General features: G+C 32.4%; 1 protein-coding gene and 1 pseudogene across 14 annotated transcripts; both read right to left on the bottom strand.

Annotated features, from left to right (window-relative positions):
• Positions 1 to 21,676: 21,676 nt before the first annotated feature.
• Positions 21,677 to 47,524, bottom strand: LOC110609628. 14 transcript variants are annotated; one of them, XR_006348802.1, is made up of 19 exons: positions 47,193 to 47,523; positions 46,418 to 46,485; positions 46,199 to 46,221; positions 45,852 to 46,033; positions 44,992 to 45,102; positions 44,822 to 44,864; positions 44,517 to 44,605; positions 44,303 to 44,398; positions 34,170 to 34,224; positions 33,124 to 33,220; positions 30,639 to 30,852; positions 27,869 to 27,938; positions 27,747 to 27,784; positions 25,719 to 25,785; positions 25,534 to 25,638; positions 25,413 to 25,438; positions 24,459 to 25,318; positions 24,045 to 24,196; positions 21,677 to 21,890 (listed from the first exon to the last, which is right to left on the bottom strand). XR_006348802.1 is itself a non-coding variant. In XM_043951312.1 (18 exons), exons 1-18 carry the CDS (start codon positions 47,200 to 47,202, stop codon positions 24,185 to 24,187), a joined length of 2,166 nt encoding a protein of 721 aa, XP_043807247.1. In that variant the 5' UTR covers positions 47,203 to 47,523; the 3' UTR covers positions 23,638 to 24,184. The 14 variants fall into 14 exon arrangements, 12 of the variants coding, with proteins under 12 accessions (XP_043807247.1, XP_043807251.1, XP_043807245.1 ...); XR_006348799.1 differs by lacking the exon at positions 21,677 to 21,890 and adding an exon at positions 23,638 to 23,955; XM_043951312.1 differs by lacking the exon at positions 21,677 to 21,890 and having other exon boundaries at positions 23,638 to 24,196.
• Positions 47,525 to 47,982: 458 nt separating this feature from the next.
• Positions 47,983 to 49,279, bottom strand: LOC110608907 (annotated as a pseudogene).
• Positions 49,280 to 72,089: the final 22,810 nt, after the last annotated feature.

Here is a 72,089-nt window from a genome sequence, read left to right as displayed (position 1 = left end):
AGCTAAAGCAAACTCATAAACTTGAGTTTATAGGTTTCAGCATAACTTATAAACATGCAATCAAAAGTTTTTGAGCCTATTTTTCATTTCTTAGGATCAGGAAAAATTGCTTTAGCAAGACACCCCCACACTTTTAAATATTTTAAGTTAGGTGTATAACATTTTCAAAGTTCATAGGGTATTTTATCAGTTTTCTTATAGGGTATCCTATTTTGTAGATAACAAGCAGATAATAAAGCTTTCCCCAAAGGTTATTAGGTGAGAAAGAACTTATTAATAAAACATTCATTATTTCTTTTAATGTTTTAATTTTTCTTTCCACTACTCCATTGGATTCAAGTGAATAAGGTGGAGTACATTCATGAATTATTCCTTCTTTTTCACAAAAGTCATTAAATAATATATTCTCTGCCTCTATCTGATCTAATTTTTTTTTCTTATTTTCCTATTTAATTGATTTTCTACTACAGCTTTATACAATTGAAATATATCAAATGCTTCATCTTTGTTTCTCAGCAAATATACTTTAGTATATCTAGAATAGTCATCAATAAAAGTTACATAATATTTTTTACCACCTCTAGTCATAATTTGTTCTAAATCCCGTAAGACTGTGTGTATTAAACTGAGCAATTCAGATTCTCTATGTGTAGTTGAACATGATTTTTTTTTTTTTGTTAGACTTAGATTCTACACAAATCTCACATTTATTTAAACATGTATTACTAGTGCTAAATATTATACTAATATATTGCATTTTTTTAATATAAAAAGCACTAACATGTCCTAATCTAGCATGCCATAAATCAAAAGAATCAAGCAAGAAAGTACAAGGAGATGCATTTTCATTTGTTATTGTAGAAATATTGAGAATAAAGAGTCCCTGATTACAATAATCTTTTCCAATAAAAGTTTCATTTTTTGTCAGTATAATTTTGTCTGACCCAAAAGACACCTTAATCCCAGTCTTTCCCAATAGAGCAACAGAAATTAAATCAGCTCTCATATTAGGTACATGAAGTATCTCATTAAGTGCCAAGGTCTTGCCAGATGTGAGTTTGAGAAGAACTTTCCCTTTACCAAGGACACTTGTAGTTCTAGAATCACCCAAATACATATGTTCTTCTCCTTCCCCCACTGTAAAGTAGGAGGTAAACGCATTTCTATTTATACAGATATGCCTAGTAGTACCAAAATCTACTACCCATTTTAGCACATTAGCTACAAGAAAAGTTTGAGAAATAACCGCAGTAATAATGTCATCTCCTTCAACTAAATTCACTTTTGGTTTAGGAGGATTGTCATTTATCACTCTTTTTCTGTACTGGGGTGCATCATGACCCGACTTACCACATACAAGACAATATCCTTTCCTTTTAAAGATGGGATTATTAAACTTGAGTCTGTAATCAGATTTCTTATTTTCATACCTGTTATTTGATTTGTGCACTTTTTCTTTGTACAAGATTTGCTCTTGTAGCCAACATTCTCAGCAGTATACTTCAAGTTCATTGAATCTCATATTTTTTCATTGTATCCCATATTTCATTGAATCTCATATTTCCTTGGCTTCCTTGTAGGAACAGTAGTTATCAAAGAAACTGTTAAAAGGCGTACTGATAATTGTATGCCTACATACCTTAGACCCAGATTTCATGCAACTTTGGATCAACAGCAGGTACAGGTCTTGATTCTCAATCTTTGAGATGTGAGAACAATAGGTAGAAGAGACCCACCATTTGCAGAAGCAGAGACAGTGATAATATCATTGGAAGCGGCAGTGCAGAAGTAGAGACAGTGACAACGTTTGGTTCCATTTGTGTAAAGATAAATCCTTAAGATTGTTGGAAATATTGGGTAAAATAATGAAACCTGAGTCGTGTTGGACACTGTCCTTAAGGATTTATTTTGTGATCCCCCAGGATTAAATAGGTTCTTCTGGAATTTAATTCCCAGGATCAGGACAATAAGAATTTATCTCTGATTTATAATCCAGCAGATAACACAGAGAAAAGAAAGAATAAAGTAGAAATTGGGGAGTCCATATCTTTGTAGAGACGAAGGCTATTTATTGTAGAAAACTTGACCGCTATATATGGTTATAAGAATCTTGAAATAAAATCATAACGGTCATATTTAATATTATATTTAAATATCATAAATAAAATTTTTAATGACCATAAAATATTCAACGACCATAAAATCTCTAATTACCATGAAATCTCCAACGACCATAAAATCTTTAATGACCATAAATTCTTTTTGAAATCTAAACTAATTTTACAACACTCCCTCACCTCCTTGCTTCTTCGGCTTATGTTCTTGCTTTTGACTCGTCCTTTTGTCATCTTCCTGGTAACTTTGAGCAGCCTATACCGGATTGCAGCTGATGTTCTTCAAAGCGTCGTTCGATGATTCTCCTTCCTCGAACATGTTTTCCCTTTAGACTGCGACTGGATTGCCCTCGTTCAAGGCCTTGAAGTATCAAAGGAGGATTCCTTCCTTCCCCTAGGAGCCTTGAGTGATGCCTCCTCCTAAGCTTTGCATTGATCGAAAGTAACCTGCAATCTTCTGGCGTACTAGAGCATTTGTTCAATACTCAAATTGTTGAGATTTACTTCGTTGACCAAAGGAGGTGTGTTTTATCTACTGCCAGGAGTGGAAGAAATGATGACGTCCTCATTAGCAGCAACCTTTGATATGGATCCAATTGAGTAAATTTCTAACAATAGTGTGGAGCAACCTTATATCATTCAAATGGGTCTAAAAGGAGTTCAAAATCATATTCATATGATCCAAATACACTTGGGATATGCTTCAATTCATATGGGGCAGATTTGGTGCAACACTTGCAATCATAGGTTTAGGGAGCCTAATCAAGCCTATGGACCAAAACTACACAAAGGAGAGCCTAAAGTGAAGATCAAGAAAGGCTTTTGTGAAGATTCAACTTTGTCATGATGGGCTTATTATGTTTTATTATAACACTTGCTTTACTTTGGCTTTGTTTGGGCTTGTATTCTGACCATATTTTATTTTTTAAGTTTTAGAGTATTGAGCCATGTTTTGGGCTTACGTTTTAATACTTATGAGTTTGATGTGTTATTTTAGTGTGTGATTGGACTTGGGGCTTGTGTGTGGTTCGGCCAAACTTAAGAAGAATGTCTTAGGGCTTTAATTTTCTCCTTACTATATAAGGATAAGGAACGCTTGTAAGAAGCAACTTTTCAATCAAAATTTTCAGAATTCTTCTTCATACCTTTGGCGTGTATTGCTTTGAGTGAGAGTGAGGATTTTATTTTATCAATTGGATCAAGAATCTTGGCTAATTTATCAACTATTCATTACGGCATTTATCAGATTCTCATCTAAATCCTTTTATATTAGTGTTTCAGCTTCTCTAAGTGTGGGGTGCCGTAGAGAGTGGATTTATCAAATCTTTGGAGTCCATATCTACTTGTCCTTGTGGGTTTGAGGCTTGTGCCATAGGGTTCCACGTCAACCTTAGCAGCGACTTGTGAACAAGTGGCCATTTTAAGAGAAAGAGGAGGGAGAGATTTCTTTCTAAGAGAAAAGGAATAAGAGTGGCTTTAATCCAAATGAGCGACGAGAATTCAATGGATTTCCTGAAAACGGAACTAAATGATGCCACCGAAAAACAAAGCTGTCTGTGATTGGCTAGACCTACAAAAAAGAGAACGTGAGGTGATGGGTGCCACGGCAGCCACTCTGATGCTCAAGCCAATAGTCCAGCGAATAAAGCTAATGTAAAACTTAAGAGTAGTTGTGTAAGAGAATAGAATTTTTTATATTGTAGGAAGGTGGAGTTAATATGTTATGTCCTGAGAATTCGATAATGATGTGGCCAGCTCGTTGGTGAGGGTTCTTCACTGGCTAATTGGTCGGGCATCCCATGATCGCAAGCGTAAAGGGGATTTCTAGATTGTAACTATTAATAGCAACTTTCTTATGGAGTATCACCTGAAGTTTAGAGGGCAAGTCCGTCTGACCTGTCCTGAGGCTGACTTGAAGCGCCTAGATCTTCTTTTCTCTCAGTTTCGGGCACCATGGTCATCCAGGCCTTCCTTTCTACAAGTGAGACCGCATATTGATTTATCAGATCCTTGCCACATGCCCCTATCTCATAGTGACAGCTCACTGTCTATTTTGAGTGATTGTTATATAACATCAGTTCCTTCAATATTTTTCTCCTTAATTATTAATGCCGGTTAACGTGTTATTTCTCAAAATTTTCCCTCAAAAAAATGAAACGGCTGAATTATTTTGGTGCTGCTTTTTTACTATCCTTCACAATTTTTTTCTGTTCTTCATAAAAACTGTATCTCTCGACTGCTCTTTACAAAACTCTAAATAATAAGAATTCTGAAAACAATTCCTTTGATATCTCTCCCTTCAAGATCGAGATATAAAAAATCTACAAGTACATAATTTTTTCTATTTGTATTATTTTTTCACTATTTATATTCATATATAGGAATTTAGATAATGGACTCTTATTATTACCGTGAAATTTCTTTAAGTTTATTCTTTTGTCCATGGCTTGCTCTTGTATAATTTATAAGTTGATTTAATTTCATAATATAGTGAGACAACTATTGTTAATAATTTGCTATTATTATCGTATCTCTCTCTTTCTCTTATATCTTAGATAAATGATCTAATAGGTTTTTTTTTTCTTGTCCTTTTGAGAATGAAGAGATTTAACTTCACTTGTCTTTCATAAACCCATAATAATCTTCTTATATTTTCTTTAAAAATCAATTTACATCTAATTAATTATTTATTTATATTCCACAATTTTCTTCATGTTTTATATATCCCATGCTTTTTTTAATTAATTATTTAATGATAATAATTTAGCTGTGATTATTAATGTTGTAATGCTAATAAGTGCACATGGTAGTCCAAGAATCTCTTTTGTGTATTCAAAAATAGGTATGAGTGGATACTTCCCTGCTTATATTGGGCAAATTGCCCAATACGATATTTCTCTTTCTTTACCGATTAATATTACTATTTTCCTGTAAAAAAAAATTGATAGCACAGGATTTAGATTTAAATAATAGTATGTAATTGTTTTTTGTGAATTTACATTTCTATGTCTTTCTATTTATTATCTTTAATATATTTAAGATGTCTAATTAAATAAAATGCTAAAATATGAAAGTAAATATCATATGGAATGTTAATATTTTTTTTAAAAAATGTAGATTCATCCAAAATTATGACGAAGGGTGGAGGTTTAAGAAAAAGAAAGAAAAAAATCAAGTAAAAGGATCTAAAAGAAAACACCACTGCTACTGAAATTCCTCGAAAATTTGATTTACTTAATCATGAACATCATATTAGAGGAGAATCTCTTGCAATTAGTGGAAAGCCATTTAGTATTCATCACTTCCTCCACACCTAAAAAGACAAGCTATTTCTATAGGTAAGTATGTAATTAGTGTTTTACTGCAATTACAAGATTTTATATTTCTTAATTTTTCAATATTTATTATTATACTTTTAATAATTGACTTTTAATTTTTTTGAATTTTTTGTGATGGGAAATTTATTTTTTTTTTAATAATTATTCTCACAATTTTAGAATTACTTTTTTTTTGTGTGTTTTCACTAAGAAAAAATTATATAAATGAAAAAATCAAGGATAAGGGTGATGTTGATATTGACAATATTGCATATTTTGATTTGGTCCATCGTTTGAAGGAGAAATGTGAATTTAAGGTCATGGAATGTGATAAATTTTATTACTCGTAACCAATGAACACTCTTGCTAACCATGATGAATTGATAGAAATCATTCATGATGGTAATGTGCAAGGTATATATACTTACGAGCTATAAAAAATATGGTTGAAAACCAATTGAGATGTATACTTTATGAAGAGAATATGATGTTGTACTTACCACGGTTGAAAAACATATTCTTAGAAGTAATAGCTTTGAAGAGATGACACAAGTAGTCCATGAAGAAACCGTTGGACCTGTGAGCAATGCATAAGGTTAGTTATACCTTCTATAAATCTTGATTCTTAATATGATACATGGCATATGTCTATGTGATTTATTAATTAAATCAAATAAATTTTATTTATTGCAATATGTCTAGTACGTGGAATTAAATTTATTAATTTAGAGAGTAGAGAGAAACTACCGGTGGAGTATGATAAGGACCAACAAGCTGTTGGTGAGAATTTCGGTGATTTGTTTGGTTTTTGGGGCAAGAAGTGAGAAATAGATCATGCTGTCCTCTCCCAATGAAAGAATGGAAAGAGATTGAAGTACATAAAATTGAGTATATGTGGAAGATTATTTTGGTAAGATATAAATTTGATTAACATTTACCTATCATACACAAATTATTTAAGTTTATATGTCTTTATTTAATAATATTTTATTAAAATTTTCTAACTCTTATATATATGGAGAAAAATTCACTTTTGATATTTCAAATAGCTTATATATATATATATATATATCGAAATCTTTGTGAGCTAAATGGTTAATTATTTGCACTCCAAGTCTTAGCCTGGTGGAAAGTGCATCCTGTAGCCTTGAAAAGTCTAAGGTTCGACTCCCCCAACCCCTATTTCAAAAAAACATAAAAAATGGTTAGTTATTTATTATATATTATTTTACTAATTAATTATAATGGCTATTTTTAAAATTTATTAAGAATCTAATTTCTAAAAAAAACTCTCATATGCTATGTGTTCTACTATTTTATTCATTTCTTTTTTCTTAAAGGCAATTGAAAATATTAAATTGAAGAAATTATGAAAATGTACCTTTTCTTATTTATTATTTTTGAAATTTTAATATGTAAATAATGATTTGATTTTAATTGTTATACTTTCTTTTAACAAAAATTAGATATCTTTTATTTTATTTGCACTATCTATATCATACTTTTAATTTTTATTTTAGTTATACTTTTTCTTATTTATTTGTATTATAATAATATAATAATTTAATTTATAGTGTCATCTGTCTCTGTCACTTAGATCCGTACGTACAGATGTGTCAGAACTCCTCTTTACGCTAGACGGTCATTTAATTTCTCTCGGCGCTTATGCGGACATAGTTGTGAGGTGACTGGATCTGCTCCTCCACCTCTTGTCACATCATCAGGCTAGGCTCTTCTTTCTTATATGGATTTATTCGTGTGATTCGTCTGACCTGTTTCACGCTACCGGATTGAGAATAATACAATAATTTATTTTAAAATTTGAACTCATAGCTAAATATTCAAAACTAAGATTTTAATTGTTACCACATTTGTCGTTTGTATTTAAAGTTTTAAAAAGTAAAAAGATTGCTATAAATGACGTAGTTTATAACCATGATGCCAAATTTAAACTAATTATGAATTTTAAATTTCACAACCAAAACTTAAATTATTCGTGATAGGTGAAATAATTGAAGCAACACACTTAATAAAATCTATAACTTTTTTTCCACAGCTAAAATTGAAAAAAAATTGTGACTCAAATATTATATTTGCCATGAACAATTTAATATCTATAGCAAGTACTTCTAATATTTAGTTATGAATTTGTGCATTTCATAGCTAATACAATATTATTTTTGCCACAATCAATATAATATCTTTAGCAAGTACTTATAATATTTAGTCATAATTTTATGAAATATGTAGCTAACTCCTTATTATTTTAGACACAAAGAGGATGTGTATAGCAATTTATTTTAATAATTAGCTATGCATTTTATGTAATTGTAGCTAAAATAAAGTACTATAAATTTTAATTCGTGTAGCTAAAGAATGTAAGCTACTACCCATAAACTTTTTTGTTCATAGCAAAAAAAATTTAAAATTTAGCTACGAAGTGTTAAATATATGGCTAGAGAAAACATTCTTAGCTACAGAAGTTGTAAATACTGTAGTTAACTTTTAGCTATGCCACTTCTTGCTATAATAAGCTATGAGAAATATTTTAATAATTAAATCATTTAGCTACAACATTTAGAATTTTTAGCCACACTTTGTTTTATGACGACAAGTTAAAAATGCTATTATGATTTAATATAAATTGAACTATAGATCTTGAAATGAAAATGAGTGAAACCATATGGTATTTTTTTATAATTTCACTTTTTAATTAATAATTATACTTTACTTACCACCTCAACATTTCTTGACAGCGTCAAAAAATTACCGATATTTACTAACGACATGATATCACAGGTACTACTTAATCCAAATTAAACTATAGACCTTAAAGTGAAGATAAATAAAATCATAGGATACTTTTTTGTACTTTTTTCTTATTATTTTAAGGTGTTACCTTGGAAATCAGTAGGAACTTGAGTGCATGAGTGTATATGTAAAGTATGGTGAATATGGTTTGGATGAACATATCAATTTCAGTTAATCTCACTTAGAATTCAGTCATTATAAATATAGAAAGTCGAGCTAGATTAGCTTGAGTTGAGCTCATTATATCTTTATTTTGAAATATGTATTAGGTTGAGTTAGACTCCCAAAAATATGATAATTAAATTAATTATTTTATTTTATATCATTTCAATTTATTTAAAAAATAAATATTTTTATTATTTAAGTTTAGCCAAATTTGGGTTTGATGTACAATGAGGCTTACTACGGTTTTGAAGGCCTTATCCTCGTCAAGTTCTAGTGTCAATCTAACCCATGAGTTTGTAATATTAGTGCGCAAGCTAATCAACATAATATTTAGCTTCTCTAAGAACGAGTCAGAGAATTATAAGATTTTGCCTATAATAATGATTATTGAGTTTAAATTTTATCTATTAATTTGGCTCTATATTAAATATACTAAAATAAATTTCATTTGATCATTTGATACATATATCATATTAAGTTTATATATATATATATATATATATATATATATATATATATATATATATATTATTTCTCTCTCCATCTATTATGCTAACAAACATTTTTTATAAGTCTATAGGCAAGGTTGGGAAGGTGGTTGGAGAAATGATTCCCTTCTGAAGACCTTACCTGGATAGACAACATCTTCCCGGAGAAGGAGAATGATGAGGACGAGCAAGAGAAAGAGGGACAAGCTGAGAAAAATCCCACCGAGCGGGTTTTTGCAAATAGTGTAATAGATGTAAAGAACACTGATGTAATAGGGACTCAGGAGGAGAAAGTTGAAGACATCCCTCCTCTCATGTAATTTTTTATAATTTTCAATGAAAATATATTTATATATTTTGCACATCTTGTCATTTATTTTTACCGAGTGCCAAATGATTGGTACTCGTCTATAACTCTCTACCAACCAAGTCTTGAATAATTTCTAAAATAGTGGCTAAGGGATTAACACCCAATCGAAAAACCAGGTGCTCACTGTCTTTGCCAAAAAATGACAAATAGGCTTACTAACAATATTAAATTTATAATGTTCAAACTTATGATTGTTTTATCTATAAGTAGACTGATAAAACCAAATGTTATTGCTTATATTATCAATTCATTTGAGCACGCCCATGTATTTCTCAGTCTCACTTATTGAGGGGTCCAGAAGATATCTCTCTAAAAGAAAAAGACAAATTCTATCTTAATTGTTCAATATTCTCTACATAATTTCTATTATACTCAATCATAACCTTTATGCTTATCCGATTAAAGATAATATTTGGTTATGTCAAAATATAACAGTCCTTATATTTGAAACTATGACAATCTCAAGTCAAAAAATTAAAACATAATTATCTTGAGATTCACTTATGACAATAACCCATGAAGTGATCTCAATGTGGGTCTATCCAATACTTTGTTCTCTAACAAGTATCTATGATTATTGATTTATATCAACATACACGTAATCATCTCATGATTATCAATCAATAATTATACTAGTCATATTTTATTATTATTATTATAATAATAAGTAACCAGGGATATTAATCATTATTATGTAATATGCAAACAAATAATAATGATAATAAAATCTCTTTTATTAATAAACAAAATGACAAACAAAAGGTCCAAGATAATGGGTTAGGACAAATACACTAACAACAATCTCCCCTAGTGAATTTTACAACATCATCATCACAAACCTATTGGTTTGCTGAATCAAGTACAATTCTAAGTTAAGATAGGATCTTGGGATATTGTAGCTCACTAGTGCCTCAGATGGATCTACCTCATCCTACGATTAGCCCTTCCCTGTAGGTTCACTAGCTATGTACAATTTTTCTAACCAAAGGTGGTTTTGATATCAATTATAACAGTTAAGCTAAAACTAGCCTAAATAAATTTTGAACCTATTTTTCACATAGTAAAAAATTATTAACCCAAGTTATTTAGTGGTTATTAAGCTAGCTATATAAATTCCACATTTTCCTCTTCCTATTTTAATGTGGGAGGTGATAATTCTCCCCCATTAAATTTTGCAACGTCCTCATTGCAATCCTACTGTGCTAAATCTAATATGATTACTAAGATAGGATCGGACTCTCAGGTATTATGGCTCACTAGTGCTTCGGGCAATTCCACCATGTCCTACAGGTAGCCCTTTCCTTAAATGCCCACTAACTGTGCATAAGTTTTATTATCTATGATGACTCTGATACTAATTGTAACAGTTCAGCTAAAACTGCCCTAAAAAACTTTTAGATCCATTTTTTAGTTGGCAAAAAATGATTAACTCAAGTTATTTTGTAGTTTTGAGATAGCTATTATATATCCTTTATCAAATCATTAACTTACTGATGTGGGAATTCTACAATCTCCCCCAATCAGTTTTGTTACATCTTCATCACACCTCTGTTGTTGTGCTATACTATTGAATCGTATTTGCTAAGTCAGGACCGAACCCTCAGATATTATGGTTCACTAGTGCATTGGGCGACTTTACTTCGTCCCATGGTTTTCTTTTCCTTCCAAGCCACTAGCTCTGCATAATTTTTCTAACCTCGAGTAGCTCTAATACTAATTATAACAGTCTGACTAAAACTTACCTAAATAATTTTTGGATCTATTTTCTTCTTGGTCTAAAATGATTAATCCAAGTTTTCTAGTAGTTAAGAGCTAGCTATTATATATCATTTATCAAATGCTTAAGTTACCAATGTGGGAACTCCACATTTATTTTTGAGAAATGTTCCATTGGATTAAATCGTTCATAATCCCTGGGCAACAATCTAAGAAAATAAAAATCAAATTAAGTCTTGAATAATTGATGAGAGTCATAAAGGTATAAGGTGAAGTTTACATATATTATCATGGCTTCACACAATATCAAGTAGAGAATTTAAACTTGTATTATTTTTATTGGATACCTATCACATACATGGTATAAATCATGTACCATATTATTAACTTTTTTTTCATGGAGCATATATTGTTATACTATTCAATACAATGCGTATGATAGTTTAAATATTCTTCACTCTCTTTTCTTTTCTCCTCACTTTCCGAAGTCCCAGATTGAGATTTCATCATCTTGAGTTGGTCTTTATCGACTTCCGTAGGAGTTAACGGTGCAAGATTGTAGTTTTTCCCATTTAAGAGAAATGAATACTGATTGTGGTACCCATCGTGAGACACTTTTTGATTAAACTACCATGGTCTCCCTAGCAAAAAAGACCAGCTTACATTGGGACTACATTGCACTTTATCACATCAACATATCGACCTATGGAGAAAGGCACAATAATTTGCTTTGTGACTTTGAATTCTCCATTATCATTTAGCGATTACAATCGATATGGCTTGGGATGCTTTGCACACTTCAACCTCAGCTTTTCTACTAAAGTTATGCTAGCAACATTAGTACAACTCCCACTATCAATAATCGTTATACATACCTTCCCACCTATGAGGCATTGCGTATGGAAGATATTTTTCTTTTGCTCCAAGCCTTCTTATTTTACTTGCATATTCAATGCATGCCAACAAACAAGTGACTCACCTTGCATGGTATACTTAATATTTTCTTCATTAGAATAATCTTCTAAATGATTTCATACCTTCTAACCCAAAAATAATTTCATCATTGTCTCGTAAAAGTATAGTCTTGCTATTGGGACATTGAGATGCAATGTGTCCCATTTCTAAGCACTTGAAACACTTGATATTGCGATGCTTGCTAGAAGAAGATGGTGTTTCAATTGTAGTTTTGGAAGTAGTGCTTTGCGACTTCCTATTAATGTTCTTGTCTTTACTTTCAAAAACTTTCTCCATGCTCTTCTCATCTTTCTTGGATCATTTTGAAGTCCAAATGTTGTTTTGGAATATTTAGGCACCACCTTTCCCTTTCAGCTACTTCTCTACCTTCATCGTCATGCTCACTATATCTTCAAGTTCTACATAATGGTATAATTTGATGATGTTGGCGATATCTTTGCTAAGCCCATTCAAAAATCTAGTCATGGTTGCTTCTCGATCCTCTTCCACATTAGCCCTCATAATTGCAATTTCTATCTCCTTATGGTAATCTTTAACAGACATGGAATCCTGTGTCAACTTTTGCAACTTTTGGTGTAGCTCGTGATAGTAATAGGATGGAACAAACCGCTTTCACATGATGCGATTCATCTCTTCTCACGTTGCTATTGGCCCTTCTTGATTTCTATGCTTGGCTAAAAGTAATTGATCCCACCAAAACAATACATAGTCAGTAAATTCAATAGGAGCTAATTTTACCTTTTTTTTTTCTTCAGAATAGTTATGGTACTCAAAAATTTTAGCTCTACCTTCCTTTCCCATTCAAGATAAGCTTTAGCATCATTTTATCCCTTGAATTGAGGAATCTTCATCTTGATGAAATTGATGTTGCTATCTTTCTTTTCAGTTCTCTTCTCTCTCATTTGCCTCCTTCTCATGGACTGTGCGTCCTCTTCATATTCAAAAGTTGAATCACCTACTTCTTCAAAAGGGGGGGTCTACTTTGTCTATTTCCTCTATTACTAGTGTTCCTAGTGTTATTCACACTAGCTTGCCACAAAAATTCAATTTTCCTAGATTGCCTTTCCATGTTATCTTATAGCTCATTTAGCACTATATAAAAGCGTTCAAATTGATCTACGATCGCCTTGGTATGGAAATTTTTAGCTTGCCTAGCTTTTTTGTCTTTACTTACTATCCTAAAATTGATCTTAAACAAATAAGAAAACAAAAATTGGACCTCACGCACTCCCTCATGTGTTTCTCTTGAAAAGGTGTTTCACTCGCAAGTTGACTTTTATCCTCTTATGAACTCACCACTTAAACCTTTTACCACTCAATGTTCAACTTAAGAGCGTTGCACTTTGGAATCAACACACAACACGCGATTTACAAGATCGCAGCAATAGAAATTAAACACGATATCCTATATAATAAAGAAAACATAAAAGTAAAATCTAGAAGCAAAAACACACACAATAAAATATTAGCGTAAGATGGTAGTAAGTATACTAAAGATGCAATTTAATGAGTAACATGTAGCAACTATGTCACCTTATGTATATAGAATGCCAACAAAAGAAATGAAACGAAGATGACAAAGATTAAAAGAAAACAATAATTCGAAAATAAAATAAATTTTGTACTCCCTTAATGGAAACTGAAACTATATTATTACCCAATAATTGAAAGCTCTAAACTAACATAACCCACTCAAAATCAACAGATTTAGGTGCGAAGGATTAATTTCTATGGTTAATCCACTCAAACCATTAATTTCATTAAATATATGCCTTAAATAGATTGCAAAGTACACCTTTTTCTTGCTTCTAACCTCAAACACGAATTTTCAAAAAGCAACATTTTTTTAATTTTTTTTTCATGAAATTTTCCAATCTTAACCTTTCTTCCTTTTTTTTCTTTTTCTTCCATTTTTTGCTAAAACTTGTGATAACAGAAAATTGAGAAACAAACAATGATAAACAAGCTACCGAAATAAGAAAATGAATTAACAGCAACTATAATTATGAGATTGAAATTAAATAAAATAACAATCAATCAAAATATGAGCTTTTTTCCTTTTTAGCTATTTGTTGTTTTTATTCAAATACGTAAATAATTACATAATAAAATACCTAACCTGGCATAGTTCAACGATAAAGGTATCAAACTAAATCTAGTATATCCAAGTTCGAGTTCTCCATCCCCATAACCCTTGTTAAAAAAATTCAAATAAAAATTTAAAATTCATTAATATTCACTAATGCTAGGTAAAAATCTAGATATGGGAAAATTAATTTAATAATATTTAAAATTTTAGTTTTAAATTTTGATACTTATCTACCTATAGTTTTGAAATTTTTAAAAAAGACATTGTAATTTTTACATACAAATTTGTTTTTAACTATTCAATAATTAATTGTTTTATGGTTTTTATGCGGTTAATTATTTGCATTTCATGAATTTTTTTAAAAAAAATTGTATTGAACTTAGGTAATTACTTTTAAGTTATTTTCATTACTCATAGCTATGTTAGAAAAAGGGGATTGAGAATCATAAAAAATAAAAAATCAAATTAAATATTTAAATTAAGACAATGCAGGGATTAGATAATATGAAGAAAAACTAAATAGCTAAATAATATAGTTAATGAAAATTAGCGATATGAATTTAGGAATAGATGATTTTATTTAGAAATTGTGATATGTCATATTTCATACTTAATGATTCATGTCTTTTAATCAATAACATAAATGAAAAGATAATGTCACTACATTGAACGTGGTTTTACTCAACAATAAATAAAGAAATATGACCAAAAAATCTGAATAGAAATTAGCTAACAAAAGATTAAATCAAACTAACATTAAATATATACTAATTTAGAATTAATCTTCAACACAATCCCTTATTTCAAAATTACACACTTCAAGCTGATTCTTACTTCTTGAACATTACACCTTTCAAACCATGAAATAAGACAAAAAGTGTTATAATAATTCACACGTTGTTGCTATGAATGGTCCTTCACCACGAGTTGAGCTTTTTCGCTTTTGAAGTAGAAACTTTATTCTAAAGACCTATTTAACTCTAATGGCTTTTCAATCTTTCAAAAGATCCACTGATTTCCAAGTTTTATCTTTCAATTATTGCAATTTCATCTTCCATAACATTTCCTTGTGAAGTCTCATAAATTTTAAGCAATAATCTAAATTTTCTTAAAAGAGTTTTATGTATAGATGAAGATAATCAGCTTGCTGAAATTGGAGATGAAATTGGAGAAATGGCTTGTTGTATTGGAGAAGTAGCTTGTTGTATTTCAATAGGTAGAGCATCATTTTCAGCTAATGTCAGTGTCTAAATTTTCATACTAAGGCCAACTTGTCTCTTAATTAAAAGTAACATTTCTGCTTGCAAACACTTTGCCATTAATAGATAGATACAGCCTATATACTTTAGATTACACAACAAAAAAAAAAATGGGTAATTTATGATTTAGTCCCTGGGTATTACCATTATTAACAAGTCAGTCCCTGTATTTTTAGAAACCTATTAAAACGTCCTTATGTTTTATTTCCGTCAACGAAATAGTCCTTCCGTCCTATTTTCTGTTAAAATTAGATAAAGGAGGAGAGAGAAAAATTTTAAAATCCAATTTTACCCTCAAATAAAACCATTTATTTAGTCCTTGTATATTACAATTATTAACAAGTTAGTCCTTACATTTTCAAAAATCTATTAAAATATTTTTATCTTTTTTCATATATATTAAAACGTCCTTATCGTTTTTTTATGTCAACTAAATAGTCCCTATCTTTTCTCAGATCTATTAAAACGTCCTTATCGTTTCTTTTTGTCAACGAAATAGTCCCTGTCTTTTCTTTCGTCCTCCTCCTCCTCCTCCTCCTTCGAAAAAGAAGAAGAAGAAAAAGAAGAAGAAGAGAAAGAAGAAGAAGAAGAAGAAGAAGAAGAAGGAGAAGAAGAAGAAGGAGGAGGAGGAGGAGAAGAAGAAGAAGAAGAAGAAGAAGAAGAGAAAGAAGAAAAAGAAGAAGAAGGAGAAGAAGAAGAAGAAGAAGAAGAAGAAGAGAAAGAAGAAAAAGAAGAAGAAGAAGAATGAGAAGAAGAAGAAGAAGAGAAAGAAGAAAAAGAAGCAAAAGAAGAAGAAGGAGAAGAAGCAGAAGAAGAAGGTGAAGAAGGAGAAGAAGCAGAAGAAGAAGGAGAAGAAGAAGAAGCAGAAGAAGCAGAAGAAGAATTGATGAAGAAGAAAAGGAAGGAGGAAGAGAAGGAGAAGGAGAAAAATAATGGGGGGTAATATAGTCTTTTACTATATTTTTAACGGCAAAAATAGATAGAAGGACTATTTTGTTGACGGAGAGAAAACATAAGGACGTTTTAATAGGTTTCTAAAAATACAGGGACTGACTTGTTAATAATGGTAATACCCAAGGACTAAATCGTAAATTACCCAAAAAAAATTTAAAGGTGGCTCACCAAGGGTCTTTTGCCACTCTAAGTTTCAAATGGTGTTTTATTCAAAACAATCTTTGTTGGTGATAAATTCAATAAGAAAATGGCAGTTACAACACTTTATGTCAAAATTTATCTAATAGTCCCTTAACTTTTAGCAAACTTATTGCCATTTCAACAATTGTTGCAATTCTTTGCTCTACCACTCCATTTTGCTTTAGTGTATATGGAGTTATTAGTTCTCTATGCAAGCCTTTTTCTTCACATAATCGATTAAATTCATCGGCTATGAACTCTTCTCCTTTATTGGTGCAAAGTGTTTTTATATTTTTTTCACTCTGCTTCTCAATAAATACTTTGAATCTCTTGATGATCTCAAAGGTCTTTAACTTGGATTGCAAAAAATACACCTAGTTTATGACTAAAATCCTCAGTGAACAATAAAAAAATATGTATGTTTCCGTCAAAGGATTGTGTTTTCATGGGACCACACAAGTCAGCATGCACAAGCTCAAGACACTCTGTTGCTCTTCTAGATTTTCTTACAGAAAATAGTTTTTTATATTGTTTTCCATAAATACACCGTTCATATAAATCTAGAGACTTAATTTTAGGTAACCTAAAAACCATTTCCTTTTAACTCAACAATTGGAGACCCTTTATATACAAATGCTCATATTGTAAGTACCACCAATATGGATTCACTACTTTCTTTGACAATAAGAGCATGATTCTCAACACTAGAGATTTTAAGAGAAGATAACTTTTTTTAGATATAGAAATATTGACTATAATCTAATCTATTTTTTATCCTTAATCACACAAGAGCCATCATTAAATAAAATAGAATATCTACTATCACTGAGTTGCCCAATACTTATTGTATTAAACTTGGAATAAAATAGACATTATACGCGAGCTTCACATTACTATAACTATTTTTAATTGCAAAGGTGCTTTTGCCTTCAACTTGTTTGTCATCATCAAGCTTACTATCATCTTGTATGATTCATCAAGCTTCCTGAATAATGGCTTTATACTTATCATATGGTTAGAGTATCTGTTGTCTAAAACTCAAATATCACCTGAAGTCACTTTACTATCTTGATAAGCCATGAACAGTTTGATCTCCTCTTTCTCTTCTACATAATTAGCTTATTGTTTTCATTTTTAGCAATCTACTTTTAAATGCCAATAGTTTTTGTGGTCGTAGCATACCCTGCTTCTTTATTTTTTGTTCATGTTGCTTATTTTTTTGCCCGTTACCTCTAAACATGATCACATATACCATAACATCCTCTACCTCGATATCCTCCTTTTCCACGTCTTTTACCAGCTGCCTCAACTTTTACATGAAAGATTTTATCTATATTCTTATCATCTGATTTGCATAATCTCACTTCACGAGATTGCAAGGATTCCAATAATTCATTAAATGAGTATGTAGCAAAGTTTCTAGACCATTCAATGGCTGCCACAACAACATGATTAAGCTTTAGAGTCAAACTCCTCCACACTTTTGCAACTACAATTTAACCTGAAATTTCTTCTCTATAAGACCTAATTTGATTAACAATTGTAGCTACTCTTGAGATAAAATATTACACTGTCTTTCCGCTCTTCATTTGTAAGGTTTCAAAATCACAATGAAGAGACTGAAGTTTAATCCTAATTACTGTAGAAGAGCTTTGGTACGCCATTTGTAAGTTTGTCCGAGCATCTTTAGCAGTAGTTGATGCTGCAATTTTTTAAAAAATTAACTAGTGCATAGCTTGTTAAATGAAGTAATACTTTGGAATCTTTTTCATATTTTCTTTCAACTTGGCCTCTTCATCTCATTCAGGATATCCTTTCTTAACCAAGTCCCATAAATTTTGAGACTTAAACAGAGTTATCATCTTGATTCTTGAGAATTTAAAGTTTTTATCTTTGAAAATAGAAATTGTTGGTTGATAAATACTCATAATATTATTGTTAGATGTCATGAGTTTACCCTAGTATTCTTAACAAATGAGGCTCTGTTACCACTTTTGTTAGGGAAAGGGGATTGAGGATCCTAGAAAACAAAGGATTAAATTAAATATTTAAATTAGGACAATACTGAAATTAGATAACATAAGGGAAAACTAAATAGCTAAAAAAGTATAACTAATCAAAATTAGCAATTTAGATTTGAAAAGTAACGATTTTATTTAGGAATTATGATATGTTATATTTTATAATTACTAACTCAATTCCTTTTAAATAGACATTATAAAAATTAGTAAAATGTCGGTCATAAAAATAAAAAAAATAAAAAAATAATGTCTCTACATTGAAGCGATTTGAATCAACAATAAGTAAAAAAATATGACCTAAAAATTTTAAATAAAAATTAGCTAACAAAAATCAAATTAAACAAATAATTTTCTATGTGCTAATTTAAAATCAGTTTTCAACAAACTATATCTGTGAAAGTAGCCATGGCCATGATTTAAAACAAAGATGAGAGTACATTAGCTTGGATAGGGAATTATTTTGTTTGAGTTAATACTAGCTTTTGATCAAAGGATTTCAAAATCTTTTTGTATTGGCCTGCCCTCTCACACCATCTCATTATAATATAAATGACCTTGAGATCTCCCTGATATTGAAGAACCAAAAGGAACCAAATTCGAATTCCTACAACCAATTTGTAATAACTTGAAATTTATTAAAATTAAAATAATTTATTCAAAGTACTATTTTAGTAATATTATGATTTTAAGAATTTTTAATTTTGAAATATTAAATCAGTTGTATATTTGACAAATTTCTTTTAAACTATTAATTTATTATTTCTTTATATGCATTTTAAAAGAGAATGATATGAAAAATAATTATTTTGTAATTTGTTAAATAATTAGCTATTATTTGGTTAGTAAATAAGGTAATGCAAGTGTAATGGTAATACTGGATTTTATTAACATTATGTTATTTTATTTTAAAATAGTATTTTAAATTTTTAGTAATACTTAAATAGCTCATAAATTTATTAATTCATTTCTAATATTTTATTATACATGATATTTTTTCATATTTTTAATTTTAATATCTTAAATTACATTAGTTTAAAGAAGTTATTTACATGTATTATCATATTAAGTTAGATTATTAATTTTTATTTAATTGAATATATTTTAATTTTAAATTATTTAAATTATGAGAATTGAATAAATATTCTTGGAACAAAAATAGACTACAAACAATTTTTAAAATAATTTGAGTTCATTTGAATTAATTCTAAAAGTTTAAGATTTAATATGTAAATTGTTTTTTTTTAAAAAAAAAAAAGAAAGAAAGGGAGTGAAACGCAACCTCTACTGCGTTTCAAGGACAACAACCCATCCCCCCGCCCCTCGCTTTCCCACGCTCTCTCCCTCTATTTTCCTCCTCCCTCTTCCTCTCATCTAGCCACCACCACCCATTAACGCCGACAACAACTCTATCACTGGACCAGCAATGATCGACAACCTTTCCCATACCTGAACAGCGGCAGTTGGAGGCAGCAACAGGCAGTGGCGGAGCCAGGAGCTTCCCTTTGGTAGGGCACCGGCTGCGCAGCTGCAGCACCACCGGCTGCGCCGCTGCAGCACCTTCATCCCCTTCAAAGCATTCTCCGGTCGCCGGTACGGCACGTGCCCCCTTGCCGTACCTTCCCTCCGCCCCTGGCAACAGGCAATGAGGCAAGGAGAGATCGATGCGATGATCTGAAGCTTCTCCGACCAAAATCCGACGATCACGATGTCGAATTAAGGTGTTCTGAATGGCATTCAGCTCCTGGAGTCACGAGCTTCCTTTTCTGACTAATGGCACCTCATGGTACCTCCAATGCTCGTCGGAATCATAAGAATCGAGGAGAGATAAAATGAGTAGAACCGTAAATTTTCGACCAAATTTCAGTCAATCCTACCGTCACCTAGATTATCAAGGAAACCTCTAAACTCCTCTCATCGAGAGCTTAGTATGACTCGATTGGACACTGTATGGCGTAAGAGTGCAAGGGATGGATAAGATTAAATTGGTCAATATTGAATGATCATGACCAATGAATCCTAAGCATTTCAAAAATATATTTGGATCAGCATTGGCTCACCGCGCCTCAAAGTAGATTTTCAAATAGAGTGTAACTACCGATAGACCGTTAAAGAAGGTGGCCGTGCATTTTCACATGCTCCAATAACTTTTCAAGTATTCATTTTTATAAAGGTAATCCCAAATTCAAGTGGCATAATTTTGAGGTATAATTAAATATGTATAATTATTTTAATAAAGTATTATATAATTATGATAAATAAATAAAATAAATTTTAAATACTTAAAAAAGAACCTTTGAGAATATTTTTATAATTTTTAGAGCAATTAGAATAATTTTTAGATGGTAGTGGAGTTAGAGAACTCCAGCTGAATATGGAGATTTGGATTTAGCATTGTGAAATTTATCGTTGAGCCCGAGACTTTCTGTTGTTATTGTTGAGTTTACCTTATAAATGGGTTAGGTATAGTTATTGGAGAAATTTCACTGAAATTTTGGTAAATATTTAAAATTGTATTTTACTTCTACCATTTATTTCTTCTATTTGTAATTGGCGTTTGAAAAATATTGATGTCTTTATATATATATTTTTGATGGATTTGGATTCTTTATATATATATGGATGGATTTGGATTCTCAAAGGTAGAGCATATTATTTTGCTTACTCCTAAAAAATATGAATAAACAAATTAAGTATGATACTATATTTTATTGATTCTTGCCGCTACGAGATTGGTATGTCGCTATATTTTACTGACTATCATAGAATGGTGTAAGTGAACACGTTAAATTAAGAGAGTTAGAATGTGAGTTTGGCTCCCAATATTTACTATGGATATGTATGTAGCTCCACTTTATATTTTCGTACAAGAATTGTATGATTATTTAATTGATATATCTTTAATGGTAAGATTGCATTAAAAGATAATAACTGTATTGTGATTTACTTTTAAAATATAACCATTATTAAATATTTCTTTATTTTATTAATAATAACTATTGATATTAAACTACTATCAAAAAGCCTAATAGCACTAAAAATCTTGAATTTTATGCGTTTTAAATTTTAATCTTAAACTATTAATTTTGGGAGCATGATCCATTCAAATCCAAATTGACACAACATCTTGCCTTTTTTTTTTTTTTTTTTCTTCATTCTATTACGGACCCACAAAATCACAATAACAAAATTTGCTATGAATATTACTTTCATCCTCCATTGTTGATGGTGCAATATGTGAATTTTCAACTTGCATAACATTTCTTTCTTCACCTTTTTCCTTTTCTTTATCAATCTTCTATCAACAAACTTCAAATGTCTTTTCAGCTCACAACCTCTCCATTTTATAGAATATAACATCAAATACAGGCCTCTCACTTAATTCAGCATGAAGCTCATCAACACACCATTTAAAAAAGGTCATAATTGTTATCCTGCAATAGATTATGGGCAAACCCTTAATGATAATGCAAACAATTTCAATATAATAAGTTTACACAAATCAATTATCTTCCAAAAAAGGACGGCGATAGAACTTTCTCCCTGAATTTTTTTACATAATAAAGTCATCAACAAAACAAAACAGCAGTCTCATTATAAACAGGGCAAGAAACATGGTAGGGGTGGACGAGGAAGATGTAGCACTGGTAGCTTCCATTTTCGAGTAAATATTGTCGTTCAATAGTAAAATGACCACAAATAATTTGCTCCCACAAACTTTGCAGGTCGAAATAGAGACAATGGGGAGAAGAAATCAGATGAGAATAAAAAAGGAGGATTACATTCTTGGTTAGATTTTAAGTCCAAATTATGGTTCTTTGTTGGATAATTCACTAACATGCCCTTAGTTAACATTAAACGACAATTTTTAAGTGGTTCATATTTGGAAAATAAAATTTTAAAAAAAAAAAATCATATTAGCAGTCACATGTACAAAACTAAATTTTTTTCAAATTGATTAAAATTCTTCAAAATTTTAATTTTTAAACTCGCAGTGCTAAAATTTGGATTGTGGTGTCAAAATTAGAAGTTTAGAATTTAAATCTAAAAATGCATTATGGTCAAAATTTTTAGTGGTACCAGCCCTTTAAAAATGTCAAAGATTTTTAACTAATTCACTTAAAAATGTTAACTTAATTATTGCATTATCGTTTATATTTTATCTTTCATATAATAAACGTACAATTTTTTTATTGTCATGAAATTTAATATTGATATTTATTTTTATGAATAAGTTTATTATAAAATTTGATTTTAAATATGTATTTTACTATAACTGATTCAATATCATATTTATTTTAATAAAAATGTTAATATTTTTTTTAAAAAAATGTTCTTGATAATTTCTTGTAAAATACGTAAAACTTTAATTTTATTAAAATGTTGAGAATGAGTTTAGTTGTTAGAGGAATATTAATGAAATGATTAGTGGGAATCACTGCTTATGCTAAGTCTAATTATAAGATTAGACGTACAAACTTAGGGGCTCGAGGAGGAAATGTTGAAAATAGCTCGAATTATGCTACTAGCTTGGGCTTAAATTCTAGTTGAATTTCTATGGTGGCGATAAAATCAAGGGATGAGTACATCAGATCTGTTAAGATCAAGTCAATAATGGCATCGGATGGAGTAAATGTCTAAGTGGGAGAAGCATGGACTAAGGCATCTGCATAAAGTGCACTTGTTTCTATGTGATGACCTGCGGGCCTCACCGTCCCTGGACAAGACCGGACCTAGGAAGATACCCATGAAACCTTCTTTGGTCGACAAGTCCAGCATTTTCGGCCCTGACCTAGATGCATGAGGCAGGCCGGATCGCCTGCAAGCATAGGCCCTGTAAGAAGAATTCCAGCTCGGTGATGTGACATGAGAGAGGACAGCAGGCCCAATCACTTTGCAGCCCTGCCCACATGCGCGCCGAAGGGAATTAAATGGTCGTCTGGCGTAGAAAGAAGTTCTGACACATCCGTACGTACAGAACTGAACGACAGGGACAATTGACACTGTAGCAGAGAGACCATTAGGCGTCACTAGCAGACAAATGGAAAGAAATAAAAGAGAATAACATCTTTCTCCCAAAGAGAGCTGGCACACACATTGTAAAACCCTATTCTCTGAATCTCAGGATATCAATATGCTTTTTGGTTTGCCAAACATCAAATTTGTGAATGTTATAATTGGTGAAGATGAATGCATAATACTTGAGAAGAAGTAGAATTAAGGTACAACTTCCATATCAACATGCTTTTCATCATAAGGCTAAGAGCAATTGGGATAGGAGTACAGAATGGGGAGCCGTTTGTAGAGACAGCCTAGAAGATGCCACCACCACAACTTCTTGATACAAACTGCTGTTGGGTACGTCTGGTCCCTGACTAATTCTTCATCTTCTTAAAGAAACAACTTGAATGAACTCAATTGATATTCAAATTCAGCTTCCACACGTCAGCCTTGAGGATAAGGCTAGTCTTCAATCATACAAATTTTTGAAATAAAGGCCTTAAACATGGGAAAAAAAAAGAGGATGTATTCCTTCCTTTGGTCCCAAAACATACTCGACATCTAATTATCATCAGGAAGGTATATACCTTATTCAGTGTCTACCCTCTTTTGGTACCTTCTGCACACAATGAAGATGAAGGACACAGCTTTCTAGCATCATCAGCTGGGCAGATGAGTTGAGACAATTACTTTGTCTTTAACTTTCCATCCTTCTTTCTCCAGCCTTTCAATTTCTATTCTGTATTAAGACGAGTGAAAGTGTATTTAGTTCAAACAAGGCAAAAAAGGAAAAAGACAGCTTATCCATTTTAAGAGACCTGAGATTGAACAATGAAGGGTAAAGGTCAAAGATTAGCTTTGTTCCCATCTTGACAAAGAAAAGGAACTTCATAATCATGGCGGTGTCTGACAATGGTGCAGACCGCCCATTTATTACAAATACATTATGAGATAAAACAGGCTTGAAAGAGAGATTACAGTCCAGAGTTCATTAGACATACTCTACCACCTATACTGCTGTCAGGCTTGGCAGAGATCTTTGCAGAAGACAATGTCTCTAAAGTTGCATCCTTTAACTCCTTGCACTCAAGGCCAGATTGAGGCATGATATTATTGTCATTGGCTTGCTGAGATTCTGAGTTATTTTCTTCACATTTGCTAATACTTCTCACTGATGATAATTCCAAAATCAATTTCTCTCCTTCAGAAACAGCATCTTGCGATGAATGTGGAGGGCGGCTTTCCAATTCAAAATCTGAAGACTCTGGAAAAATATCTGGCGCGATTGCTCCCAACTCACAATTTGATAATGTAGAAGAAACATTATAGCGTTTGTGACAAGATGATTGACAAAAAGCACACTTTTCAGAGATACAACTGCCATGAGGTGAACATTTAAAAGGACTACCATGTTTGGATCTATTGAAAGAGAATTTGACTTCGATGTGTGGCTCAGGGACAAGGAACATGCCAAAGGTACCTTCATTCAAAGGCTTGGACCCTGAGGAAGGACGTTGTGTTTTGGAGGTTTGACATACAGAACTGTGATCCAAATTCATGTCAGTTGACCTATATCCTTCTTCAAACAACCAACTTCCACGTTGTCCTATTTTCTCTTGGGAAAGATGATTTAAATTATGGGCTAATCGGGGCTCTAACAAAGTTGGCCTCTGCACACGTTTTCCTGACCAACAAGGATTGTTTCCTTTTTTAAGGTTATTCTTATTTTTCAAACACTTTTCTTTGGCAAGTACCTTTTTAGCACCATGCTTAAAGTGAGCACCATCAAAAGCATTTTGATGTCTATTGGTGTCTCTTGCTATGTAGTTCACTTGTGAAATATCAGTCACCTCATCCCTCACTGGACATGGAAAAGAATCACTTAAGCAAAACAACATTTCTGAACAAGCCAACTTCACTTTATGAACAATCGATGGAAAAAATATATATACAACCTGCTGTAGATGAGCATGACTCCTCACTGCCAAGAGTTCAAAAAGGAAACAAACCATCAGCTAAAGGAGCAAAGAAACTGACTGAGAGGGGATGAAGGGTGACTGTTGGGATAAGCTATACCTCAACAAACTCAAATTTTCCTTTGCATCTTCCAAAACAAAGCAAGACCAGTCAGAATGTGCAGTTGCATTTCCAGAGTCAAAATCAGTGCCCACCAAATGATGCCTGCCACCATATTAAGCAAAAAATATTGTAAGTGCAGATTCTAAAGACAGCAAGCCACTTTTATAAGAAAGTCAACAAACCTTGCTTCTTTCGAAGTCATTAAATCATAATCATTCTCTGATGTATGGTGGTTTTGAGCAGGAGAATCTGATTCCCAAAAAGAGATAGCAGTCAGTTGATAAGTACAGCCCATGTGTTTTTTTCAACTCCTATTCTCCTGATCTTTTATAAAAATAAGAAGTATATCAGAAACAGAAAAAGAAAATCTAAATTCTTCTACAAACGAGAATCAGATATGCAAGAAAATTAGCTGAATAATATTAGTTGATCACTTGATCTCAAGAAAAAAACATTGAAAGCATGTTAGACTCTGTTTGTTTTATCAAATACATTTTCCAAAAAATATTTTTAGCATTTTCTTGCATTTAGGACACTGGACAAAACTGGCTGTTAAATTTGGATCAGGCCTAACTCACCCCAAAAGCTAGCTCAAGGGGTAGGAGTGCCTATAGCCCATATAAGGGACACATTACCCCTTTCCACAACCGATGTGGGATTCAACACACCCCCTCACGCCCAGAATTTTTAGTGGTGCGTGGCACAGACCGTCCCCCTGTCTACAAGGGAGGTAGAATTATTGTAACGATGGTATCGATGATAATGTATAATTACTATTTTGCCCTTGGAATAAAATAAGTAGCCTGTTCATGAATTCTCATGTTCAGTTTTTATCTTTGTGCCTACTGTGAGGCTTCTGATGGAATGTTGCCTATTGGCTTCATTGTTTGCGAGTGAAACCTTGACTAATCAGGATATTCATGTTCACAGGGAATTGGGTGATTCTCAAGGCTGACTTGGCTTAAAGGCGTTCAAGTCAAGTGCCGCATGGTCCTAATTGAGTGTCAAAATGCGAGTCCATGACAGTTGAATCCCACATCGGTTGTGGAAAGGGGTAATGTGTCCCTTATATGAGCTATAGGCACTCCTCCCCCTTGAGCTAGCTTTTGGAGTGAGTTAGGCCTGACCCAAATTTAACATGGTATCAGAGCCTCCCCATCCGATTTTGGGCCTCCTATAAATGTGCCACGCACCAGTAAAAATTCTCGGCGTGAGGGGGTGTGGTGAATCCCACATCGGTTGTGGAAAGGGGTAATGTGCCCCTTATATGGGCCATAGGCACTCCTCCCCCCTTGAGCTAGCTTTTGGGGTGAGTTAGGCCTGGCCCAAATTTAACACTGGCCAATAGAAAATATTTTTCTGATCAAAGAATAAATTAAGTCATCTAAGAAAAATAACTTCTCTTTACAAAAGAAAAAGTTGTTTTCTAAATTTTGAGAATCTTGTGAACAACACTAGACTTTCTATACATGAATCTTCTTAACATTGTTTGTTTCATAACATTGCAACCAAACAATTAAAGATAAGTTATTTTCTTAAGAAAAAAATCCTTAGAAAATAAGAAAATATTTCCACACATAAGTTATTTTCTGCACAACACATGAAGCCTCAAAGTGTAACCAGAAAGGGGGACAACATTCACAAGTGGACTTCAAGATTTCAAACAGAATCATCAACTAAGAGGGAAATTAAACAAGTTAAAGGGACCAAACTGAGAGCATATTATAAATAGATAAGAACCTATTAATAAAGCATGATAACAAAAAGCAGGAAGAACACAAGAAACAACATGCATGCAACTCCAACTAAATTTTCTACTGGAAACTAAACAATTAAAAGTCTCAGAATTATGCCAAATACTATTTATGAGATAAGTGTAACATAATAAGTCTAAAAATTAAATGAGAGGCTTCGTAGTTACCTACCATAGTGGCAAAATAAATCATGGCACATAAAAGAAGGAAAACAACCACTGCATTTTTTGAAGTTTCAACATTCAATAGTATTTGGTGAAACTAGGTAATCTACAATTCAATATAGTCCCTAAGGAACCAATTAACGTTAAGAACCTTAAAATTCTTCATGAAGTTGCATGTTTGAATCCAATTGTGGGGGCTCTTATGTAGCTCATTTAATATTCTAACACACCAAGTGCAATAGTTTTATATATATATATACACGCCACATATATATATAGAGAGAGAGAGCACCTAAAAAATTGAATCTTTTAGTTGCTTTCTTACAGTCCCTACATCAGATTACAACAATCAAGAAGTGCAAGTCAACTTCAATGCAAAAGGGTGAGGAGAAAGACAAAAAGGTCAATGAATACCTTTTCTCCAGCTTATACGGATCCCCAAATGCATAATTTGGCATTTCCTCATCTCCATATTTCAAGAAATCTGCAAAATCACCATCCCTATAACATTTCAAGTCTTTCCGGGATATATCACATTGCCTTTCATCATGAAAATTGGCATCTAATAAACCAGAGCTAACTGAAAAGTAATGTTATAGACGCTTTTATCGGCAAGACTTATCATGGACAGCAGCAAGTAGATCGCGGCTCAAACACTTAATCGTCCTTTCTAGAAAAGAGTAGTTTCAGATAAGGATGAGTTTTATTAGACTAAGGATACGCTGTCATAGTGCTATTTTATTCTAATAGGGATTTTGCTATTTTATTTTAAGGACTTCTTATTTACTTAGGACTATTTGCAGTAGGACTCTAGTTGTAATCTCTATCTATAGAGATGAATTTTATGAATAAAGCAAGCATATTTTGAAATACAAATCGAGATTAGAGGCTGTCTCTCTTTAACGAGTCTTGAGGTAACGAGTCTTGAGATTAGAGGCTATTTTATTTTAAGTAGGACTTCTGATTTACTTAGAACTATTTGCAATAGAACTCTATTTGTAATCTCTATTTATAGAGATGAAGTTTATGAATAAAACAAGCATATTCTGAAATAAAAATTGAGATTAGAGGCTCTCTCTCTTTAACGAGTCTTGAGGTAACAGAGCCCCCTCCAACGATCTCCATCACAACAATCATAGCAATCATAGGTTCAGCAAAGACAGGAAGAAACAAAAATAAGGGAAAGGCTGCTGCAGCTGAAGATTCAGCAGTTCATCGACCTGTGACAAGATCCGTAACCAGAGAACTCAACAAGTAAACAATAATAATGACCATTCTGCAAAAACTGTGGAAATAACAAAAGTAAACAATAACAGCTGATGAAACATTAGCACAGGTAAATAGAAGGAATTCTGCACATATTGCCAACCTCCTCAGCAGAACCAAAATAAAGGTTTATTCTAGTGCACAAAACTTCAGGCATCGCATACTCTAAGGCGAGTCAGAGGTGCAGAGTCTTCTCATTGCATAGCGAGGAGGCTGTTTCCATGGTTTAGATCCATGAGCTCTAGGTCGCTATGGAGCAAACATATTGAAGCACCAAGGCCCAACCTCATTACAGAACCCAATGTTCTAATATTGTACAGAGTATAGACACAAGAAACATACTACATTATTGTGCCAGCAGCATTTTACACCATGACAGAAGAAATATATATTAAATGTTCATGTCTCAAGGTTAGAAGTAGATGAAATGCAAGACAGCTTTTCATGTGCATGAATGCGTGCATTTTAACATGCAAACCGTAACGTATCAGACCTAAAATGCCCTTTGAAACAGAGAAATAGGGAGAGAAAGAGAGAGAAATAGACTGGGTTGAGAAAAGAAACAGAAAGGGGAGAAGAATTACAGAGAAAATAGAGAAGAGATAATTCTTTTATTTGATTGTTGAATGAAACTTCCTTAATACTAGCTACTCTATGTATATGTATTCTTGTAAAGATAAAACTAGTCCTGCCACTCCCTAAATAATTCCCAGCTAACTCTACTAATTTCCATATTCTTCTTTTGTTACAATTTCAGCCCCAAAGACTATTTGTTTTAAACACCCTTACTTCTTATCATAACACAAACGTAAATTGAATGCATAGGTGGCTATTAGTGCTAGGTCATATCCATTCAACCAGCAATTTACTTAACAATCTGATTGCTCTCTTTTGCAATATTGGCATTCAGGTTACTAACAAATTGAAGATGCTTATAAGCACAAAAGCTATCATCATCACTCACCAATTGACATTAATTCAATAAGACTCACTTGGTATCATAAATTTGCATTATGTAACATAGCATACAAATCATAAATCTTGATTAGAATAAAGAGACCAAAAAGAATGAACACACACATCTATATCATTTTTTGCCAATATTGACATTCAGGTGATTACAAATCTAAGATGCTTATCAAAAGCACAAAAAGCATCAATGTCCCTAGACCAATTCGCATTAATTCAATAGGACTCACTTGGTATCATAAATTTACAGTATATGAACCTAGTGTAAAAATTGTAATTCTTGTATATATATATATATATATATATATGTATATATCTTGGTCCATAGGGACAATGGAGGACTGGTGCCAACAGTTCAGCATGGAAGAAATGGCTCATTGAGCCGAGATGACTAAATAATACTAACAGAATTAGAATAGAAAAGAAGTGTCTTTTCTGTAACTTTCCTTGATTTCATAGCCACGGCGTGCTTTACACAACCCAATGGATCATATAGATGTCCCTTCAATACAACATAAGTCATCGAAAGAATCTCAGAGACCCACAATAACATGAAAGTCAAGATCTTTTAGAAAATGGATTTCTATTCAAAGAGTGCATAACCATATGCATAAGCTCGTACTAACCCATCAATTTGGGATCCAATTCACGATTTTTCTTGTGAGGTGTCGGGAAAGAAGTGGAATATAATAATATTGAGTCACACAATACATATATAAAAGAAGCGGTTCTCTATTGATCAACATTGTACCTATAGGATAGGGAAAGCGAAAGAGGAAAATACTGAAGATATATATATATATATATACACATACACCATTCCAACAATACAGAACTTAAAAATTATAAGTTCGAATACCATGAGCTAATCACAAAGTCATAATTATCTACTGAGAGAGAGAGAGAGGAGATATTGTAATCACAAGTAATGTAAATGTTGAAACATTACCATCCCATAAGTCTTCATTATCAATTCTGGTATTACAAAATTCTTGTTCAATAGAGAATCGGCTTCTTAATTTACTATCCCGTCCGCGAAGTTTCCTGCAGTCTCTGACCTCAGATGAATTCTTCTTTAGCTGGCCACATGAATCCTCAATCATCGTTGAAAATTCTAAGGAACTTTCAAAAGGAGGAATTCCAATATCTTGCATTATTGCATCCTGCAAGCAGCACATCAAACCAGTTTGCGTCAAATCTTATCAAATGAATGCAAACAGCTTAAAGTTTTCAAATAGTATCCTTGTTAGATGAAAAAGACCAGTACACATTGACATATTAGCTTTTTAACCAAATTTTTTTTTGGATAGAAAATAATTCTACAAGAATATTATGATTCAAAAAACAATGCCCTTAAGATACTACTACTATCAGTTCACACTATTCATAATCAAGCAAATGCTTAGCAGTCGCCATACAATCAATTTTATTGTTTCAAGTCAATGATAAAACATCATAGAGGATTTCATTCATAAAGAAGATGCAAAGATCAAGGAAAAATGAAGAGGTTTTCTGTAAAAAGATTGATCAAGAAAACTTATTTACTGAATAGGGGTGCGGATGAAAATATCTACCAGATAAAGGTAAAACTCTACATGTAGGCAAGGTCTTCATTGGAATTGCGAGTTTTAAGGGCAACTTCGAGCAGAGAACAAAGTTTCATTCAAAAGTTCAATTGGACTATTACATGCTCCTATAAGTAGTATTTGCATGACATGATCTGAAAGTAGGCTATTGCATGGAGTAAAGTCATAAACTTTATCACGACTTGTAACAAAAAAAAGGCTATTGCAATTCAATCTTATGAATTGATAGCTAAAAGAACTTACAAATTTAAAGGCTTTTGTATAGAATAGAAAAAGGTTGTTGCATGGGATTGTTATTTTCCTTTTCATTTATTTAGAGTAGTTTTAATACAAAAAATCATTAAATATGAAATTAAAAATTCTTTAATGAAGATGTAATATTGTTAAATTGAAATGTAAATTATTAAGGGATAGATAATTAGTGGTAAAATTGAGGTGGAGATATTTAGTGAGACATGAAAATATTTGGAGTAATTTTTGTGTTTTAGTTTAATAATTTAACAAAAAAAAGTCTATCACAAAATTATGGTGGAGATATTTGATAAGAAATATGAAAATATTTAAAGCCAATCATTGTAATGTAGTTAGCTTAACTAATTTAATGAAAAAAGGTCATTGGTATAAAAAATAATATCATGAGTTGTATATGAAAAGAAACGATATAATTAGCACAAAAATAAATTAAACATGAGTTGGATTTATTATATAAATAATTCCAGATTTTTAAAAATAATTACTTAATTTTATATTTATATATACTAATTTTATGAATTACATAATAAATAAAATTATTTTGAAAATGAATATGTTTAGGAAGTTATTGGGTAGAAATGAGAAAGTCATGAAATTCTCATATATTTTTATTCCAAATATAGACAACAGAAAAGTAATAGAACATAATTATTGTAAATATATATAAATTGTTATAAATACATTATCCATATGAACATAAATTGCAAATGATAAATGCGACCTACGTTTCATGCAATTCTGCGCCGCAGTTTTGCAAACTTTGTATTGACCTTTAGAGATACATTCAGCTCATGTCTTGGTGCATTGTCGGTTGATACAATTGATGCAAAGATTCTCTTTGCTAGTCTAATCACATATTCAAAATACGACTTTGGTTGTTTTTTTTTTTTTTTTTGCTCCAAGTCATCCCTTAAACACATAATTACAAGCAAGAGTTGTCTACATGTAAAGTCTTACCCCTATTTGATATATCTATTCATCCCTATCCCTATTCAATAGAGGAAGTGTGTTACATATAATGGTCAAAATTTGACAAGTAACTACAATAATAAGAGGAAATAGCCTAGGGAAGTATTTTCCATATAATGGACAAAATTTTTGTCGAAGGTTGATTCTAAATTAGCACATAATTAACGTTAGGTTGATTTGATCTTTGTTAGTTAATTTCTATTCAGATATTTTAGGTCTTATTTCTTTTTCTATTTTTGAGTCCAGCCACATTTACTGTAGTGGCTTTATTTTCTCTTATTTTTGTTACTAATATCTTACTAGTTTCTTTGTAATGTCTATTTAAAAGACATTGAGCCATTAAGTCCGTATTCCGTAGTATGAATTATCACAATCTCTAAATAAAATCTTCAGTTCTCAAATCCAGATTACGAGTTTCCGTTAGCTATATTTTTTAGCTAAGTTAGATAACTAATTTAATCCTCTATTTTCTACGATTCTCAATCCCTTTTCCCCAACAATTTCACCATAAGAGAAGTAGCTGAAATAATAAGAGACAGAAGCATAGAGAACAACTGAACAAGAATTAGATGAAATAGAATAATCACAATTAAATATTCATGTAGGTTTACTCTGTGGAGGTCTTACCACCTCAAGTTCTAAATCATTCAATACAGAACTAAGGTTCCTTGATGAGTTATGCTCTACAGTCTCCAACGGTGAGGAGAAACCATAGGTAATATATCTGTAACCACGCAAAAATATGCTTAGAGTAGGTTTGAATCAATCTTTCTTTCTTTTTTTTTACTTCACTTTTTCTAAAAAAAATTCTACATATTTAGCATTATATAATGCAGCTTCATAAACAAAAGTCAAACCTGGTGTAAGTAAAAGGATTGGCTACTTGACAAGAAAAACAAATACATTTTCTATACATTTTTATCAAACATAAATATGACCCATGACAAGTCTCCAGTGAAGTTAGATGTGGGTTTAAAAAGCACATGAGTATATAAAATTCATTGGGAAAAATTGAACACCTAATCAACTTTTAAAGTTTATAACAGCACATATAAAAGAAAGTAAAAATTATCAAATAGAATTAAGAACTTCAAATATTGGTCGGGGCGAAGGAGGCTGAAACTAGTCTGTCTTGCTTCCTGGTCAGAAACTAAAGTGAAAACTTCACAAATTAAATGAGTCAAGTAAAAAATTTACAAGATATACATCATAATTGCATCCATCACATGGTTCATGATTGTTAAAGTTGATGACTTGATGTAGTGAAAATGCATTAGTACCCAGAATAAGTTTCCATTAAGGGTAGCAATAAATACATAACATGAAATTCCATATCAGTAGGTTCACTAAGCCTCCATTTGGTATGATTCATTTTGTAAGAAAAGAATTTAAATAAATTCTTGCAAAATCATGCATGCTTTCATTTCTTTTGAAAATGAAAAATTTGTAAGGCAAAAAAAAAAAAAAGAATTTTTTCATTCTAAACAAGAAAATTGATAAAAAAGAATTGAATTGAATTCTTGTGAAATATTTTATTCCAAACAAGGGGTAAAGGAACATGAGGTTAAAAATCATGATGTGTTATTTCATTCAACAACTAAATTAGATGTTGTTGGAAATCAAAAATTAATTCAATAAAGAAAAGAAAATTGATAAACAGAAACAACAGTCACCTGTCAAGTTGTCGTGGTGAGTGTGGTGGTGTTTCTGTGCCCACTTTACCCAAACCTGAAATGCAAAAACAGGTGTCAAATGATTGAAGGTTGCCAAAAAAGTTACAGTATAGATATAATTCCATAAATCAAAGGAGTTCATTAGGTTATCTAATTAAATACATCACTAAAGTCATTTAACAGTCTGTCAAAGCTGGCATTGTAGAGTTAAAACATGCAAACTATGCAAAAAAAAAAAAAGGAAGAACTTTTATTAATGGTATCATAAAATAATCCCAAACTTGCCTCCTTGGAGAATATTGGAGAATATGGAACTGTTTTAGGAGCATCGAGTCAAGTCAACCATAGTTTTTCACAAAAAACAAATAGGATTAAAGTTAGACATTAGGGCTTTTGACTAGCAGAGACGTTCTTAGTATTGCAATACCTATAGATTCCTATTAAATACATACATTCATGAGAAGGTGTAGAATATACTACATGATAAAAGACTTACAAAATTACAGGTTTAAATTTTCCAAACTGGTCATCTCTTTTGAATGAGTTCTTACCATGCTTCACTCATTTCATGTGTTGCATTCGACTTCTAATTTTCTGTTCACTATAAAATCAAGAGTAAGCCATTGTGCAATACTGATACGGTGCGTTTGATTTAAGTAATATGGAGCATTTAAGAAAAAGGGGCAGTGCACGCGTAGTGCATGGGAAGGAAAGCTGGCATGGATTTGTGTGTTAAGTTGTTAAGTGGGCAAAGAATTTGAGGGAGATAATTACTAAAGTTTGTAAGCTGCTTTGTATTTAGAGAGAAACATTACTTGTAAAATCTGTTCTAGAATTTGCAATTTGAATGAGAAATCTCTCTCTCAATTCTCCATTCTGCTTCTTGAATCACTCTAGTTTTTGCTTCTTCCTCTATTTCTCTTCTTCTCTCCTCTCTTTCTTTCTCTATTTTCCTATTTACTTTAAGATTGTATCAATTGGTATCAAAGTCCTTTGGTCCTTACAATGGCTGAAGGCGCAAGATTATAGGATCTAAGGCAGGAATTGGCCAAACTAGTTTTGGGCAAAGATAGGAAGCCAAGATGGAGTCTCGTTTGCAAGGAATGGTCATTGAATTGAAAGGTCTCATTGCTAGTCCGGGAAAGCAGCAAATAGAGGTGGTGACTGGTGACTGATCATAGTAGACCGACCCTCCACTAAGAATGAGAACAATTTTGTCAAACCCAGGGCAGTAACACTAAACTGGAGTTCCCCCCATTTCAATGGGGATGGGGATGGATGGTTACTGCACTGTGAGTACTTGTCTGAGACGGCTAAAGTTGCTGTAAGAAACAGTGCTAATTGGCAGTAATGCATTTGGAGGGAAGGGCCATTCTCTGGCATCAAAGGTTTGTGAAGCTGAAGGGAAATGAAGTATATGCTAGCTGCGAAGAATATGTAAAAGCATTGGGGGCCAGGTTTGGAAGTCATGCCTTCGATGACCCTGCTGCTCATTTGGGAAACCTGAGACAACCCAGTTCACTGCAAGAGCACTTGGATTCATATGATGTGCTTTACCCCATAGCAGGTATACTGGAAACCATGCCCTGAGTTTCCTTAATGATGAGTTGCAAATGACCATAAGAATGTCAACCAACCACCTGTTAGGGTTCTGCCCTTACCGCATCAGGAAGGTTAAGGATTAGAGAAGTAGGGAAGAAGAGATGAGAGAATTGGAGAAAGAGGAAGAAGAGAATTAGAAGTGAGGAAGAGAGAATTGAGAGAGAGAATAGAGAGAGTATTTCATTATTGATCTTCTGAATGAATACAACAGATTCTCCCTTCTCTATTTATTAGTTGAGCTGATAAGCTTTTCACATAACTGTCTAACCAACTGAGACAGCTGTCACTCTCCTTCACCACTCACGTGATTCTGCCTCTTATATCTCCTCCTTCTGTATGTGACAATACCTCTTCCATCAGCACATTCTTGTCCCCAAGGATGTAAAAATTCTGGAAATTGACCAGAATAAGGTCCTTGTCCTCCCATGTGGCATCCTCTACTGACAGATTAAGCCACTTAACAAGACCTTGCAGCACTGTCTCTTGCCTGCTAGTGATCTTCCGTGTAGCCAAGATTTTCTCCCGGGTAATCAACATCTCAGCCTCTTGAGTTGCTGGGAGGTCTATCACTGGACTGATTCCTTCTCCCCCCAGTTTCTTCTTCAACATGGACACATGGAAAACAGGATGGATTGAACATGCTGCCGGTAATCGTAACTTGTAAGCCACTGCTCCTACCCTGCTTAGGACTTGAAAAGGCCCATAAAATCTTGCACTTAGCTTCAATTTCTGTCGAAGAGCCAGTCTCCCACCTGAAACTCTCTTTCACTTCTTTTCTTATCTGCCTGCTATTTCATTCTATGCTGAGCTAGCTGTAAGTTGGCTTTAAGCAGATTACTCGGCCATTGTCTTTCTTGCAAGAATTTGCCCACTTCTTCCACAGCTGGGATACCTTCTGAAATTAGAGGCAGAAATGGGGGACTGTACCCATATAAAGCCTGGAAAGGGGACATTTGAATAGCTATGACTGCTAGAATTATACCACCACTCAGCCAAGGGCAACCACTACAAGTAGGAGGGTGTAGATGACACATGCACCTTAAGTAAGCTTCTACGCATTGGTTAACCCTTTCAGTCTGACCATCTGATTGGGGGTGTTATGCTGAGCTGAAGGCCAATTGAACCCCGAGACATTTGAAAAGGTCCTCTCAAAAGAGACTAGTAAAGGCTTTATCTCTGTCCGATACAATGGATTGAGGAACTCCATGTAATCTGAATACATTGTCTATAAATGCTTTTGCCACCACAGAAGCTGAAATGGGGTGTTTGAGGCTGATGACGTGACTGTATTTAGTGAATCTACAAACTACCACTAAAATAGTATCCTTGTCTCCTGACTTTGGTATTCTATGAAATCCATAGAAATATGCCGCCAAGCCTGATCAGGAATAGGCAAAGGTTGCAGCAGCCCAGGAGAAGAGCAATGTTCAGCCTTGCATCGAGCACATGTATCACACTTCCTTATATACTTCATATATATTTCAGTAACTCTGCTTGCATCCCAAGCCAAAAGAAATGTTTCTTAATTCCTACATAGGTGCTATTGACCCCTGAATGTCCTCCCATAGTGGATGAATGATACAATTCCAGTAATTTCTACCTTAGTGAAGTAGAGCAACCCACATACAGCCTGTCCTTATACCACAATATCCCTTGCTTCAATTGGAAATTAGGAACAGTCGTATTGTCTAGAGATAGCTGCCTAATTAATTCATTTGCCTTATCATCATTCTCATAACTAGTAATAAGTTTATTCATCCACACAAAGGTGATAACAGAGCAAGAAGAGTAAATTGCACAAATAGTCTCCTCACCTCTGTCAGGCCTTCTTGATAATGCGTCTGCCACTTTATTCCCGACCCCTTTCCTGTACAAAATTTTATAATCCAGCCCTAACAACTTGCATATGCCTTTGTGTTGTAGATTAGTGTGCAACCTTTGCTCAAACAGGTACTTTATACTCACTCTCATGATCAGTTTTAATGAAGAACTGACCTTGCTCTAAATAATGTCTCTATTTAGAGACTGAAAAGGTAATGGCCAGCAACTTCTTCTCGTGCATTGATAAGCCTTGATTTCTTGGCCCGAAAGCTCTAGAGATAAAGGCTATAGGACGATTCTCTTGCTGCAACACCGCTCCAATTCCCCACTGGCTAGCATCCGTTTCCACCACAAACATGATTTTAAATCGCAATCACGGCCACGTTCGCGGTCGCGGATAACGGAAACGGGCCTGTAACGGTAATGGCCTGGCGCTACACAAATTTTTTTAAAAAAAATTTGCAAAGTTCATAAATGAAATGATATTGATTAGATTTAATTCATAACAATGTATACAAATGCATAATAAACATAAATACATAAAATATAGATTATTTAACTTAAATTAAACACCATATAGTTTAAAATAAGAAAAATTAACATAATCTCTATAGATTGAGTAAACTAATAGCTCAAAGTACAATTTTAACTCAAAACTAACACTTCAATCTACAAAAACTTTTTAAACAAAGGGAAAAAACAATGATTACTAAAATAGATAAAAAGTTAACTAACTTTTTAGAAGAAATAAGCTTGGAAATAGAGTAGTTTATGATGGATCTAAGCCTATATGAGAAATATGGAGGGGAAGATTGAAATTTGAAAGAGAAAGGAAAGAGAAAACTTAAAAAATATAGTTTTTGAAGTTGCTAAAAAGTGTAGAAACTAATGAAAATGAGAATAGGGAGCAAGAATAGGGAGTAGAAGAGGAAGGATATAAAAGAATTTTAATTATTGGTAACGGCCGTTACCATTATGTAATGGCCATTACACCTGCAAATCACGGGGGGTCGTTATATAACGGGATAATGAATAACAGCCCCCCAAAACCCATTATATAACGGTCATTACGTTATGTAACGACCGTTATTTAAAACCATGACCACAAATGCTTTTGAAAAATTTGGAAGTCTGAGGACTAGTCTTCTGTCATCCTCTTTTTGAGAGTCTCAAAGACATGCTGGGCTGCTGGTCCCCACTAGGATGCATCTTTCTTCAATTGATCCGTTAATGGCTTGCCAATGATGCCACAGTTTCTTATAAATTTCCTGTAATAGCCCGTGAGGCCCAGGGAACTTCTCAGTTCCTTCACAGATATTGGAGTGGGCCATAACAACATTACTTGCACCTTTTTGGGGTCAGTAGAGACCCCTGCCCTTGAGATGATGTGGCCAAGATATTCTACTGCCGATTGACCAAAGGAACATTTGGAAATGTTGCCATAAGGCTGCTATTCTTGTAGGATCCTGAATACTGCTTCCGGATGCTGAAAGTGAGTTTCCAAATCAAGGCTGTATATTAAGATATCATCAAAGAACACTAGGAAAAACTTCATTAAATGCTGCTCAAATATTTGATTCATCAACACTTGAAAGGTAGTTAGTGCGTTGGTGAGTCCAAAAGGCATAACACTAAACTCAAAGTGGCCATGGTGTGTCTTGAAAGCAGTTTTATGAATATCCTCATCTTTCATTCTGATTTGATGGTATCCTGCCTTAAGGTTCAGTTTAGAAATGTTATAGGTTATAGGAAGTAAATATGTTAATATAGAAAGTAAATATTGATAGATGGATCAGTTGCTTAATCTTAAGATTGTATAATCATAGACTTGATTTTACTTACTGTTTAGATACCGTCTCTCATATATAAATAGATTGTAATCTCTATTGTGAAATAGAACAAATATTATCCTTCTTCATGGTATCAGAGCCGCCCTGAGTTAGACATATTGTGAAGCTAGTGGGCCTGCGAGGAAAGGGCTAGCCATGTGAGACGAGGTGGAGCCGCCCAAGGTACTAGCGAACCACAATACCCGAGGGTCCGGTCTTGGTTTAGTAATTGTATTCAATTCAGTTGCGACGAGGACGTCGCAAATTTAGCAGGGGAGAGTGTGACGTACACCTGCTAGCTTGTGGATTTTGTCCAACATTTGAAGATTTAGGGCTCTGTTCATTTTGGGTTACGCATAAAGGGTAACATTTGGAGACTTAGGGCTCTGTTCATCAGGTTACCCATAAAGGGTAACATTTAGAGACTTAGGACTCTGTTCATTTGGGTTATCCATAAAGGCTAACATTTGGAGACTTAGGACTCTGTTCATCGAGTTACCCATAAAGGGTAACATTTGGAGACTTAGGGTTCTGTTCATTTGGGTTATCCATAAAGGGTAACATTTGGAGACATCGGGCACTGTTTATCGGGTATTGTTCATGGGAACTGTTCACGACTACTGTTCATCGGTTACGGTTCATGAGTTACTGTTCACAGGTTCTGTTTTTCTCATCCTTTGTTTATTTTTATTGTTTTGGGTTGGTTGTTCTTATAGCTGAAATTGATTATATATGTAACAAGTTGGGCATGATTAACATTTATGCTCTAACTTGAAGGAGAGTGTTATAGGTTATAAGAAGTAAATATGTTAATAATAGGAAGTAAATATTGATAGATGGATCAGTTGCTTAATCTTAAGATTGTATAATCATAGACTTGATTTTACTTCCTATTTAAATACCGTCTCTCATATATAAATAGATTGTAATCTCTATTGTGAAATACAACAACAAATATTATCCTTCTTCAAGAAAAAATCTTTGCCACCTGTAACTCATCCAAGAGATCATTAATAATAGAAATAGAAAACTTATCTTTAACGGTCTTTCAACTTCTTGTAGTCTACACAGAATCACCATGAACCATCCTTCTTTTTAACTAACACTAATGAAGAGTAAGGACCGATGCTTGGCAGAATAATGGAGGATTGCAGCATTTCAAAAAAAAGTTTCTCTATTTCAGCTTTCTAAAAATGGGGATACCAGTACGGTCTCAGATTGATGGGCTTGGCAGCTGGTGCTAGAGGAATGGAGTGATTGTGACTCCTAAAAGGGGGCAATCCTTGGGACTCTTAAAAAAACTGTGGTACTTTTTCAAAATAATTTGTAGTCCTTCCATCATCTCTTTAGAAACAACATTCATCCCTTCTTGTTGCAATTGAGTCTCCTGCATGTAAGAGGAGTTTGAAAATCCATGCCTTTCTTGCTCATTAATTCTTGGTACTGATTGCAAGCCTTCAGAATTGGTTTGGTGGCTGAATCTACCAGTCCCCACAACACTATTTTTCCCTTCTTGTCACTTAAGATGATTCTAGATCCATGGAAGTCAAATAGGACAGGATTGAATGATTGAAGCCAATCTACTCCTAGAATCACATCAAATCCTCCCAACTCCAAAATCCTCATATCAAAACAAAATGAGTAGGTTTGCACTACCCACTTGAAGCCTTTGCATCTGCGCATACAGTGCATTCTCCTCCCATCAGCCACTGTGACAGTAGATTGAGGTGTTTTCTCTAAAGGTATCTTCAGGTCATCAGCTACCTTTCTATCCACAAAGCTTTTGATGCTTCCTGTGTCCACAAGTATCATTAGTTGCCTATCCTTATGCCTCCCAATTATTTTAATTGTTCCAGAACCTTGGCTGCCTTCCATTGCGTTAATTGACAGCATTAAATTTTTACTAGTTTCGTCAATTATAGCTTCTGCATCAACTGTGTACAAGTCTTCCTCCATGTGCCCTTCCTCTTGACCATCCACTTGAATGGCTAACAAGGTTTTGGGTTTGCATTGATGACCAGGTATGAATTTCTCCCCACATTTGAAACATGGTCTTGAGTTTGGTCTATTTGTAGATTGACTGTGGGAAGTGGCTGGTTTGGAAGTAGAGCTATTTTGTGAAGGGTTTAGTGAATTACTGGTATTGATTTTATTTACAGCAATATTGCTTCAGGTATTGTCAGAGTTAGGTGGTTTTGGGGGGTAGGGATATGAAGTTTGGAATGGTTTGTTGTAATGGTATGAATTTCCTGTAACTTTAGAATAGGAATTGTTATGATAAACTCTTGGGAAAGGCTTAGTTCTTTTGGTATGGTCAATCAATTTTTCTTGTAATTTGGCTATTTCAATTGCCTGGTTAAGGGAGACAGATTTCAACATTCTCACCATTAATCTGACTTCATCCTTCAAACCTCCCATAAAGGCTGACATGAAATAAGATTCTCCCAACTCTCGCATTAATCTTTCCAATCTAACCCTCAATGTTTCAAAATCATCAAGATATTCTTCCACCCCTGTCTACTGCCTTAATCTCATTAATTCCTTACAATATCTTCCACACCATCATCCCCAAATCTACTACATAGTTCCCTTTCAAACTCCTCCTAGGAATGATTCTTCCCTCTATTCCAGTTATGGAACCATGCATCAGCTTTTTCAAATAGAAATAGACTCGCAATTCTAATCCTCTAGTCCATTGGAACTTTATATACCTCAAAATACTTGACACATTTTCTCAACCAAGATCTAGGTTCTTTTCCTTTAAAGGCTATCAATTCAATTTTTGTTAACATCTCAGTATTAACAGTATTCATCACAGTAGTACCTAAACTGCCTTGATCTTTATTCACAGAGGGCGTCGATAACAATCGTCTGTTTTCCATATACCGCCCCCTTTCCCTTTCGGTGGAGCTCACTTCTTTGCTTTTGATCTCCTTCAACATCATCTTCATAAATCCTTTTAGGTCTTCTCTCAAGGATTCATGATCTCGGGAGGATTTTTCCTGGCCCTTCCACAAGGGCGACATTCCTCTGAACTGAATCTTGGAGACTCCTCAATTGTTCCTCTAGCTCTACGATCCGTACCATCTCAGAGCTAACGACAACCGATCTGGTCATGATTGCGATCTTCGGAATCAGGAAGGCAATCAATTTCCCTCACGTACTAGCGCTGATACCACTGTTAGGGTTCGGCCCTTACCGCATCAGGAAGGTTAAGGATTAGAAAAGTAGGGAAGAAGAGATGAGAGAATTGGAGAAAGAGGAGAAGAAGAGGAAGAAGAGGAGAAGAAGTGAGGAAGAGAGAATAAAAAGAATATTTCATTATTGATCTTCTGAATGAATACAACAGATTCTCCCTTCTCTATTTATTAGTTTAGCTGATGAGCTCTTCTCATAACCGTCTAACCAACTGAGACGGCTGTCACACTACTCTCCTTCACCACTCACGTGATTCTGTCTCTTATATCTCCTCCTTCTATATGTGACACCACCCTAGCTGAAGCCTACTCTCTAGCTAGGCTACAAGAAATGGCAGTAGCAGTAATCCAATAGAAACCTAAAACACTAGCCAAAAATCATGTATTGAACACGACCAACACCACTCAAACCAGCAATCCCAACCAGTCTCAACACCTAATTAGCTATACCTCTCAAAATCAAACCAGTAGACAACCAAACCAGATGGGCCTATTGCCTACACTTAATGTTCCAAAACTGCCTACAAACACAAACAGATTCCCTAGTACCCTGACCAGTAAGGATATCGATGAGAAAATAGCCCAAAACCTTTGCTATTGGTGTGATGAAAAATTATTATAGACGCTTTTATCGACAAAACTCATCATCGACAATAGCAAGTAGATCACGGCTTAAACACTTAATCATTCTTTCTAGAAAAAACTAGTTTCAGATAAACGATGAGTTTTATTAGACTAAGAATATGCTGTCATAGTGCTATTTTATTCTGATAGGCATTTTGCTATTTTATTTTAAGTAGAACTTCTGATTTACTTAGGAATATTTGCAGTAGGACTCTATTTGTAATCTCTTAGAGATGAATTTTATGAATAAAGCAAGCATATTCTGAAATATAAATCAAGATTAGAGGCTCTCTCTCTTTAACGAGTCTTGAGATAACAAGGCTTCCTCCAACGAGCTCCATCACAGCAATCATAGGTTCAGCAAAGCAAGGAAGAAACAAAAATAAGGGAAAGGCTGCTGCAGCTGAAGATTCGGCAGTTCATCGACCCGTGACAGGATCCTTAACCAGAGAACTCAACAAAAATACTCACCAACTCATAAATGCCAAAAGAAGAAGTATGTATTGCAAGCTAAAGAAGTAATTGATGATGAAGAATTGGAGACAGTATTCAGTGAAGATCAGGATGATGCAGCCAATGTAGGACAGATATCCCTTAATGCAATATGGGGAAAATGGAATAATCAAACTGTGACTAAAGGTAACTCTAGAAGGAAATACGACCATTGTACAATGCCAAGTGGCTTGAACAAACAGTTTGGAATTGTGTTACATAATTCATGACTAATCTTTTGGCTCCAGTCATGATTTTTAATAGCAGTTATGCCTTTGACTTTTCAAAACAACATCAGCTGGTAAATATATTTACATGCAACACTTTGTGGCAAATATGTTTTTAAACCACCACCACAAGGTCAAAATCTAAAGCCATACCAAGTGCCTAACCATTTGCCCTATGAACCAAACTGAAATCAACAGGCTTTCTAATGGATGATACTTTTTGTTATTATACAGGGAATATAGCTAGTTATAGTTGACCAATAATACAAACTAAAAGCAACAGTTTTTCGCAATCTATATGTTAAACCCTAAATTCAAATTCCGACACAAACAGGTCATACCATCAACTGAAAATGCAACATGAGCTTCAGGAGCTAGAGTTCCTTCTAAATTTCTATCTGAATCATCATCACCAAGCAAATCAAAGAACGATAATTCTGAAAAACAAGTAAAAGGAAATGGTAAATATTAAAGGAATTACCATTACTAGAATAGTTAACATACAGAAATTCTAATGGAAGACTCATGGAAAGCAAATAAATATTTTCTATTTACGTTGTTGAGTTGCTTTCCTCCCAAAGTCCGATTTATTATCAGGATCATAGAGAGCATTGCTGAGATCATCTGGAGAACTGAGTAGAACCCTGCGATGCAGTTAGAAGCATGAATTCATCACTAGAACAAGACAAAACCCTAGCAGAAAAATATACACAAGGCATAATGTTTGTGTCCATACTGAACTGCATGATGGACAGAGCAAATAAACTAAGTTCCATAAGTACAAAGTTAAAATATATCTTGTTTACTGCAACACAGTAGAAGGTCTTTCCAAAATAACATGACCATTCACACTCACTCACTTCTTTGTGGATAGAGTCTCCACTTGGCTGCCTGATTGAGAACCTAAATACAGAATAATACCACTATACATTAAACATACAGACTATAAATAAAAATCAGAGAAACTTGATAAGATTCAAAAACCAGTCATGGACTTACAGAATACGACCATATAAATTAAATAACATACTTGCTTCCGTAATTTCTAAAGAACTGAACGGGCAGACTGTGCTGGCTAGAATTATTGGTGGATCTATATGATTCTTGACTGTTGAAGTATTGACTTTTGAATCTTTCCTTCCTTGGAAAATTGGTAAGATTTTAATACCATGAGAAGCAATACATTAGGCCATCAAACCAAAAACTATTTAACAATTGTGATCTGTTTATCTAATTAGAAAGATCTAGCACAAATGGAAAAAAAAAAAAAAAAAAAAAAAAAACTTTTTCATACAATTACAAATCAGCTGTCTTCGCTAATGTCTAATAATGATTCAGGACATTGACTGATTTTCTAGTTTAGAGTCAACAAGCTATACATAATGACAAAATAGAGAATAAGTATTACACCAGCATTGAAGATTTTACATTTTCTTGGAAGGAATCTCACATAGAAAAGTAATTGAAGTGATCCTTCATCTAGCTGATTTACTTCAAACAGTAAACTTTCTGCTAAAAGTCCAGAAACTTATTTAATCAGAACATAAAGCTAAAGCCTTAACAGAGTAGCAAAACAAGCTAAGAAGAATATCTTCAGCGCCAAAAACTGTCACTGGAACAAAGAGGAAGGAACAACAAAAGAGATGAAAATTTCCTTTCAGATTAAAGGCTTACTAAAACATTTAGATAATTAATGCTCAGAGAAGCAGGGTAACCAAACTATCAAAGAATGCATAAAAACACCAAACCAATTTTCAAGATGGCTGCAATTGACACCATTAGCATACATTCAGGCCATAATTGCCAAACTAAAAAGGTAGTACTGAATTTGAAATGAACACTAATGTTTTATAATTTTGGGCTATTTTCCCTAAATTTTTAGATTCTTACCACTAGGGCAACAAGGTTTGCAGTCTTGGAAACTGGTTGAAAAGTTTAGCAAATTGAGAACATCCAATGACCTATGCTCTTTGTAATTTTCTGAACATTTATATCCTCCCCCTTCAGACATCTCCAACCCAGCTGTTTGTTGCTGCAGTTGCCGCCTCCGTTGTTCAAAGTATTGCTTTTGCCTAAGAAATTAAACAATTATATTCCTGAAACTTAAACACTCTCAATTTTCAATATAACATCTGACAAGAAAAATCTAGCCTAAAAGTAAAAACTACCATATGGCTTCCTTTTCCTGATTATAACCGAAGAAAACTATTGTATCAATAAATCAAGAATTTTCGTACCTCTTCTGTATGGACTTCCTTGACTAAAATTTTCCAGTCCATCATGCGCATTTAAAAATGTTCAAATATCAGAATAAAAGTTTAACATTTCATATTCAAATCAATTAAAGATTTTATACAAAATTTCAGTTCAATGCCCAAAACTGCAAACGATATCTTAAATCCACTGTAATTCAAATTCGCTCTAAAAATCAGAGAAAGAGAAAGCGAAATGCTTACAGTTGTCACTTTCTTCCTTGATCCTCCCATCCATTGCAACATTCTGGAAGCTCCTAATAGAGAAACTAAAACGTAACAAAAGAAAATCTGAAATCACATAACGCACAGAAAAGAAATCTAGGTTTCAAAAATTAAATCGTGTTATGGGAAACTGAATATGTATAGATTTATATAATATTGTATAATCATTAGGCTTGTAAGCTAGATTCAGATACTGATGATAGAAATAGGTGCATATCCTGTGTTTGGCTTGTCAAATTTCTAAATAAAAAATATTAAACTTAAAAAGACTTAACTAGCCTCATAGTGAATATTCTTTAAACCTGTATCTCTCTCATGGAGGCTATTCAATAAACAATCCCTAAACCTATTGGGTCCCTCCAATACGATCGATAAAGATTGAAGCTTATTGAACTCTACAAAACACTTTTCGGAAGAGACAACATGTTTGAACCCCAGGAAGCCAAGCCATGACAACTTCACTTTCAGATTATTAGTAAAACTTAAACAACAATGACAAATTCACTCAATAGTAGAGAAGCACTGCAAAAGACTGAGTTGTCACCATTTGGGTAAAAGGTGTGCGTCTGTGCCTAATATATTGAAAGGAGGTCCTTTAAAAATAGATCAGTTGATTATTCATTCACAATTTTGATTTCAAGGTAAAATTGAATTTTAATTTATTTGCTCATGGCTACGTGTTGATATTTCTTTGGCATAGTAGAAGAGGAAAAGTTGAGGAGAATTTTCTGCAATAAAAAATCAAAATTTACCATTACGAGCATTACAATTCTGGGTTTGACAAATGGTTTTCACTTGCAGTTTATCCTTACTCGAGAATCACTTCTGGTACCCAAGTACCCAAGAACCCAGGTGATGGAGTTTATTTAGGTTTAACATGTAAGCAACTTGAAAATGAAGCAGTGGTCATTGCCATTGGTGTCCATGCATTTTGGACAGCTCATCTCATTGAAAACACTAAGAGCAGCGGGCTCGTGCGATGGGTGTGGGAATGTGACGTCCCTTCCGTGTTTTTCATGCAATGGAAGCTCTTAAGATGGTGATGATGGTGAAGGAGTTTGGGAAGAATTGGCAAGAAGCTTTTAAGGCAATCTCCAAAGCTAAGCACAATTTGTTGTACTATTTTAAAGCAAAATATTAAAATGATACAATATTATTTTTAATTTTTTGCACCATCTTTAACATAAAAAAATATATATTTTATTTATATTTTTCTTTTTTTAAATATTATATTATTTTTTTACTTTAATTTTATTTATTTATTTTATTCAAAAATTTCACATAATTTTATATATTCATTTTAAATATTTATTTATTTTACATTTTCATCTAATATTCAAATATTCAATTATATTATAAATAAATAAAAATATATTAATTATAAAAATACATTAATTAAATATTAATTATAAACATACATTAATTAAATATTAATTAACAAATTAAAAATAAAAGAGACTCATACATATTAAATTATCAATAAAAAAATATAAACTAATTTAGATGATCATTTGAATTTGTTTATTACTCTCACAAATGCTCTATTAATGCATTACGCAGTGCAAAATGGGCATCTTTATTTTTACTTTTTTTGTGTTGAGCCAAAAATATTTAAATCGAATAGTTTCATCGACAATCATTTCAACAGTTGGAGCTAAAAAAATTTTATTTTCTTCAATAGGTGCACTAAGATCACGTTCATCCTCAATTATCATATTATGCATGATAATACATGTAGTTAATATATCATGCAATACTTCTTTTTTTCAAAAACGTGATGGCTCTGCAACTATTGCAAAACGTGACTGCAACACTCCGAAAGCATATTTAACATCTTTTCAACATGATTCTTATTTCATTGCAAAATACCTCTTTTTCCTTATTTGTGGTTCACGAATAGTTTGCACAATAGTTTACTATTTTAGATGTATACCATCAGCTAAATAATAACTCGTATTATATTCTTTTCCTTGAATAACATAATGAGTAGGAGGAGCAATACCTTTAGCAAGGTCGAAAAATAAATGTGATGACTCCAAAACATTAATATCGTTATTGGAGCCAGGTATTCCAAAATATGCATGCTATATTCAAAGGTCATAATCAGCTACAACTTCTAAAATGATTGTTGGCTATCCACTACAACCTGTATATTAGCCAGCCCATGCAGTAGGACAATTTTTCCATTTTCAATGCATGCAATCGAGACTACCTAATATTCTAGGAAAACCACGTTGCTCACCAATATAAAGAAGCCTTGCAACATCCTCAGCAGTTGGTGATTTCAAATACTGCTCATCAAATACCTCAACAAAATCTCTTTAGACTTTCAATTGCAATGGACTCCCCAATTTTCACATATTCGTTGGTAGCATTCGCCGGCAAACCATACGCTAACATTCGAAACATAGCTGTGATTTTCTGAAGAGTAAATAATCCAATTTTACCTACTGCATCTCTTTGTTGCTCGAAGTACATATCATGCGCTTTTATTGCATCGACAATACGAAGGAATAAATTTCTAGACATTATATATCGTCGACGAAATATTACATCATTGAATCATGGATTATGTGAAAAATAATCTAAAAATAAATTACGATCAGCCGTTTTACGATCTCGATTGATTACTAAATGACCTAGAACAGAGCCACCTCTACAAACTCGGTGTTGATCTTGTATTTGCTGCAAAATCATCTTATTTCTAAGACATTGTTGATTAACTACTTGTGCTTCCACTTCAAACTCATTATCATCTGAAATATAATCATCAATATCTGAAGAAGATGATGATGAATTTTCAGCATCATTATTTGATATATCTCCAACATAGAAATCCATTTTAAGTAACGATCTGTAGAGTTTTTTTTACTCGAATTTAAAAGGAACTAAAAAATATGAGTTATGTTTATATCTTTGAAGAATACATTATTTAATAGGAAAATATGGAGATCGAGATGAAATCCATCCAACAGTCGATTTTAAGATAAAATCTATCAGGATACTGTTGGTTTAATTATTGTTTAAGATTCCATCTGACCTTATTGAAAACTGTGGGGATAGAGATGCATACTATTCGAAAATGGAGATTGAGATGAAATCCATCCAACGGTAGATTTTAAGATGAATCTATCAAGATACTGTTGGTTTAATTATTGTTTAAGATTCCATCTGATTTTATTGAAAACTGTGGGGATAGGATGCATACTTTCCAAAGGTAGAGATTGAAATAAAATCCATCCAACGGTCGATTTTAAGGTGAAATCTATGAGGATATTGTTGGTTTAATTATTGTTTAAGATTTCATCTGACTTTATTGAAAACTGTGGGGATAGAGATGCATACCATCCGAAGTTGGAGATTGAAATGAAATCCATCCAACGGTCATTTTAAGATCAGAATACTGTTAATTTAATTATTATTTAAGATTTCATCTGCCTTATATATATTGGAATGCTAACATCTACAACTTACCATAAATTAGCCATACCTTTTAATTTTAATCACTTTGTAAACTATAACTTCAAGATCTGCAGGATATTCTACCAATGAAGATGTGCTAATATGCAGAATTTATCTAGATATTTTACAAGATCACATTATAGGTAAACAACAATCTAGTCAATGTTTTTGGAGTCAGGTGGTAGAAGCATATGAAGTTGCAAAGAATGAGTTTTGGAAGTCTTGCAACCCATGATCTTTGCAATGTCGAATGCAAGTTGTTGAGAATGCTATAAGAAAATTGAATGGTTATTATCGACAAGTTGAAAACTTACATCCTAGTGGTGCTTAAGAGCAAGATCTAGTGAGTATATTTTTGGTAATTACTTTGTACATAAATCTTAGAATTTTCCTTAACATTTTCCACATTATGCAGCTCAATCAAGCGAAACTTTACTCATGCAAGATCTAAGCTACAAAAAGTGATTCAAATTTGACCATGTTTGGAGCATGATAAAAGATGTTGAGAAGTTCAAAGATAGTAGCTCTAAAAAAATAATTCAAAATCAAAGCTCCTCTATGTGTCCTCAGAGTTGGACAATCCTACTCCTAACTCACCTATGGTACCATTTTCAAACTTATCATCATTTTCAATTCATTTAAATGAGGATATTGCAGAAGATTATACATTATTGGATCGACCTCTTGGTGTCAAAAGGCAAAATTGAAGAAAAAACTTGATGAATCTTTTTCATCCGCTCTGAAATGCTAACATGCTGATAATGAAAAACTTGTAGAATCGTTGGCGAATGCAACTGGAGAAAGGGAGAAGGGACGGCTAATGAGAAGCAGAGCTTTGGACTTAAAGGAATTTAAAGAAGAAAATAAATTTTTACTGCTCGATTTAAATTTTATTTCTGATCTAATTGCTCGTGAAGCGTTCCGCCAAGAAAAAATTTGAATATCAGATAAAAGAGCTCAACATCAACAACCACCACCGTCATCCGCCTCTAATATATATGGTCAATATCTCCATGATATTGCTGGATTCGGGTCCAACCTACCGGAATATTAAATATTTAGTATGTTGTTGCTGATTGTATTTTCAATTAATATATATTTTTCAATTATAATATATGTATCACTCCACTTAATCTATATAATATATTATAAATAAATTAATTTTATCATAAATACTATTTATAATTGAGAATATATTAATTTAAATTAAATTTTTATAATTATAAAAATATAAAACAAATTAAAAATATAATATATTACTAGAGTGAAAAAAATAAGGATATAATTGAAAAGTTTTAAATACTCAAATAGGAATGAAGAACTTTTATAAAAAAAATTTAAAATTTTAGATTATATTATAAATTAATAAAAAAATAGTGCTGCTACAATGACACTATAGCACAACACCAAAATCCCGCTGAATTTTAGTGCTGCGTTGGAGACCATCTCCAACACTAGAATAGAATTTAGCATAGCGTTGGAGATGGTCTAAGATATCGCGATCTAATGAGAAATGGGGAGGGAAGTGAATTTTATTTATAAATTGGAGGGTAATTTGGATATAAAAATTATTATTGTCATCTGACCATAAAATAAAGTGAGCCTTTTCGATTTACAAGCTATTTTAATATAATTTAAAAAATTTAGAAATATTTTAATTAATTAAATTAAATTATAAAGTTAACGATAATGATTATTTCTATTTTATATAAAGGAAATTATAATAGAAAAGTCATAAAACAATAGTTATAGTTTAAATAAATTATTAATACAATTAAATTTATCATTTAAAATATAACTAAATAATTATTTTTATTTAAATACAAATTTTTATCTTGATAAAATAGAATATTTTATTAACTATGTTTAAATTTATCACTCAAATATATGGATGGATATATATGTGTCATATAGTTGTCTCTTCAAGTATTTTATCCATACAAATACAGCACAACAAAATAAAGAGTTAGGGTTTTAAAGATTTTAGACTTAATTATATAAATTTATGTTTCTTTTTAGTTAGGAATTTTGTACATAAATATGTAATTTCTTCTAATATAGAAAAATATGAGAAACACTATTCACTACAAATCAAAAGAGTCTGAACTTGGACGGCTAAGGTTGATTGATAATAGTAATATAATCAAATTGAACCAGACTGAGCTTAGTAAAGTTTAGGCTGGATTTACAAAAAATTTTCAACTGACATCAAAATTCGAGCTTAATTCGTTTAAAATTTATTGAGTTCAAGCTCGGTTTTAGCAAGGCTCGTATTGAGCTTGTTTACCATTTAATAAGCCTATATTGAGTTAGATTTAGTTTAAGCTTATTTAACATGTTTGTAAGTCGAACTCAATCTTGAGCTCGATAATGAGCTTTTAAATTGAGCTCATTTAAAAGCTCAAGCTCAAGCTGGAGTTTGAAATCAATAAAGGCTGTGTACACGTCAAATTCTCAACCTTCATTAATTATTATTGATATAAGATCAATTGACTTTCAAAAGTCTAACTTTACGTCATTTTGCATTTTAATTTAAATATTTAAATTTTAAATAAATTGGTCTAACGTTTATATTGAGGTTTAATTTTAACTAATTTTAAAATCAAAATTAAAATATCAGCAACTCAATTATTAAATATATAATCCATTTCTTCAATAAGATGAATTTTATTTTATAGCAATAATTATTAATATTTTATAGAAGACATATTATTTAATCTTAAATAACAGCATATACAAAATAATTAAAAATAATTTATTTTTTATCAAAATCTTTATAATTATTGTTGCAAAACAAAATCCATCCACTGTTAAAGTTATAAATTACATATTTGACAGTTAGATTACTATTATCTTTAGAGTTAAATGTATCAATTAACTACATATAAGTATGAGTTAATATTATATTCACGTAAAATCAGTTTATATTTAAAAACTAATAAAATAGTACATTGGGCATGCCACCTAAACTCTCACATTTTGATTTTTAAAAATTAGTTAAAATTACACCTAAATACTTTGCCCCAAAGAAAGCAGGTAATCTTGATAGGACTGTTGCTTGTCTCAAGACCTATTTAGTTGCTAAAGGTTATACTCAAACTTATAAAGTTAACTATCCTGATACTTTCTCTCCAATTATTAAGTTGGCTTTTGTTCGACTGTTTGTTTCTTTGGCAGCTACATATGTTTGACATTTACACCAACCAAACATTGAGAATGTCATTCTTTATGGTGATCTTTAGGAGGAAGTTTATATTGAGCAACCACCTGGTTTCGTTGCTTAGGTCATGCAAGGTTTGCAACGTTCGTAGATCTCTTTATGGCTTGAAACAGAGTCAATGGGCATGGTTTAATATATTTAATGATGTAGTCCAAAAGTTTAGTATGCAGATGAGTAAGTATGATAACTCAATGTTTTATAGAAACTCAGATGAAAGATTAATCCTTTTAGTAGTATATATGGATGGTATTGTTATTACAAACAATGATGTTGTAGGCATTGATGTTGCAGGCATTACATCTCTAAAAGAGTTTCTCAAGCTACAATTTCATATAAAAGATTTGGGTTATTTGAAATACTTTTTGGGTATTGAGATTACAAGATATAAGAAGGGTATTTTCTTATCTCAAAGAAAATATGTTCTTGATATATTAGTAAAAACAAAAAATTTGGATACTAAGTCTTGCAATGCATCAATGATTCAAAATCTCTAACTCACCCTAGACGATAATGAGACATTTGCAGATCTTGAAAAATATAGATGTAACACTCTGAATATTCAGATTAAAAATAGTATCCGAAAAGTGAATAGTATCACTCGAAAAGCACCTAATATTTTTTTTATCCATGAATAATACTATTTAAAATATGTTAAATAATTAAATTGAAAATAACGTAAGTCAATTAGGATGGTAAAAAAAATTAAATAAAAAAAATCAATTTATGACTTAATCGATATTATTGAAATTAATCGGTATTATTAAAAAGGATAGAAGTTATGAAAAAAATATAATATGGATATTGACTTTGATCAAATGTGTGTGTGACAAATGTATAAGATGAATCTTGGGTAAAATATATAAAAAAAAAAGTTAGACATTTTATAAAGAATTAATTTTAGCTGATGAATTTATGATACTTGGCTTAATTCTAGCTATCCTTTCCTTAAAAAAAATCTAAAAAATTCAAAAATTAGAGAGAAACTCCGTGTTCCTCTCATTTCTTCTCTTCACCAATGTGAAAGGAAAAATTTCTCCATCTTTTCTTCTTAATTTTTTCATCAATTTCTTCCAAATTTCCACCCAAATTCAATTGCTCAATACACTCAAACCCTTTTTCTAGCTAGTAATTCAATAAAAAGAGAGAAATTAAGAGGAAATCAAAGTTGGAAGTTTAGGTGAATAGTATCAAAGAGTTGAGAAATCAAAAGTATGATATGGTTTTTGTTTTATAAGTATTTCTTACCATTTTTTATATAGTTTTTCATGGAGAAATGAAACATCCCTAAAAGAGTCTCTCTGTAATACCCAGCTAGACCCTGCATCAGAATTCCTATTTTTCGGTGGAATCTCGGATGTCGGAAACCTCTAGAAGGGTAAAATATATTTTTATAAATGTTTTTACATGTTTTTATGGTTTTAGCAAAGAAAGAAATTGAGTTTTGAAAGAAAAAGGACCAAGGAGAAAAACCCAGGTTCGGCCGCCGAACCTCATGTTCGGCCGCCAAACTTGGTGGAGTTGCGGAGGCACTTTTGGCTTTCGAAGGTTTTAAGAGGTTTTATGGGTAATAAATGCATGATTAAGTTAGTTGAGAAATGTTAGGGTTTATGTGAGTTTAATGATGAATGTATGTAAAATGTGTAAGCCTTGTGATGTTTGTTGGGGTTTAGAATAGTTTAAGACCCCTTTATGCTTGTGTATGTGTTTATGCATGTTGTAGAATAGCTAAATGCATGTTTGGAAGGTTTAGGAGGCATGAATGTGCATTGAGGGCTGAGTTCTGCCATTTCTGGGAGAACTCAAGTTCGGCAGCCGAAGGCACTTTCGGCCGCCGAACCTGCCTGTGGTGGCATGTTTGGCCGCCTAAGCTCGCCCCCGAAAGTTTGGACTTTCGGCTCTGGAGGGGAGTTTCGGCCGCCGAAGGTGCCGCCGAACATGCATGAGTTTCGGCTCTGGAACCACTTTCGACCGCCGAACTTGCCGCCGAAAGTGCCCTGTCCAGCCTTCCTTTGCATGTTTTCTATGTATGTTTTATGATGTTTTGGGGGTTTTTTGGGGATATGTTTAGTGTTATGTTAGTATATGTTTGGTCCCTCATTTGAGTCCACCTGTGTAGGTTCGGACCTGAGGAACCGATGACCCCAGTAGTGAAATAGCTACTTCAGAGTCTGTTCAGAGTCAGCCTGAGGTGAGTAGAATGGATATTTATGTTTTAAAGTAAATAAATTTTGAACATGTTCATACATCACGAATGCCATGATATATACTAGGTTGTTTGCATTAGAATTCACGAATATGTTGTATTGTATACTATGATGTTGATGTGGATGGATGTTGGATGACCCATTAGTCTTCGGTATGATATGATGACGATGATACGGTATGGAAGTCCAGTGAGGCCCATTCTACGCCCCTGGCACGATGTTAAGAGAAAGACCAGTGAGGCCCATTCTACGCCCCTGGCACATTGGAATGTTATGTTATGTTATGATAAGAGAAAGACCAGTGAGGCCCATTCTACGCCCCTGGCACATTGGAAGGTTATGTAGAGGGCTATTGGTGACAAGTCTATCCTTGATGTGATTTGTTTGTGATGTGATGCATTTCATGAAATCATAAATTTTAATATATTGTTTTCTCTATTCTGCTCACTGGACTCTAGTAGCTCACCCCTTCCCCTTAACCCCCAGGTTTGCAGGTTCGGGATAGATCAAGAGGTCAGCAAGAGTAAAGGCATAGTGTGTAATAGTTAGTTGTGGACATGAAAGATAATGTAATGTAATATGTCAGATATGGTACAATATTGTATTGAGGATAGAATTGTGCTTGGCCCTAGTTTATGGTTAATCCCCTTTTTGTACATGATCTTAAATGTTTTAATAATGTTTTTTATGAGTTATGAAACCAGCTTGACATATATTATGTTGACCCACTAGAGCATTTGATGAGGGCTCTAGTAGGGGTTTTAGGTTTATGTTTATGATGCATGCCCAGGTCAAGCTTGGTTGACGGAAGGTTTAAAGTTTTTATGAAAATGTATGATCATGTATGAGATTTATCAGGTATGACAGGTTGTGAGTTAGGCTTACTACAGGTCCCAGCGACTTTAAGTCGATCTGAATCCTAGCGCCGGTAGCGGTCCGATTTCGGGTCGTTACACTCTCAAGCCACAATTTCATATAAAATATTTGGACTATTTGAAATACTTTCTAGGTATTGAGGTTATAAGATATAAGAAGGGTATTTTGTTATAAAAAAAAATATATTCTTGATATATTTGCAGAAACAAGAAAGTTGGTACTAAGCTTTGCAATGCATCAATGACTCAGAATCTCTAATTCACCCTAGAAGATAGTGAAGCATTTGCAGATTTTGAAAAATATAGATGTAACACCCCAAATATTCGGGTTAAAAATAGTATTCAAAAATTGAATGGTATAGCTCAAAAGGCACCTAATATTTTTTACCCATGAATAATACTATTTAAAATATGTTAAATAATTAAATTGAAAATAAAGTAAGTCAATTAGGATGGTAAAAAAAAATAAATAAAAAAAATCAATTTATGCTTTAATCGGTATTATTGAAATTAACCGGTATTATTGAGAATGGTAAAAGTTATGGCGAACATGACATGGATATTGACTTTGATCAAATGTGAGTGAGACAAATGTGTAAGATGGAAAATCTATGGATTAATCCAAATAGAAAGAACCTTGGGTAAAATATAAAAAAAAAGGGTTAGATATTTTATAAATAATTAATTTTAGCCAATGGATATATGACACTTGGCTTAATTCTAGCTATCCTTTTCTTAAATAAATTCTAGAAAATTCAATATATAGAGAGAAACGCCCTCTTCTTTCCATTTCTTCTCTTCACCAACACTTGAAGGGGGAAATTTCTCCATCTTTTCTTCATTTCTTCTCCAATTTCTTATAAATTTCCACCCAAAATCAATTGCTCAATACATTCAAACCCTTTTTCTAGCTAGTAATTCAACAAAAAGAGAGAAATCAAGAGGAAATTAAAGTTGGAAGTTTAGGTGAATAGTACCAAAGAGTTGAGGAATCAAAGGTATGATACGGTTTTTGTTTTATAAGTGTTTCTTACCATTTTTTATATAGTTTTTCATGGAGAAATGAAATTTATTGGGTTTGTTTAATTATTATTTATGAAGAGCAAATTTGAAGAGGGGTTGGAAAATTCAAAGGAAAAGGAAGATGAAAAGGGAAAAGGGGAAGGAAAGGAAGAATTGAGCAGAATTTTTTATAGCAAAAGGTTTGTGTTCAACTTTTCTTGAATTAACTTTGAATTTTTCAATTATATGAGATTTGAACATTTGACATCTATATAAGTTTGAATTAGATAAATTATATTTGTGTTAATTGAGTTAATTAATGGATGAATAATGAACTAATTCGATAAAAAGAAAGCTTAGGGTGATTTATCTTAAGTAACCAAAATTTAAAGTAATAGATTGAATGTGAATCTTTCTTCTTTTCATGTTAAATTGTAAATAGAAATAAATCTAATAAGGTTAAAAACTAATTGGACTAATAAACTTTTGAAGAAAATTATTGTAGCTAAATTTTAGTGGACTATTTGAAAAATATGTTTAAGTTGTTTGAGAAGTATATTTGAGAAATTAGATATATTTATTTAATATTAAGCGTTAAAAAAATATTAAAATGAAACTTTAAAGATTAAAAATTAAATTGGAAAGAATAAAAGAGAAGTGAAGTCAAAACTTTAAAGAAAAATTGAAAATTATGGAACTAGATTAAAGTATTGCAAATATATATTAAGTAAATATTTTTATAAATGAAAATGATAAAAGATTAAACTTTTGAGTTAAATAGAAAATTTGACAAGCTATAAAGGATAAAATTATAAGTTGTAAAGTTAAGTAAAGTAATTGAGTTGTAAATTGAATGACATGTTGAGCGGGGATTTGGAGAAATTTTTGGAATAAATGAGAAATTTAAATAAGATAATAAGGATTAAATTCAAATTTAAAAGTAAAATGAAATTCAAATCATTGTATTAAATGAGGTATGAAATTTTAATAAATATATGTGGTGGAAAATGATGTTTAATATAAATATTAAGAGTTAAATATAAATCAGTTAAAATTATAAAAGTGTAAAAGTAAATTTATAAAATTAAAATAATTTATAGATTTAAGTGCGAATACTTTATTGTTAAATAATAAAAATGATTAGTTTTATTGTTGCTGAATAAGTATAAAAGTAATAATAATAGTTTAAGTAAGGCTGATCATTCGGTCGGTTCGGTTTAAAATCGAATCGAATTGAATAAACTAAAAACCGAAATTTTAGTATTTATGAAAATCGAATCGAACTGATTTTGGTCAGAAACCGTATCGAACTGAACCGGTCTGATTCGGTTTGATTCAATTCGGTTTGATCGGTTTCAAATTTTAATAAATTTTTTATTTTTTACACTTTATTTTTAATTTTTTAAAATTTAATTAAAATATTTTAATTTTAATATAATTTAATTTCTCTATATTATTAAAAATAACATATTATTATCACTAATCGGTTCGGTTCGGTTTTTTCGATTTTTTTCTGATCAAAATTAAACCGAACCGAAACAACCGAAATTTCTGAAATTAAAAATCAAACCGAACCGAATTGAATAAAAAATCGAATCAAATTTTAAAATTAATTCGGTTCGGTCGATTTTTTTGGTTTGAACCGAATAGTGCTCACCTCTAAGTTTAAGGGTAAAAAAATATATAAATTAAAAAATAATAAATAATAAAAACTTTAAAGGAATAAATAGTAGAGATGTGAATTTAAAGTATATTAATAGATTTTCATTTAAATAAATTATTTTTTAAAGATTTAATATATTTAATAAAATTAAAGTAAATAATATATAAATAATTATATTTATAAAATTATAGATAAAAATAGGGGTATTAAAAATTATAATAGTTGAATTAGAAAAATTACCTAAAACCAGGGGCGGAGGGAAGGTACGGTAAGGGGGCACGTGCCGTACCGGCGACCGGAAAATGCTTTGAAGGGGGATGAAGGTGCCGCAGCGGCGCAGCCGGTGCCCTACCAAAGGGAAGCTCCTGGCTCTGCCTCTAAAACATATATTAATGTATATTTTATACTTTAAACATTTCTAATAAAGTTAAAAAGAAAGAAAAATTGCATATGTATATACAAAATGAAACGTATATAGTCGAAAATATTTAAGGGCAATTATATTTAAATAATTTAAGAATTTCAAAAAATATGCAAATGATGGTTACGATAGAAATTTGCACATGCATAGAATGATATAATTTACATGATATGTGTCATATGTGATATGAAATAAATAAACACATTAAAAAAATATATAAGCTATAGTGTTATCGTTTAATTAAGGATAACATATATGTTATTGAAAAATGTAAATATGCTAGTAGGAAAAGAATAGTAAATGATAATTATTGTCTCTGGTAAATCTAGTGGGAGTCGTAGTTAGTATAAGGGTATGACATGCTATTTACAGATTGATATCCCAAGATAAGTGATCAAGAGAGATGAATGGGTCACTTTATCAAATTTTCAGCCCTTACTCTTAAGTTTTAATGAAAAAATTGTGACTACTAATTTTGAGTGTGAAAGAGTGGTAGTTTAAAATAAATATTTTAAAAAAAAAATTTTTGAAGAATTTTTGCAAAACAGCTAAACACAGATAAATAAGTATTCAACAAATGCAGATAATGCAAAGTATAAATTAAATTAGCAAGCTAATTTTATCATATTCTTATTAGCACATATATCAGATTAATAATAAAATATAAAAGTAAAGAGATTAGGGATAAGAAAATTAAACACATAAATTTTATAGTAGTTCGGCAAACACAACCTACATCCACTCTCCCAAGGTCTTTTCTTGAGTCTTCACTCCACTAAACTTCTTTTAACAGGCAAGAGAACAACTTTTCATACAACGGCAAACTTTCCAGGTGGTTGTAGACGTGTACAAGTTTGATTCACCACTTAAACTTCTCCTTAAGTTTCAATAGGTGCTTAAATCCTCTATCAAGTAAATACACACACTTGATCAACCTTATATAGTTTTTGATTTAGAAAGAAACACTCTCAATAACTCTCAAAATTACAATAGAATGCTATTAAGATGAGAGAGAAGATTTGCTAATGAAGATCAAAAATTTGAATGAAAAGGTTTTAACACAAGGATTTCGAATGCTCTAAGAAAATCAGTGTTTTTATTACCCATTTATGAAGAGATTCAATCTCTTAAATTAGTGTCTGAAAAATTTTTCTTCTTAGATAGAAAGGTAGTTCAATGGTAATAAATTTTGAAAATACTAGCCATTGAAATATTGAGATTCGTGCAAACTGAAATTAGTTCAACTCATAGACCGAAAGTAGTTAACTACAATAAACACAGACAGAAATTAAATACATAAATTTAAACTGTATCTAAAATTGTTTTAGCCTTCTAAAAATTTTTAATCAGCTAAAATATTAACTTTGCTTTTCGAAATAAAATTCTTTTGAGAATAAAAATATTATCATTGGCATATCAACTCACTCACTCTTAATTCTAAAGATACCTTTCTTCACTTTTTCTTCCTTTGATTCACTTTGTGTTACCATAAGAGTCTTTTCCCTTTCCGATTTAGAGAATTCCTTTGTTTCTTCAATATTTTCCAAGTACTCTACTTTTAATACTAAAAATGGTTAGATAAGCATAATTCATTAAGTTTTTGTATTATCAAAATCAAGTTTTTTCAAAACTTATAGCGCTAATAATTTCTCCCTTTTTTATTATGACAAAACTTAATGATTTTCAATAGAAAATAAAATAGATATGTACTATAATTGAGCAAGAGTTAATAAAGCTTTCCCTAAGCATATGCATAGAGTATATACATTCAATATTATATCAACATTATATTCATCATGCAAGTATAGAAACAAAGTCAATATCACAACCAAAATAACAAAATAAATATTGACAAACAGAGCACACAATAGAGTTTGAACATGGTCAAATTTCTCTTGCCTTTTTGTCATCAGCAAAAAGAAAACAGGAGTAGAAAAAACTGTTTAAAATGATCATGCATCAAACATAAAGAAATTGTTCTAAAAGCAGTTTTAAAAATAGGTAAGAGTTTAGATGTCCATTAGCTTATCTTTGCTGCCAGGTTTTGCTATCTTTATTCTCAAACCATGTCTCCCGCTTCTTCTCAATGGAAATTTTGGGGATTCACACCCTCTGAGCTCGAAGAGATGCTATCTGCTGAATCAGATTTGCTTTCATCCTCGAATGTATTTTTAAATACTTGGACAAAATTAATGTCCGATTGAGAAGATAAATTGCTCGATTGAGGATTATGGAGAATTGGATGCACAAATTTGTGAGCAGTAAGCTTAGAAAACTTTCTCACTGGAACTAGAACAACTATATCATCAAATGATTTTAGAGCAGAAGATGTAGGTGCTTGTTCACCTGATTTTTCAATAACCATAGGCTCTTTAGGTGAGGTAGGTTGTTTTTCAGCTGATTTATTTTTGGGTGAGGTCATAGGTGAAGGTTGCATTGCATTCAGTGGGGATGGTTGGTTAAAAGGCTCATCAGTTGTGGGTTATTGTGGTTGAGTAGATAGTCCTGCTGAGGGATCTACACCAAATGAACCAGATAACCCAAAATTCAAATCAGACCCATCAAATCTATCTGAAAATAATCTTTCAAGAATTATATCCACCTTTTCTTTCAACCTGTTCAATTCTATGAGACAAAAGCACCAAAAAACCATATCTATCTTGAGCTATTACTTGTTGCAGCTTTGAAGTATCATTGAAGACATTGTTCACCATCTTTAAAGCTTTTTGAACATTCTTCATCATCTTAAATGTATCCTTTGGTATTTCAATTTTCTCATAAATATTAGTTCTCGTTTCCTCAGAATTTTTAGAACTAAAGCTAGACATAGAATCCTCTCTTCTCACTTTTTCTTTTCCTTTTTATGTTCTCTCATTCTTTCCTTTCTTCTCCTCTTTCCCAGCATATGTTTCCTTAATTACCAAGATTTGAGCACCTTTCTTTTCTTTGGTTAAAGTAACTTTCAACTTTTTGAATACGAAAGTAAGAATCATCCCATATAGCAAGCTTCTTATAGATGTATTCTTAAGAAATCCTTTGAAGATATATGCAAGATTCAGCTTTTGTTTGGAAAGAAGATGCTAAGGATACACCTGTAACGACCTGAAAATCGGACCGCTACCGGCGCTAGGATCCAGGTCGACTTAAGGTCGCCGGGACCCGTAGCAAGCCTGCTATACTCTCTGTGTACCTGTAAAATCCCATACATGATCATACATTTTCTGTAAAAACATAAAACTTTGCTCTGAACCAAGGCTCAACCTGTGTATGCACTATCTCTGTACTACAGAACCCCCTTACTAGAGCTCTCATCAATGCTCTAGACAGGTTTAACTCATAATCTGTTAAGCCTGGTTTCACATACTCGTAAAAACATTTACATAATATAAACAGACCATGTATATAAAAAGGATTTACAACCTGGGTCAAGCACATACTCTACACTATCAAAAACTAATACATTGCTTTACAAAAATTACATGTCCACACTAGCTATTACACATCTCTTTACTTTTCCTGTACCCTGCTAAACTTCCCCTTAACTCTGATCCTGCAGGACTGGGTTAAAGGAGAGGGATGAGCTATACTAGCCCAATGAGTAGAACAATAAAAACATGTTAATACACATGCTCACATGGAATGCATCACATCACAAATAAATCACCCATCTCAGACGGACAGATTCAAAACTCCCTCTGTTCTGTGCCCGGCCCGCGAAGGAGCTCCTCAGGACTTGATTATGCACCCTATGGTGCTCTGTGCCCGGCCCTCTCAGGGCTCCTCAGGTCTTTATCGGAGGGCTAATGAATCCAATCTATGTCCGATTCATACAAGCATAGAATAATGCAATGCGTCACCTTGGTGTATTCTAGTGCACACAACCTAGTACATATCATGATGCATGGAACATGCTAAAAGCATTTAATGTCTCAAGTTAAAACATTAAGTTTAGTTCCACTCACCTCTGGCTGACTTTGAACTGACTCTGAATACTCTGAAGCAGTGCTCACTGCTGCTCTCTTCGGTTCCTCTGGTCCGTTCCTACACAGGTGGACTTAAAATGAGGGACCAAACTAACTCTAAAACACTCCCTAAAATCCCCTTAAAACATCCTAAAACAATCAAGTAAAACATGCAAAAGAAGGCTGGACAGGGCACTTTCGGCGGCAGGTTCGGCGGCTGAAAGTCCCTCCCAGAGCCGAAACTCAAGCACTTTCGACGGCACTTCGGCTGCCGAAAGTCCTCTCCAGAGACGAAAGTCCCCAACCTTCAGCGGCACCTTCGGCGGCCGAAACCCCCCTCCAGAGCCGAAAGTCTAAACGTTCGGGGGCAAGCTTAGGCAGCGGAAACCACCTCCTCAGCACGTTCGGCGGCCGAACCTTCCTTCGGCGGCCAAAACTGGGTTTGCCAATAAGGCAGAACCCTGCTCTGCTTCAAGAAAAACTCACCCAACTTCACACACACATGCAACCCAAACTTCCACAACCTGCATATACGCAAGTATAGGCACAAAGGGGTCCAAAACTAACTTAAAACCCCAACAAACAACACAAATAAACACATAAAGCATGCTTTGACCACAAATCAACCAAAACCTCAACTTAACCTAAACATGCATCTCTACCCATAAACCTTCATAAAACTTGCATAAATCATAAAAAGAAGTTCAGGATCTTCCCTTACCTCTTACAAATAAGAAGATAAACGATCCCAACGTGGAGATATGGAGAAATGCTCCCTCAAAGTCTCCAACTTCAAAACTTTTGGTTGATTTGCTCAAAAGCTTCAAAACAACATAAAACTCATCAAAACTTTGAAAGATTTGAAGAAAACATGAAAATCACCCAAGAAAGAGCATAGTCTCACCTCTGTCTGTGAAAATGGAAGAAAGCTTATCCATTCACCGACCTAGGGCCTTTTATAGGTGGCTGGCCAGACCACCTTCGGCGGCCTAATGTGAGATCAAAAGCCATGCATGTTCGGCGGCCGAACTTTCACCTTCGGTGGCCGAACCTTGCATTTCTTCCTTGGCTCTTTTCTTTCACAACTCATTTCCTTTTACTCTTAAAACATGAAAACATACTAAAATTCTTTAAAAAAACATATCTACTACCCTTCTAGAGGGTTTCGACATTCGAGATACCACCGGAAAGTAGAATTCCGGTGCCGGACTCTAGCCGGGTATTACAACACCAATCAAGTTTGTTAAAGTGGGTGTGGCTATCAATTCTATGACACAAAGTGTATAATAAAACTATGCAAGATTCAAATCTGTTGAGGCAAGGATGCAATATTTGTTCTCTCTTTTTACAACTTACTATTTGGCACAAGAGAATCTATAAAGATAGTTTCATCGTATCCTCTCAATCTATTCACTTCCTTAAAAGATCCAATCTTATTTCCTTCGTCTTTGACTCCAAAAGCAGAGGCCAAATCAGCAACAGGAATATAACGAACTTGACTTCTAATTTTGACTATAAAAATATCATTTTTCTTAATTTCTTCAAAAGAATCATAAAATTCCTCAATAAGGCCATGATAGTATTCCTCATTGATTTTCATAAAATCTTCTCATCCTTGAAATTCAAATAGCTCTAACAGTTCGAAATCCAGATTTAAGAAAGAGTTCCATTGAATGCACCTTGGTATAAAAATGTTCTTTTTGACAAAAGAGAGCTTATCCTTTGTTTTGATCTTCTTTACGACCGGTTCAGAGATAGTAATCCTGCTACTTCTCTTCTTGTATCTTGAAATTTGAATTTCTTCTTCAGTTGACTCTAAACTGCTATACTCCTCTTCAAAAACTTTCTCCTTCAGCTTTTGATTTGCAGCATGCTTAATTCTCACCATTTTGTAAAATAGAAGATTGACAAGAAATGAAATGAAGGTGTTGAAGAATGAGAAAACAGATAGCTAAAACAGAGAAGATAGAACTGAATTTAAAATTTTTGGAGTTTTTAAAGAGATAGGAGCAGAGAAGGAAAAATGCATGTCATTTCCACCTTCCACATTCAAATTACATTTCGAGAAGAGAGTTCCGAAAAATTAGTCGATTGAGTTAATGAGGTAACCAATGAAATTAAAGGAAAGAAGGTTTTAGGTCTGCTTGCAAGATTTAGATTGAGGGATAGGATTCCAATAATCATGAATTTAGAAAACTGATTTGAAAGATAGTTCTGAGAAATTTTCTCTTTGTTGCCTAAAATGTGAAATGAGAAAAGATAGGAATACCCTTATTTTGGAAGATTTAAATTGAGATGAATTAAGGGTTAAGACTGTTATTTCGAAAAACCTTAAAGCACATAATTTTATTCAAAAACAAAATGTATCATTTTATTAAACCATTAAATGCACAGCTTCAGTAAAGATAAAACTTCATTGTTTTGAATAAAAGAAGATTTTTCGCATGAGAATAAAACTTGAAAACAAATAGAGTTTTGGTAATTTGATTTTAAACAAACGTTTACTAAAAATGGACAAGTTTAAAAATAGACATCTAAAATTAGACTGAATGAAAAAAATAGAATAAAGAACATGATCATGATCAATTTTAAACAAACGTTTACTAAAAATGGACAAGTTTAAAAATAGATATCTAAAATTAGACTGAATGAAAAAAAATAGAATAAAGAATATGGTCATGATCAATTTAATCACAATAGCAAACAATTTCCATACACTCAACTCATTCAAGATCGATCATTCCTAATTCTCTTCTGATTCTATAAAACATATCCTTACTTAAGGGTTTTGTAAAGCTTATCAGCAAGCTGTTTTTCTGTAGGAACAAATTCTAGTTCTATATCTCTATTTTGCACATGATCTCTTATTAAATGATGTATGATTTCTATGTATTTTGTCCTTGAATGCTGGACTGAATTTTTAGTTAGGATGATAGCACTGGTATTATCTCATTTTATGGGTACATGATCAACTTTTATACCATAGTCATTAAGATGTTGCTTCATCCAAAGGATTTGAGCTACACAGCTTCCAGCAGCTACATACTTAGTCTCGGCTATGGATAGAGCTACAGAAGTCCATTTCTTGCTAAATCAAGAGACTAAGGCATGACCAAGAAGCTGACAGGTTCTAGAGGTACTTTTTCTATCCATTCTACTTCCAGTAAAATCAAAATCACTATATCCAATAAGATTAAAATTTTCACATTTAGGATACTAAAAACTAATAGATGATATATTTATCAGATATCTAAAAATTCTTTTAACAGCAATCAAATGAGATTTTTTGGGACTAGACTGGAATCTAGCACACAAACATACACTAAAATAAATGTCAAGTCTTGATTCAGTAAGGTAGAGAAGAGAATTAATCATACCTCGATATAGTTTCTTATCTACATCCTTACTTTTTTCATCCTTATCTAATTGGATACCTGAATTCATCGGAGTGTCAATCCCTTTTAGCTTATTCATTTTAAATTTTTTCGGCATGTCTATGATATACTTGAATTGATTTATGAAAATTCTATCAGCTACTTTTTTAATTTGCAATCCAAGAAAGAATGTAAGTTCACCCATTAAGCTCTTCTCCAATTCACTCTGCATCAACTTAAAAAAATTCTTGCACAAAAAATCATTAATAGCATTGAAAATTATGTCATCAATATAAATTTGTACAACTGAAATTTTTAGTAAACAGAGTAGTATCTACTTTTTCTCTTATAAAACTATTTCCTAATAAAAACTTACCAAGCTCTTGGAGCTTGTTTTAATCCATAAAATGCTTTTGAAAGTTTGAAAATATAGTTTGGAAAAATCGGATCTTTAAAACCTGAGGGTTGTACTACATAAATTTCTTCATCTATATATCCATTTAAAAATGCACTCATAACATCCATTTGAAATATCATAAAATTTTTAAAACATGCAAAAGCATAAAACATCTTAATAGCTTTAATTCTAGCAACCAGAGGAAAGGTTTCATCAAAATCTATTCCTTCCTCTTGGTTGTATCATTGAGCTACTAATCTAACTTTATTTCTAATTACATTTTCATTTTCATCCATTTTATTTTTGAAAACCCATTTAGTTCCAATAATGGATTGATTTTTAGGCTTAGGAATAAGTTACCAAACTTTATTTCTTTTAAACTGATTTAGTTATTCTTGCATTGCAAGAATCCAACTTTTATCATTTTGAGCTTCTTTATAAGATTTATGTTCCAATTTTGAAATGAAAGCAACATTACCAAAAATCTTCTCAATTGACCTCTTATCATCATTCTATAATTTGGGTTATCAATGATATCTTCTTTTAGATGATATTTGTGATATCTCTAATCTTGTGGTAGGTCTTCATGAATTTGATCATTGATTTATAAATCTTCCATATTCGGTTGTTATTCCTTCTTTGATCTCTATCATTTGGAATTTCTCCATGATCAGCTTGAATTTCCATATTCTGCTCATCCACAATTTTCTCATCGTTTTCTCTTTGCTAAAAATCTATTCAAGATCAGCTTCACAAGTATCTTTCTTTTCTAAAATAAAATTAGATTCATAAATAATCACATTAATAGATTCCTCAAATATCAAGCTTTTTCTATTAAACACTTTGTAAGCTTTTCTTATATAAGAATATCCAAGAAAAATACCTTCAAAAACATTTCCATCAAACTTACCAAGATACTATTTATTATTCAAAATATAGCATTTGCATCCAAAGTTATGAAAGTACGATATATTTGATTTCTTGCCTTTTTATAACTCATAAGTTGTTTTCTTTAGGAATGCTCTAATGATAACTCTATTAATAATGTAACATGATATATTAATGGTTTCAGACCAAAAATATTTTAGAATATTGTTTTCATTTAATATAGCTCTAGCTATTTTTTGAAATATTCTATTTTTCTTTTCAACCACTCCATTTTGTTGTGGAATTCTTAAAGCAGAAAAATAATGAAATATGCTATAGTTTGAACAAAAGCTATTGAACATGCGGTTTTCAAATTCTTTTCCATGATCACTTCTTAACTTTTCTCATTTTGAACACGTTTACAAAAAGTTTCAGAAATATTGAAAAGTTTCAGAAACATTGAAAGTTTCATCTTTATGTGCCAAGAGGAAAACCAAAGAATATCTCGAATAATCATCAACAATTATAAAATGTATATGATTTTCCACCAAGGCTTGTAGCAGTTATTGGTCAAAATAAATCAAGATGCAATAACTCTAAAGGTCTTGATGTTGAAACTTTATTTTTTGGTTTAAAAGAGACTCTTGTTTATTTTCCCATTGAACATGCTTTATATGGATGATCTTTTTTAAAATTCAGTTTCGGTAAACCTCTAACAAGATTTTACTTTGAAAATTTTGAAATCAAATGCATGCTTACATAACCTAATTTTGTATGCCATAACCAGCTATTATCATCAAAACTAGTAAAGTATTTTTTTATCTATTTTAAAACATTTAAGATCAAACAGATAAATATTATCTATTCTAGATGCTATAAACAGGGCATTATCGTTCATATCAAGAATTTTACAATGTGTAGTCATAAATATTACATTTTATCATTTGTCACAAAGTTGACCTACATTCAGCAAATTGTATTTCAAACCTTGAACAAGTGCTACATTTTCAATACTTGGTTTTAGTCTAATTGTTTTATTTCCAATAATTTGCGCTCTACCTTTATCTCTAAATCTCATAAATCCTTATGATTTCATCATTAGCTTACTAAATATAGTCTTGTCTCTAGTCATGTGACGTGAACATCCACTGTTAACATGTTATTTATTTGTTTCCTCTTTTTGCTTTAGATAGACCTAAAATTAGATATCTAATTTAGGTACTCGAATTCTTTTGGGTCCTCTGCATGTTAGCAATAATAGGGTGTTGTACCTTTTGGTACCCAAATTTTCTTTACTTTTGTATTTTTTTTCTTCTTATGGAACATAAATGAACCGTATGATCTTTTTTATTATAGTAAAAACATGTAATGCTGGTAAAACAAGATGATAAGGCTTTCACAAAATAATTTCTGTATTTATTATGATTTACAAAGCCATTATATTCAATTTCTGATTTTTTCTCAGACATTCTTTGTGAACCAAGTAGTAGATCAAGAGATTGTCTTCATTTTGTAAATTTTGCTAGATCATTTGTTAAAGATTCTATTTTTGTTTCAAGAATTTTATTTTTCTCTAAAAGCTTTTCACAATTTTATTTTAAAATTTCTAACTCCTTTTTCAAATCATTGAATAAAATTATTTGGACTTTGTAAAATTCATTTTCTTTTAGAACCATACTCAAAGAAACCTTTTCAAATCTCAAAGATATATTTTCAAGCTTTGATGATGTATATTTTCTTTTATATGTCTTATATTCATCATAAACTTTATCAAAAGCAAGCTATAACTGATACGAACCAGCAAGCACAATCACATGAAAATCAAGGAAGCAAGGATCCATTGGTGCTTCCTAGTGGACCAATGACAAGGAGAAAAGCTAAGAAACTTGAAGCAGCTATGAACTTACACATTCAAGAACAAGTAATATAAGAATTGACTGAGCTTGCCATTGGCAAATGTCTTACGAAGCTTAAAGACATACCTAAGCTACTCAGCTTGCTTGAGGTGTGTAATGGAGATAGCGTTGTCTAATTTATTCGGCATTGTTATGATGGGCTTGCTATGTTTTATTATTTAAACACTTGTTTTATTTTGGCTTTGCTTGGACTTGTATTCTGGCCATATTTTATCTTTTAAGTTTTAGAGTATTGGGCCATGTTTTGGGCTTATATTTTAATACTTATGTGTTTGATGTATTATTTTAGTGTGTGATTGGCCTTGGGTCTTGTGTGTGGTTCGGCCAGACCTAAGAATAGTGTGTTAGGGCTTTATTTTCTCTCCTTACTATATAAGGATAAGAAACACTTGTAAAAGGGAGTTTTGAATCTAAAATTTCAGAATTCTTTTTATGCCTTTGGCGTATATTGCTTTAAGTAAGAGTGAGGATTTACTTTCATCAATTGTACCAAGAATCACTACAAAAAAATAGACTATCAGCGACGGAATTTTCCATCGCTGATAGTCCAAAATCCATTGCTAATACTTTCAGCGATGGATTTCTGACGGCCTCAGATCCGTCGCTTAAAGTCATGTTGCTAATTTTTTCCAAAATCCATCGGAAATGTTAGCGACGGATTTCCGACGGATCTCTACTCCGTTGGAAAAATTTGCGACGGATAATTCTATCAGAAATATTTGTGACAGACTTTGTTCGTTGCTAAATCGATCAGAAATTTTTAATCCATCTAATAACCAATCCGTCGCTAATCTATCAGAAATAATTAGCGACGGAAAATTTTGTCGGAAACATTAAGACCATTTTAACAAACCCATTACTAATCCATTAACATTAAGACCATTTTCTGATAGATTAGCGACCATTTTAAGACCATTTTAACATTAAGACCATTTTCAATAATATTTATTATCGTCAACAAAATAATTTTCTGTTCTTATTTACACATTTCCTATATAATCTAAATAATTTACAACTAAGAAATATATTCAATATAAATTAAACATCATTCATAATCATTATAATTCATGTTCATATACACAAATATTTAACAATGTTCATAAAGTTGAAAGTTTATAATAAATCCATAGTACTTAACAATGTTCATAAAACTTAGAACAAATCTAGTAATTTGCTGAACAAATTCATCAGTTTACAACAAGAAGAGAGAAGCCATCAGCAAAAACAGTGAGATATATGATCAATTTTGGTTGTTAGGCTGGCTGCATTGTAAGTCTCAAAGCTTCTTTCAGATGTGCTAGTAGTCAGAACGACAACAATCCAATTGCCATCAGAACCGATTGTGTGAAGTTCATGAGTACAAGACTGAAACACAAGTTGGGAACACAATCGGGCATTATAGATTCGTCCGTTGTGTTGGAGACACCACAAGTTCAAGCTACAAGTAACACAAATCTCATTTCTTTTGCAATCTGAATATGCAGAAAAGCTATCTTATCCTCACAGAAGATTAGGGAACTCAAAGCATTCTTGATAAGAAAATGAACCCCGATGCATGAATTCCTGCAAAGAAAATAATTTTCTCAAGTTTTAACATTCTAAATAAATAAATATACCAATAAAATAAACTAATTAAGAATTTGAGAAATAATAATATCAATCAGATTAGAAATAAATAAATATTACTAAATAAAAATGCACTATTCTGCACTTGCAGAATGCAAAATAGTGCATTTTACATGTGAAGAATAGTGCAGAATGACCATCTGCACTTGCAGCAAGTGCATAATGACTTGCTGAATTGGCATGCTGTACTTGCTTAAGCCTGATTTTTCAAATGGTGAAGTAAAGTAAATTTTTAACAATTTATTGATTGATAATGTTACAACAAGTGCTTGCTTGCTACACTGCAAATACAGCAAGTGCAGGAAGACATGTGCAGCAAGCACCACTTAAGAATGCATTCAAATGTTCAAGAATATAAAAATGTCAACTATATATAGCATATTCAAAATTTATAGACCTTAAGCTTTGCATCCAACTTCTTGTAATCACTTGGATTCATCCCTTTGCGGTCAATCTTTACTAATGGACTTTCTTCAAAAGCAACCCTTACAACTCCATCTTTGCTACGATTGAGTTAAAAACAGAGCTTTTTGAACTTGTCAAAAAAAATAAAAATGCAGGAGATGCTTCAGTCGGCTACTCGCATGGCTAAGTAGTTCATGTGAACGTATGAGCATTTATAAAAATACAGGAAAAATATATAAAAAAAAGAGAGATGGTTA

This window comes from Manihot esculenta, chromosome 2 (genome assembly GCF_001659605.2).
Source record: "Manihot esculenta cultivar AM560-2 chromosome 2, M.esculenta_v8, whole genome shotgun sequence".
Lineage (NCBI taxonomy): Eukaryota > Viridiplantae > Streptophyta > Magnoliopsida > Malpighiales > Euphorbiaceae > Manihot > Manihot esculenta.
Note: the sequence above shows the minus strand (reverse complement) of the source record. Positions and strands in the feature narration are given on the sequence as shown.

Coding starts and splice junctions, on each gene's coding strand:
- LOC110609628 (XM_043951309.1), bottom strand. Junction 33,221..34,169: donor TCACCACGACAACTTGACAG/GTGACTGTTGTT, acceptor GCGTGGTTACAG/ATATATTACCTATGGTTTCT. Junction 27,939..30,638: donor TAATGAAGACTTATGGGATG/GTAATGTTTCAA, acceptor GTGATTTTGCAG/ATTTCTTGAAATATGGAGAT.